Here is a 64,815-nt window from a genome sequence, read left to right on the forward strand (position 1 = left end):
TGTGCACTGTGGGGCTACATACCAAATGGAACCCGATTCTCTATATCAGGGCTCTCCAACCCTGTTCCAGGAGAGCTTACCCTCCTGTAGGTTTTCAAATCCAACCCCACTTGTAACTAACCCAATTCCGTTTATCAACCAGCTAATTATTAGAGTCAGGTGCACTAGATTAGGGTTGGAGTGAAAACCAACAGGACGGTTTCTCTCCAGGAACAGGGTTGGATAGTCCTGCTCTATATAGTGCACTACCATTGACCAGGGTCCATAGGAGTCTAGTCAAAAGTAGTGCACAATGTAGGGAATAGGGTGCCATTTGTGACGCACATTAGAGAATGCCTCTAACCTCTGTTTTACCACTTCTGTTTAGCTTAGCATGAAACCAGGGTTCTACAACCACTAGCAACACCCATATGCAGTGGGATTCTTACTAGGCTCCTATTAGCGTGGTCTCAGATCTGTTTGTGCTCTTGCGTGCTCCATTGCTGTCATTGTCAAGCCAAACTTGACAATGACTGCCAGTCAGTTGGCATGATTGTATAAAGACACTTGGACTCAGGCTCCTATCAATAAAAAAATAAAGATCTTACAGCCAATGAGCAAGACTGTCCTTTGAGATGTCCTTTGAAATGACATGTTTTATGCCGCCGTGCCTCAGCAACAAAAACAACTAAAAATAAAAGTGTGTACTGTATGACAGAGTGATAGACTGTTTCGTCAACATGAAAGAGACGGCATTGGTGTTTCTCTACAAGTCGGGTGTGTCAACATGTTTTTGTACTTGCATGAACGCGTAGACACGCGGCGCGTATCCCCAAGCCACAAGACAGCAAAATAGCTAACAGAATGGCTACATGGACAATCTCAGCTGACCTTTGTATTTTATGCACACGCGACACTGACACTCCAACACACACACAACACGCACACACATTTATACTGACTCTACACACATGCACATATAATCAGCATATAAACTGCTGCTACTCTGTTTATCATATATCCTGATGCCTAGTCACCTTACCACTATAGATATCTACCTCTATCACTCCAGTGTCCCCTGCACATTACCTTTATTACCTTTACTTTCTCGTGTTCTTCTTATTTTTGTTCTATCTTATGTTATTTTTAGTGCTACACTGGATTGTTGGGTTTGGAGCTTAAAGTTTCCACACCAATCATAGCGACCAACAAAGCCAGCAGAAAAACACTGTTATTGCAGTAGGGTGTCTTGCTGTGGTCTTCAGCAATCTCTTCATCAACATTTCCCAGAAAGTGTCTGTTTGTGTGTGTGTGAGAGAGAGAGAGCAAAAGAGAGAAGAAACGGAGTCTGAATGCATCAAAAGATTCATAGAGCGTATCAAAACGACAAGGTTACAGTGAGGAGTGTGGAAATTAAGATTTTTGTCTTCAATCTGTCAAAAGCTTATCATCCCCTGGTTCAACTGACTAGTAGGTGTGAATGTAGGTGCGTCAGTGCGTTTGAATGCACACCCATCATAACTACACTCATCACAACCAGCGCAACAAGTCTCCCAACGTGGACTCGGCACAAGAAACACTGTTGCATCTCGCAGTGGAGACAAAACTCTCAGGTAACATGTGCTTTTATTTGTAATCCATTCATTTTAAATGTTTAATTCAAATGTACTGAACAAAAATATTAAACGCAACATGTAAAGTGTTTTATGAGCTGAAATCAAAGATCCCAGAAATGTTAGATACGCACAAAAATATTTCCCTCAAATGTGCACAAATTTGTTTTACATCCCTGATGGTGAGCATTTCTCTGTTGCCAAGTTAATTCATCCACCTGACAGGTGTGGTATATCAAGAAGCTTATGCTGGGGACAATAAAAGGCCACTCTAAAATGTGCAGTTTTGTCACACAACACAATGCCACAGATGTCTCAAGCTTTGAGGGAACGTGCAATTGGCATGCACATCGTCCTTAGCAGCGTCTAGACCTGACTGCAGTTCGACGTCGTAACCGAATTCAGTGGGCAAATGCTCGCCTTCGATGGCCACTGGCATGATGGAGTGTAATCTTCATGGATGAATCCAGGTTTCAAATGTCCCGGGAAAATGGCAGAAAGTATTTATGGCATCGTGTGGGCGAGCGGTTTGTTGATGTCAACGTTGTGAACAGAGTGCCCCATGGTGGCAGTGGGGTTATGGTATGGCCAGGCATAAGCTACAGACAATAAACATAATTTCATTTTATCCATGGCAATTTGAATGCACAGAGATACTGTGAGATGGCCATTCATCCACCACTACCACCTCATGTTTTAGCGTGATAATGCACGACCCCGTGTCGCAAGTTCTTCCATGGCCTGCATACTCACCCATTGAGCATGTTTGGGATGCTCTGGATCAACGTGTAGGACAACGTGTTCCAGTTCCCGCCAATATCCGTCAACTTCGCACAGCCATTGAAGAGGTGTGGGACAACATACCACGGGCCACAATCAACAGCCTGATCAGCTCTATGCGAAGCAGATGTGCCACGCTGCATGAGGCAAATGGAGGTCACACTAGATACTGACTGGTTTCCTAACCTCGCCCTTAGCTTTTTTTTTTAAGGTATCTGTGACCAACGGATGCATATCTGTATGCCCAGTCATGTGAAATCTATAGATTAGGGCCTAATTTATTTATTTCAATTGACTGATTTCCTTATATGAACTGTAACTCAGTAAAATCTTATAGAATGTTGCATTTATATTTATGTTCAGTATAGCTGAATTCCAGAATAAAGACTCATTTTTGGATCTGGATCTTAAGTGTATTTAACTTGAAATGTAGGCTTACACAAAAGCTCTCAATTTGATATTAAAGACACATGAAAGGTAGAATGTGATTATGTGCGATGGCTTTTACCTTTACAGGCAAAGTCAGCCTACAAAGTGTTTACAATGAGAACAGAGGATGTGGAGAGGGTGAGATGGAGAGATAAACCACATCTCTCTCTCTTATTAGTTTGAGATGGCAGGGAGATGTTTTCAAGCCAACCTTTTGTACAGAAACCACAATGACTAATAATGTGTTCAACAGTTGCACAACATTATCACCTGCCAAGTTCGTGATCGTCATGACTACTAACAACATTACAATCCTGAATGACTCTTTGTGTTTTCTTTGCAATGGGCACAGGAATTCAGAGCCAAAGTGGACAAAGCGTCAGAACCAGAATCTGAAAGATGACCACTTCCAGCAGCCCTGTCTACTGCCCTCTCATCCAGGCCATGGTGAACGTAAGCGTGCCATCCAACTCCTCGGCCAGGGTGGGGGCTTTGAGCCTGGTTACGGTGTGTCTCCACGGCCTGGTCTCCTCCTTCGGTATCCTGGAGAACCTCCTCATCCTGGGGGTGGTGGGCTTCCGCGTCCGCCGCACAGTCATCAGTGTTTGGATCCTCAACCTGGCTGCCTCGGACCTCCTTTCCACAGCCTCCCTCCCCTTCTTCACCATCTTCCTGGCCCGTGGAGAAACTTGGACCCTAGGTACCACCTTCTGCAAGCTCCACTCCTCCGTCTTCTTCCTCAACATGTTCGTCAGCGCCTTCCTGCTGGCAGCCATCTCCCTGGACCGCTGTCTGGTGGTGCTGAAGCCCGTCTGGGCCCAGAACCGGAGGAATGTACGCCTGGTCGGAAGAGTGTGTGGTGTCATCTGGGCCCTGGCAATACTCTGTACCCTACCGTACTATCTGTTCCGGGATACTATTCGCCGGCATGACGGGCGGGTCATGTGTTACTATAACTATGCCCAGTACCTCCTTGTTAGGGAGTTTGACCTAAGAGAGCTGTGTGAGGCTCGCCAGGATGCCCTGGCCTTCTCTAAGCTCCTGCTGGCCTTCATACTCCCCCTGGTGGTCATTGTGGGGAGCTACGTGTTGGTGAACATTGGTATCATGCGGCGTGGCCGCGGAAGGCGCTCTTACCGCTTTGTGCGGCTAGTGGTAGCGGTGGTAGTGAGTTTTGTGGTCTGCTGGGCTCCGTACCATATCTTCAGCGTACTGGAGGCTGTAGCCCAGTACCAACCCTCCCTCCGGGGCCTCGTGGCCCACGGCCTGCCCCTCGCCGCCAGTCTAGCCTTCCTCAACAGTGTGCTAAACCCCATCCTCTATGTGTTCAGCTGCCCGGATTTGTGTGGTAAGATCAGACAGTCTCTGGGAGCGGTGCTTGAGAGCGTGCTGGCGGAAGACCTAGGGGAGTTCGCACAGCGACGCAGCACCCAGCACTCCTCTATCAGTGCTTCATAGCTGCTGCTGAGGGGGATGAGGTCCCACAACAACGCCCCCAGCCTGAGAGGAGAAGACTCCAGGGCGGAGGAGGAGCTGGAGCCGGAGTAGAAGAAGCCACACCCTGCTGACTGAGAAGTCTGTCAAATTTGGTTCCGGTCCAGGTTCTGCAACTGTGGGATACATAATGATCGATTGATATATCATGGAATTTTGAATCAGTATCATGTACAACATACACCCAGAAGTACTGAGGGACATATTTTGTGTGTTTTTGCAATGCTTCTCATAGCGTGTTTAATCTACTGATATGTAGAGCAATGTGAACTGTAAAGTATAGGCTCAGCTGTACGCTAGTATGCTTTTATATTTGCTTGCTGATTTTTTTTACGGTACTCATTCCGAATAGGCTAAATACATTTGGTATATTTCCGATGGTCTTGTAGTACAGCCTTGACAGACAATCATGAACATTAAAATTATCCACAAAACTGTATGACGGTCACTCGGTTTCAGCTCTACCAGTGAACTGAGAATGCACTGGCATCCCGTTATTCAAACCTCTGCTCTGAAGCTGGACCACCTTTTACTGTACTGACTAAGAGAGAACAGCTGCGAGGAATGGTTTGATTCTGTACATGTGTTTTGGTATATATTTCAGCAGCTGAGGATGGTATACTCTTTTTTTTGTCGAAAGATATATCTGTAATGAATAAATCATGTATTTCAGTTGACGTTATTTACTGCGATAAGCAAATTAAAGTATACAAATCATGACAAGCAAACAGTCAAGACATTATGACATTATTATTATTATAGTGCATTCATATGACAGTAGTAACTGAGGCAGCTATGGCAGTGCATCAACAGGTAGAGAGGACGGGCACAGCAGAAAAGTGAAGTAGATGGACCGCTATTTCCAATTTCAGCTAGCAACATACATGCTCTCCCCACTAGGTGGCACAATTGCTTGTTTTTTCCATCAATAATGCTCAGCAGTCAAACCAGTGGAGTCAGTTCCTTGAGCAAGTCCAAGAAAACACTGTAATATACTGTCTGTATGTCCAGTCTCGCTACACAATGTGTCCTGCTGCTGAATTCAAACTCATCAAAGAACAGGAAACAGGAAACAAAATACGGATTATCCAGGTTTTCTTCATTCAAAAACAGTTTGTCCAATCCAGTGTTTTTACACATTGTCACTCGGATCAGGGTTTCCTCTGAGACTGAGTCTGACCTGTTTGGGGGCTGTGTGCCCCCGTCCCAGACAGGGCGTTAGGGACCTGCGGAGCTCCAGACGGGCGTTGTGACACAGGAAGATGTAGAACAGAGGGTCCAGCAGAGTGTTGAGGCTGGTCAGACCGTAGCACAGCCGGTAGCACAGGAAAATGGACCGTTCCAACTCGCAGGGGTCGTCTATGAGGAGGAGGGAGACAAAACGGTACCCCCCAACCAGATGGTAGGGTCCGAAGACGACAATGAAGATGACGGTGATGACGACAAGGATGCCAGTGATTTTGTGACGGTCCTGGTTGGAGACGGAGGGCGACTGTTGGAGGGTCACCCCAATGCGGGCGGAGGTGTAACTGAAGAAAGTGAGAAAAGTACAAAGGTCAAGGGTCATGTCCGTATCAGATAAATATGTTAGATGTGACCATTTGACAAGACTCTTCTGATAGCCATACATACTTTTCCATGCAAGAAAATGTTATTATGGTGGTGTTTCTAGTTTCTATAGTTACTACATGTATATAAAACCAACTTAATGTTGGGTGTCTAATATCAACAAATATAGACAAATTGTTATTGAAAAACATTAAAGGGACATACATTTTGCGGAGTACAGGCAACATTCCTCCTTTTCCTCATGAAATCATACATTCAGACAGCCAATCATTCCTCATACTCAGTTTCCCACTCACCCCAGTATACCACAGGGCAGCAGGAACCCCATGATAACTGTAGCAATCTTAAAGTGGGCATATCTGAGGCTGACGGGGTACTGCTCCAGACACAGCAGCCTCTCTGCGTCGAACACCGACGGAAGCAACCCGCCTAAACAGAACAGGAAGGTCAGCATCCAGACCACCACTCCAGACACTGCCGCCACCCGCACCGTCCGCACGCCACGACTACTCAACGGGTGTACTATTGCCAGGCAACGGTCCAACGCTATCAAACAGAGAAACACCACGCTAGCGTAGACGTTGACGTAGAAGACGTAGCCCACAAACTCGCAGGCGGGGCGGCCGTAGGGCCAGCGGTGAGCCCCCTGGAGGTAGAGGATCCATAGGGGGAGGGTGAGCAGCTGGAGGAGGTCAGAAAGCAGCAGGTTGAGGATGTAGACCAGCTGGCAGCCACACCCACCGGAGCGGCCCAGTTGGTACAGTCCCCAGAGGGACAGCAGGTTGCAAGGGAGACCCAGTGAAAAGGCCAGGCTGTAGATGTAGGTGAGACCAAGTGTGTCAGTGTTCAGGGGGAGGTTGCAGCTGTCACTGTTGTTGGACATGGTCTCTGACAGTCTCTGGGTGAGGGCCGGAACCCTCAAAGTCCTTTTACAAGAAACCAGGTGCTACAGTACACAGGTGCTTATATCACCCTCTGATACAGATCTATATTCCCAGAGAGAGACGGCGGTGTGAGAGCCTCTGCATTTTATATCCATTAAATTAATTCACAAATGCAATAGTAGAAAAGGTGAAAATAGATGTGTTTGACCGAGGAAGTTGTCTCTAATCGAAGTCATCCATAAATTCATATGCTTGTGATCTGTCCATATTGTTTCTATTAGCTCCCAGAGTCATGTGTCCAGCACCAATATCTTGCTCTGCTTAGGATCTATTGATTGGGTGTCTCTAGTCCTTGTGGAAAACCTGAGGAGAATGATGATGAAGATGATAAAAGGATAATTTTACAACATTATTACAACATTTCTACAACATTCAATCAGAACATTACGCATGCATGTACAATACAACCATGTCAACTGGTGCAATGGTGCATGATATTCAAAGTAAAACGCACTCAACTAAAGCATGAAAAAGAGATTAAGCACAAGAAAACATTTTGAGAGTCTTTTCACTCACCTCTCCCATATCGTTCCACAGAACCCCTTCTTCCCTCAATCTGCTTGGTGATCTGTGCAGCACAAAGTGTCTGCGTCCTCTGAGGGAACACAGCGTCTTAACCCCAGGGCCTTGTCTGTTCTCTGGTCGTTTTCCTAGACAGGAAGCCCACTTCTCCAGGCTTTAACAGCAACATCCTGAGAACACAGGAGAACGCCTTTCTCCTCCTGAACAAAAACACTCACTCCTCTCCTCCCTCTTCCATCGTTCTCTGACCATTAGAGGAGGAGAAAGTGAGTGAGAAGGAGAGTGGTGTTATGAGTGTAGGAAAGGAAAGGAAATTTAGAAAATAGGTCTATGAGGGACAAGGGTGGTCATTTGGGTGATGTGTCATTGAGTAGTTCTCAGGCCCCCTTTGTCCTTACATAATAAAGGTGTAACTGAAATCAGTAATTCGATGAACTGTTATGGATTCTCTTCTTCTAACAATCTGTGAGTTTGTTGTTGGTTGGAGAAACAACTGAGATTTTTGGTTTAGATTCTATAACATATTTCCCTTTTGTCTTCTCGAAAACAATGCATTCCTCAGAGGTGTACTTCCGTGTCAGAAAGCAGGTCAGAGATAACATGCCATAGAGGCTCTGTGATGAGAGGATCAGCCTCTGCATCGGAAGAGGTGGAAGTGATTGACAGGCTGAGATAAGAGCTTAACAAAGAGACCAATATAAACTCAACACTCAACATTCAACACCAGTCTATGGACCAAAGAGGCAGTGTAATCTCAACATTCAACACAAGTTAATGGACTCCTTTCAGATGACAGTCATCTTTACTAAAACATTCTCTTATGGCCTTTAGGTGGAAAAGAAAATTTAGTTTAAAAAAAAAATATTATATATATATGTATATATGTATATATATATGTATATATACACTGCTCAAAAAAATAAAGGGAACACTTAAACAACACAATGTAACTCCAAATCACACTTCTGTGAAATCAAACTGTCCACTTAGAAGGCAACAATGATTGACAATAAATTTCACATGCTGTTGTGCAAATGGAATAGACAACAGGTGGAAATTATAGGCAATTAGCAAGACACCCCCAATAAAGGAGTGGTTCTGCAGGTGGGGACCACAGAACACTTCTCAGTTCCTATGCTTCCTGGCTGATGTTTTGGTCACTTTTGAATGCTGGCGGTGCTTTCACTCTAGTGGTAGCATGAGACGGAGTCTACAACCCACACAAGTGGCTCAGGTAGTGCAGCTCATCCAGGATGGCACATCAATGCGAGCTGTGGCAAGAAGGTTTGCTGTGTCTGTCAGCGTAGTGTCCAGAGCATGGAGGCGCTACCAGGAGACAGGCCAGAACATCAGGAGACGTGGAGGAGGCCGTAGGAGGGCAACAACCCAGCAGCAGGACCGCTACCTCCGCCTTTGTGCAAGGAAGAGCAGGAGAAGCACTACCAGAGCCCTGCAAAATGACCTCCAGCAGGCCACAAATGTGCATGTGCTCAAACGGTCAGAAACAGACTCCATGAGTGTGGTATGAGGGCCCGACGTCCACAGGTGGGGGTTGTGCTTACAGCCCAACACCGTGCAGGACGTTTGGCATTTGCCAGAGAACACCAAGATTGGCAAATTCGCCACTGGCGCCCTGTGCTCTTCACAGATGAAAGCAGGTTCACACTGAGCACGTGACAGACGTGACAGAGTCTGGAGACGCCGTGGAGAACGTTCTGCTGCTTGCAACATCCTCCAGCATGACCGGTTTGGCGGTGGGTCAGTCATAGTGTGGGGTGGCATTTCTTTGGGGGGCCGCACAGCCCTCCATGTGCTCGCCAGAGGTAGCCTGACTGCCATTAGGTACCGAGATGAGATCCTCAGACCCCTTGTGAGACCATATGCTGGTGTGGTTGGCCCTGGGTTCCTCCTAATGCAAGACAATGCTAGACCTCATGTGGCTGGAGTGTGTCAGCAGTTCCTGCAAGAGGAAGGCATTGATGCTATGGACTGGCCCGCCCGTTCCCCAGACCTGAATCCAATTGAGCACATCTGGGACATCATGTCTCGCTCCATCCACCAACGCCACGTTGCACCACAGACTGTCCAGGAGTTGGCGGATGCTTTAGTCCAGATCTGGGAGGAGATCCCTCAGGAGACCATCCGCCACCTCATCAGGAGCATGCCCAGGTGTTGTAGGGAGGTCATACAGGCACGTGGAGGCCACACACACTACTGAGCCTCATTTTGACTTGTTTTAAGGACATTACATCAAAGTTGGATCAGCCTGTAGTGTGATTTTCCACTTTAATTTTGAGTGTGACTCCAAATCCAGACCTCCATGGGTTGATCAATTGGATTTCCATTGATTATTTTTGTGTGATTTTGTTGTCAGCACATTAAACTATGTAAAGAAAAAAGTATTTAATAAAATTATTTATTTCATTCAGATCTAGGATGTGTTGTTTAAGTGTTCCCTTTATTTTTTTGAGCAGTATATATATATATATATATATATATATATATATATATATATATATATATATATATATATATATAGTACCAGTCAAAGGTTTGGACACACCTACTCATTCCAGGCTTTTTCTTTACTTCCACTAATTTCTACATTGTAGAATAATAGTGAAGACATCAAAACCATAAAACAACACATATGGAATCATGTAGTAACCAAACAAATCAAAATATATTTCAGATTCTTCAAAGTAGCCACCCTTTGCTCTGATGGGTAGAGCGTACGGCCCAATACATCACTGGGGCCAAGCTTCCTGCCATCCAATACCTATATACTAGGCTGTGTCAGAGGAAGGCCCATAAAATTGTCAAAGACTCCAGTCACCCAAGTTATAGACTATTCTCTCTGCAACCACATGGCAAGCAGTACCGGAGCACCAAGTCTAGGACCAAAAGGCTCCTTAACAGCTTCTACCCCCAAGCTATTAGACTGCTGAACAATTCATAAAAATCGCCACCAGACAATTTACATGGACACCCCCCCCACCCTAAATTAACTTTGTAGCTCAGGAACAGGAAAAAAGCCACCGACTGCACAATTGAACTTGTTTGTGGAGAATGGGAGTGTGAGACAATGGTGGCTAGGCTGTATTTTTAACACATGATATCAATGTAATCTTTCTCATCTTGCATTTTCCTTCAAATACTGTATGTCACCAGACTGAAATCCAATAGGTGCTGACAGTTCCAAGATACCATCTTCCCTAAGGGCAGTTTGAATAGAAAGAGCTTTTCATCAGTTTTTATTGAATCATGTACAGTGGATATCATTAATATTCAACCCCCTTGGATTTCTTAAAATGTTAATGTGTTACAAAGTGGGATTACAATTGGCTTAATTTCATTTTTTTTGTCAACGATCTATACTAAATACTCTATAATGTAACTTTTTAAAGATGAATGAAAAATAAAACACTAATACAATATATTTGGAAAGTATTCAGACTCCTTGATTTTTTACCACATATTGTTACGTTACCGCCTTATTCTAAAATGGATTGAAAACAAATTATCTTCAATCTACACACAATACCCCATAATGACAAAGCGAAAACAGGTTTTTAGAAACATAAATACCTTATTTACATAAGTATTCAGACCCTTTGCTATGAGACTCAAAATTGAGCTCAGGTGCATTCTGTTTCCGTTGATCATCCTTGAGATGTTTCTACAACTTGATTGGAGTCCACCTGTGGTAAATTCAATTGATTGGACATGATTTGGAAAGGCACACACCTGACTATATAAGGTCCCACAGTTGACAGTGCATGTCAGAGCAAAAATCAAGCCATGAGGTCGAAGGAATTGGGGAAGGGTTCCAAAACATTTCTGTAGCATTGAAGATCCCAAGAACACAGTGGCCTCCATCATTCTTGAATGGAAGAAGTTAGGAACCACCAAGACTCTTCTTAGAGCTGGCCACCCGGCCAAACTGACCAATCTGGGGAGAAGGGCCTTGGTCAGGGAGGTGACCAAGAACCCGATGGGCACTCTGACAGAGCTCCAGAGTTCCTCAGTGGAGATGGGAGAACCTTCCAGAAGAACACCTATCTCTGCAGCACTCCACCAATCAGGCCTTTATGATAGAGTTGCCAGACCGAAGCCACTCCTCAGTAAAAGGCACGACAGCCCGCTTGGAGTTTTCCAAAAGGCACCTAAAGGACTCTCAGACCATGAGAAATAAGATTCCCTGGTCTGATGAAACCAAGACTGAACTCTTTGGCTTGAATGCCAAGCATTACGTCTGGAGGAAACCTGGCATCAGTGGCAAGGACTGGGAGACTAGTCAGTAACGAGGGAAGGATGAACAGAGTAAAGTACAGAGAGATCCTTTATGAAAACCTGTGCAGCGGGTCTGAGGGGGTCTGAATACTTTCCGAATGCACTGTGTATCTTGATTAGATATTGACCCCCCTTTGGCAGCTATTACAGCTGTGAGTCTTCTTGGGTAATTCTCTAAACGCTTTACACACCTGGATTGTGCAATATTTGCCCATTATTCTTTTCAAAATTATTCAAACTCTGTCAAGGTGTTGGAGATCATGGCTAGACAGCAATGTTCAAGTCTTGCCATAGCTTTTCAAGCAGATTTAAGTCAAAACTGTAACTTGGCTACTCAGAAACATGCACTGTCTTCTTGGTAAGCAACTCCAGTGTAGATTTGGCTTTGTGTTGTACATTGTCTTGCTGAAAGGTCAATTTCTCTCCCAGTGTCCGGTGTAAAGCAGACTGAAGCAGGTTTTCCTCTAGGATTTGCATGTGCTTAGCACCATCCACCAAAAAGTGTATTCCTTTGCCATATTTCTTTGCAGTATTACTTTAGTGCCTTGTTGTAAACAAGACGCATGTTTTGGAATATTTTGTATATTTGTATTCTTCTTGTCACTCTGTCATTTAGGTAATTATTGTGGAGTCACTACCAATGTTCAATCTAAACTGCGTGCCGGCGGGCAGTAGCCCACGGAGAGAAGAACTAAGTTGAACTTCACTCAACTTTCTAGAGTTTTCCCTGTTAGTTAACACTATCAACGTTTCCCTTTACTGTGGCAATTGTGATCGAATCAAAGCAATATTAGCCACTTTCAATGCAACATGTCGAAACAAAACAAACTATGAAAGAGATTTTGTTGTAGACAGGATGAATCAGAGTAGGATTCTATTGCACATGACTCAGCCCATACTCTACACAGACCGGTGTGGCATAATCAATCAAAGCTGCAGTAGGCCTATATGCAAATAGACCATTGCCGTATATGGATCTGTGCCATTTACTTTGAACTGGACAGTGTTTACAGCAGTGGTCATGTGTAGATGAAATTTGCTCAGTGCGGAAAACAAAGAGGGAACATTGGTTACTACCCACTGGGGACAAACTAGTTGTTTCAACGTAATTTGTCAACGTATTGTGATGTGGAATCTACGTGGTAAATACATTGGATTTGAAAAAAGTCATACTGTTGTTTTGAGAGTGAAATTTCAACCACAGGATTATGTCATCATGGTAACCAATTTTCAACATTGAAAAACCTTGTATAAAATATGTTGAATTTGTACCTTAGAAACAACGTCAGATCTTCAATGTTATATCCACTATCAGAAAAAAAGAACTATAGGCTGGGCAGCACCTCCTACTGGAGAGTTGATCTATCTACAGCAACCATTTGGTCTCCCATACAGGTTTTTAACTAAGCCCAGGTTTGATATTTGTATCTACTATTGCCAATGTGCAATTGTGAGAGTGATTGTTGAGAGATCTCCACTTAAAAACGAGATAGATTCACTGTTGCTATTGAAGTCATTCCAAAGGGTAGGTTTAACAGAGCAAATTAAATGCGACCATACTTTATCACTCATATCAATGATACTATTTAGGCCAATATAACATTTGCAGTCAACAGCTATTGTTTATATTAAAACATTTTGGGGGGGGGGACAATACAATAGGCCTAGGGTTACAAGCTCTGGTTGATTTCAAATGTAATTATTTTGAATTGTGTTTGGTTGTCAACGCAATAAAACGTTATTGAAAGTGCATTTAAAGTTTGATTTGATTTAGTCCTAATCTTTAACTTAGATTTTTGGTTGAGGTGGAGACGTTCATTATTAGACAGACTTAGTCAGAGGCACAGATGGGACTATCCAAGCAGAAGATAAATCTCCTTCAAATGTTGATATTTGGTTGCATTGACAATGAAACATAATTCAATATCACTTTTGTTGACAGGTTAACAAATAATATGTTGGATTCACATCTCAACCAAAAATAAAAGTTAAAGAATGGGATTAAGCCAGTGACTCAGATGGGACTATCCAAGCAGTCGACACTGTACATCTCCTTTAAATGTTGATATTTGGTTGCGTTGCCAACCAAACAAAATTCAGTATTACTTTTGAAAGACAGTAAATAACCTAAAGTTAAGGCTGTCTTACAAACAAATGTAACATTCAACCTCAAAATGAGTAACACAACCAAGGACACATTTTGAGGTTACTGTAACTATACATTTCTTCTTAAGTAATTATATCAAGTTTGCATGTTCAAGATCGCATGCATAGGTTGTTGCACGTCTGAGATCTTCACAATTGCTATAATAATCTGTCAGAATCTTGAACAGCATTGATCACTTTCACCATATACTTTTAATATAATTTCAACTGAAATCCAGGTCATATGGTTCTGCTGTTAGATGAAGCACAGTGATAATACATTATTTTGTTGTATAAATAAACAAAATATCTAACATTGTATTCCCATTTGAACTTTGCTGTGCTGTTAAATAGTTGCAAGCTCAATGATAGACATTTGAGTGACAACTAAACCTAAAATCTGACTTTGTTTTTCCATTGGAATTTGGATGCGCTTTTAGATGGTTGAAAGCATAGTGATAACACATTGGAAACCTTTTGCTATCTTTTTGAGTGGGTGAAAATAGGTTGAAATCTCATTGATCAATGTCTCAACCAAATATTACCCAATTATCCATGTTGAAATGACGTGGTCTGTGCCCAGTTGTTACAATTTTGTTGATCACAGCCATTGAACTCTGTAGCTGTTTTAAAATCACCTTTGGATTCATGGTGACATCCCTAAGCAGTTTCCTTCCTGTCCCGTAGCTCAGTTTAGAAGGACAACCGTATCTTTGCTGTGTCTGGGTGGTTTAATTCATCCTCCACAGCATCATTATTTTCTTGACCATACTTAAAGAGATATTCAATGTCTGATTTGTTATTGTTACCCATCTACCAATCACTGCCCTTTTAGGTCCAAAAGGCTTCTTAACAGCTTCTACCCCCAAGCCATAAGAGTCCTGAAAAGCTAATCAAAGGGCTACCCAGACCCCTCTTTTACGCTGCTGCTACTCTCTTTTTATTATTTATGAATGGTCACTTTAACTCTACCTACATGTACATATTACCTCAATTACCTCGACTAACCGGTGCCCTCTCACATTGACTCTGTACCGGTACCCAATGTATATAGCCTCGCTATTGTTATTTTACTGCTGCTGTTTAATTATTTGTTACCTTTATTTTACATTTTTTACTTAAACCCTCTTAAGGATTCGCCCCTTTTGTTAAATTTTCGACTAAAATGACATACCCTTGATACCATAACCTTGATACCATTTGAAAGGAAACACTTTGAAGTTTCTGTAAATGTGAAACGAATGTAGGAGAATATAACACATTAGATCTGGTAAAAGATAATACAAAGAAAAAAAACATGCATTTATTTTGTACCATCATCTTTGAAATGCAAGAGAAAGGCCATAATGTATTATTCCACAAGATGGCAGCAGTGTATGTGTACAGTTTTGGACTGATCCAATGATCCATTGCATATCTGTTCAAAATATTGTATCAAGACCGCCCAAATGTGCCTAATTGTTTTATTAATACATTTTCAAGTTCATAATTGTGCACTCTCCTCAAACAATACCATGGTATTATTTCACTGTAATAGCTACTGTAAATGGGACAGTGCAGTTAGATTAACAAGAATTTAAGCTTTCTGCCCATATCAGATATGTCTATGTCCTGGGAAATGTTCATGTTACTTGGGGGGAGGGGGCACTGATCCTGTAGAGGGTTTTAACAGTTTTTTACTTAACAGCTTTTTTTCTTAAAACTTCTTAAAGCCTTGTTGGTTAAGGGATTGTAAGTAAGCATTTCACTGTGAGGTCTACACCTGTTGTATTCGGCGCATGTGACAAATACAAATACAATTTGATTTGATTTATGAAGCTTTCAAAAATCTTCCTGGTCTTTGTCATTGAATCTGTGCTTAAAATTCAATGCTTGAATGAGGGACCTTACAGATGTTGTACGTATGGGGGAGAGGAAGGAGAAATAATTTAAAAAATCATATCAACCCCTATTATTTCACACAGAGTCAGTTCATGTTACATATTATGTGATTCTTTTAGACAAATTTTACTCCTGAATTAATTTAGGCTTTGCTAAACAAAGCGGCTGAATACTTATGCAATGACTATATTTTAATTAGCTTATAAAAGAGTTATTAATTCAAACATTTTAGTAAAATTCACTTGTCACTTTGACATTGTGGAGTATTTTCTGTAGACCAGTGACAAAAAAATCACAATTCAATCTATTTCCATCCCACTTTGTAGAAACAAAATCTGAAAAAAATCCAAGGGATGTGAATACTGGATCCACTTTACTTCCTTTTACTTCTATTGAAGCGGACCGTCAACAGGTTATTTATTTACACTGTTAAAATATCTTAATCAAGTCCTTTCTCATTATGGTTTGTTTCAGCCATTTGTGTCATTGTTGACAGCAAATTGGCAATTGATAGTCATATGTACAAAATCTTAAATACACTCCATGACCAAAAGTATGTGGACACCTGCTTGTCGAACATCTCATTCCAAAATCATGGGCATTAATATGGAGTCGGTCCCCCCTTTGATGCTATAACAGCCTCCACTCTTCTGGGAAGGCTTTTCACTAGATGTTGGAACATTGCTGCAGGGACTTGCTTCCATTCAGCCACAAGAGCATTAGTCAGGTCTGGCACTGATGTTGGGCGATTAGGCCTGGCTCGCAGTCGGCGTTCCAATTCATCCCAAAGGTGTTCGATTGGGTTGAGGTCAGGGCTCTATGCAGGCCAGTCAAGTTCTTCCACACTGATCTCGACAAACCATTTCTGTATGGACCTCGCTTTGTGCACAGGGGAATTATCATGCTGAAACAGGAAAGGTCCTTCCCCAAACTGTTGCCACAAAGTTGGAAGCACAGAATCGTCTCGAATGTCATTTTATGCTGCACCGTTAAGATTTCCCTTCACTGGAACTAAGGGCCTAGGCCGAACCATGAAAAACAGCCCTAGACCATTATTCCTCCTCCACCAAACTTTACAGTTGGCACTATGTAGTTGGGCAGGTAGCATTCTCCTGGAAAACTCAGATTCGTCCATCGGACTGCCAGATGGTGAATCGTGATTCATCACTCCAGAGAACGCGTTTCCACTGCTCCTGAGTCCAAAGGCAGTGAGCTTTACACCACTCCAGCCAACACTTGGCATTGCGCATGGTGATCTTAGGCTTGTGTGCGGCTGCTTGGCCATGGAAACCCATTTCATGAAGCTCCTGACAAACAGTTCTTGTGCTGACGTTGCTTACAGAGGCAGTTTGGAACTTGGTAGTGAGTGTTGCAACCGAGAACAGGCGATATTTACGCGCTTCAGCACTCTGCGATCCTGTTCTGTGACCTTGTATGGCCTACCACTTCGCACTAGTGTCACCCCGCGCACCTGCAGCCGCAGGGCGTTGTCAAACTGGTCGAAGAGGAGCGGCAGGCCCAGCACAGGGATCCAGTGGTAGATGGCCTCATACAGGCCGCTGGTGCCGCAGTGAGCCACGAAGAAGCAGGTGTTAGGGTGGCCCAGGACATTGTTCTGGGGGAGCCAGTCCAGCAGCAGGGTGTTGTTCCACAGGAAAGAGTGTCTTTCTCCCAGGCACTCCTGGAAGAGTATGACCAGGTACCACAGGAAGTTCTCTGTCCTCTGCAGGAAGTCCATTGTGTCATTGAACAGTTAATTGTACATGGGGACATAGGACGGCGGTGTGGGGGCAACGGTCATGTGGGCCTCCCCAGCGTTGAGCCAGTGGATGTTTTAAACTATGGGCAGGCCCAGGTATTGGGCCAGGAGCACCCCAGCAGGGAAGGCAGGATCGGCAAGCATCAGGTCGAATCTAGACTCCCTCAGTTTGGCGACAAGGACCGAGTCATCCAAGATGGCAGAGATCATGTGGAGTGCCCCATCATGAAACATCATCAACATGGCCGCCGTGTCCTTCTGCTACTCCAGGCGGCGGGCGAAAAGGTAACACCCTGCAGAGCTACAGAGAGCACTGGATCAGGACGGTGTAGAAGTCGGGACCGAGGTCCTCCCCCATCCGGAGGAGTAGCAGGGTTCAGGGTTACTGAGGTGTAGAAAGGGGACTTCTGGGGAATGTACCAGCTCATGGCGTAGCGCAGCACGGTGAGTGGGGTGGAGCTCTTGGAGGATGACCTCCATGTTGAGCCATTGGCTGCCATCCTCAGGGAAGACAAGGATGTCTAAGGAACAACACTCATGTCTAAGAATAGCAAGATGTCTAAGGTATTGCATACACAAATACCATTTTCATACTGCTGAGCCAAGCTGTACTGGCCTGGTTATATATTTACATTTTAGTCATTTTGCAGACACTCTTATCCAGAGCGACTTACAGGAGCAAGTAGGGTTAAGTGCCTTGCTCAAGGACACATCGACAGGTTTTAGCACCTAGTTGGATCGGGCATAGCCGCTGCAGAACCCCCTGAAAAATATTAAAAATATACTTTTTTATTATTTTTTTAACATAATTTTTTTTCACTAGTTATGCACGGGGCCTTTACTAGTCCTGTCATAGCGGACTACGTTGCGCACAGCAACAGACCTCGTAGCAGGCCTTTTGCACAAAGACACTTCAGCCAGGGACAGAAGAGTGATACGTTACCTACAGCATCCGAAATCTATGTGCAATCACTCTAATTACTTTGTTTGACCCAACATGACATAGGTGAAACTTTCCGGTCTTTACCAAATGTCTGCTACTCTATATTCAAATCAACTGAACCTCAGTCAATGCAAATATAACAATGTGACACTAGCTTGCACTCTGCAAAGAACAGAGTTTATGTATGTTTGGTGATATGTATGTGTGATGATTGATGAATTTATCGTTCCTCCTGTTAGTCTAACTTTACAAATCTATATATGCTATAGCCTTCCATGTCAGTTTTAGCATCCAATGGTCCTTAGATCCCTTATTATTCCAGTCCCCTACCTCTCTACCAAACCAATAGGTTACAATATCCCCTCTGTAGGGATTTCCACCTTAATCGCCTTAACTGTGTTGTTGCCATGACAATGTTATTAAGGTTAATTCAACTAAAGTTCACAATGGTACGCAATGAAGTTGGGCTGAGACAGTACCTCAGTTGCTTTTATACACATTGTAGAGTTTAATCCAGAAGTACTATAGCAATCTACAGGTAATTGCCAAAATAAAAGGAAACCCTTGAGTAAATGAGGGATACAAAGTATATTGAAAGCAGGTGCTTCTACACAGGTGTGGTTCCTGTGTAGAAGCTCTCCAACCACATGGACTTGCATTATGTCTATGTGTAGTGGAGCAATATTTATTTATTAACCCTGCATATACAAGCCTCATCTAACATCACTTCCCCCCCTGGTGCTGACCTAGACTCCATGCAGCGCTCGGCGGACGTGTTGCTGATGAGGGTGGACTTTTTTCTTTGAGTTCCTGCGGCCCACCATGCCCAACGTGGTCTATGTGGGGGGCTTCCAATGCTGTCCGGCTTGGCCGCTCCCTGATGACATGGAGGCCTTCATGCAGAGCTCTGGGAAGCACGGGGTGGTGGTCATGTCTCTGGGAATAATAGTGTCTGCCCTGCCTAAGGAGGTAGTGGCCCAAGTCTTCGCCCTTTTTCCTGGGGAACAACACCCTGCTGCTGCACTGGCTCCCCCAAAACGACCTCCGGGGCAACCCGAAGACCCGCGCCTTCGTGGCTCAAGGAGGCACCAAAGGCCATGAGGCCATCTACCACGGGGTCCCTGTGCTGGGCCTGCTGCTCCTCTTCGACCAGTTTGACAACGTCCTGCGGCTGCAGGTGCACGAGGCAGTGCGGGTGCTGGAAGCTGCCACTCTTACCACAGAGGACTTCCTGGAATCCCTAAGGGACGTGCTGGAGAATCTCTTTTACCGCCACAGTATGCAGAAGCTCTCCCGTATACACCGCGACATACCCGTCCCCGCTCACCAGTGGCACCTAATGGATTGAGTACATGATGAGGAATGGTGGACCGAGGTCTACAGCCTGCCCTGGTACTCCTACCACAGGCTGGACGTGGAGGCGCTGCTCCTGGCCTTCAGCGGGGTCTCTTTCTAGGCCTCAGTCTCTGTCTGCAGCAGGCTGTGCTGCAGGTGCTTCTGGGGGAAGATCAGGCTGGGGTGAGAGACGTGGACATGTGCTACTTCTTTCCCAGATGATGAAATACTCCGTAGATTTAGATTGTCTAACAACGTAATGTCTTGTAAGACTTCTATAATGCCTTAAAGGGGAACTGCACCCGTTGAGTTGGACTCATTCATTGGCTTGCTCCTCAAAAAATGCTGGCAGCCATGACAGAAGCCAAACATGAGTTGGCTTGGGGGGTGTGGTTTGATGTGGGTGTTTCTTGAGCGCCACCACCAGGACACACCCATCTGTCAGAACTGTTATGGCTCTCTCTCCTTGTTGAGGATCAAAGGTGCTGGCTAGGCAAAGATTTGAAGATAACCAGATCCCCGTCTCCTGAGGGAGTTGGCCCAGTGTTATGACTTAACAACCAGTCATAAATGGTTTCTAACTTTCTGCCTCTCAGTATCCAACAAAGGAATGTGCTGTGTGTAGAGAACTCTAACATCAAAAGATTGGACATTGGAACATTAGTTTTGAAATCCAAACGTTTGGAATGGTTGTTGGGGATCCAAACAATAGTGATGTCATTAAGGATGGTATAACAAGATAACGGTAACTCTGTACCTGTACACATCCTAGTTAACAGGTTTGCATCTAAATGTTGTATAAAATAAATGATTAAGTATAAGAATACTTTTGTGAAGATAATGTGATTCCAGCCTTCTAAAATGAGATAATTGTTTTCTATGTAAACCTATGCTCAGTCAGTGGCCACACCCAAGTGAGCACAGACATTGTGTTGGCGCGATGGACCGCTCCCTTTCTACCCGAGTATAAAACCTTTTGGAACTAAATTTACATTATACCAGAGAACATGTGGACGTGGTCCACATGTTGAAATGGTTGAAACTACAAGACCAGAAAATGGTAAGACCCGCTGAAACTCTTGACGAGTGAAGAAGGTGAAGACTAGACCAAACATTCACAGTCTGCAGCTGGGTATGTAAAGTAGTCTAGGACAATTGACCAAAGAAGGTAGGAAGAACAGATCCCTCTCACCACAGTGTGGTACACCTGGAGGTATCTATTCTAAGAACACTCCAAGACAAAGAAGCCTACAACTAAGAAGGACATTGTGACCTCTGGTGGACAACCAGAGACTTACATCGAACTACTGCCCATAGACTCGAGCGGTTTCAACAGAGAGACGACAGAGAAAGACATCTACACGTAAATATATGTTGCATTTCTTATTCGAATGAGCGGTTGTTAGGGTGCTAAATATTCATATTTATGGTGATTGTAGTTTCCAAATGTATGTACGATAAGTCCACACTAACTCTCTCCCGCTCTTTATCTTTCCACACCCCCTTTCCATTGTGTAACAAGCCGTCATATCGTGTTAGTTCACTAGGGACCTGTTTTCATTGTATTATGTTAGAAAATCAATAACCTAAACCGGAGTAGTCCAATTTGTGTATTTGCTGATTCATCACTTAGGTTAGGGTTCGTGCAGATTTACAAAGTCAAGGATGTTCAGAATGAGACTGATAATTAATAATTGACTGTTATGGATGTAAGAGATAGTTAGATCATCTTTAGAGTTTAAGTTGGGAGATAGTAACTCAGTAAACAACTTTTCCCATGGTGCCCCAAATTCCTAATGAGTTAATTGTTACATGATTCATTTAATCAAGTAATCATTAAATGTAGTAGGTAATTATTTGATAAATAGCAGTCATCACATTAATGATAGTCACATCACAACAGAATCTTGCCCACAACAAACAAACCTCCTGCAGGTTGAGTTCAATAACTACAGGCAGATGTATGGTGAGATGGCAGAGGAAGCTTTTTATTTTATTTATTAAACTAAGCAAGTCAGTTAAGATTAAATTCTTATTTTCAATGACGGCCTAGGATCAGTGGGTTAACTGCCTTGTTCAGGGGAAGAATGACAGATTTGTACCTTGTCAGCTCAGGGATTCGATCTTGCAACCTTCCGGTTATTAGTCCAATGCTCTAAGCACTAGGCTACCTGCCACCTTTGAATAGGTCAGTAGCCTACAGAGTAATATGAGAAGAATGCAATGTGACAAATTTGATTTGATTAATTTGTAATTTATCAAACCACTTTTTTAGAATATCTACATAAATTCAGAAGCTGAATTTATGTAGATATTCTAAAATAATGTTTTGATAAATTTCAAATTAATCAAATCAGTCACATACACATGGTTATACACATGGACTTTTCACTGTATTTTGCACCAGGAGGCTTTGTGTTGCAAGTCATTAAAGATGGATAACGTCATGAAGGTGGTTTTTGGTGAACTGGAGAAAGACTTCAACGTTTTTTGCTCGCCATTCACCGTGAATCCCTCTGATCTGCCCGTCAGCATCCATCTTGAAATAATAGACTTGCAGTGTGACTCGGATATGAAGGGCAAATTTGCCGCAGCTGGCTTGGACACATTTTATCAGAATCTCTTGCCAGGTTACCCCAACTTGACAGCCCTCGCTGCAAAACTGTTGTGCATGTTTGGAACCACATATCTTTGTGAGCAAGTTTTCTCTGTAATGAGCATAAATAAAACAAAGCTGCGCTCAAGGCTCACGCACAAGCACTTGAATCACATCCTGAAGTTGGCTGCAACTCAGGATGTGACGCCTGATATTGGTGCGCTGGTGAAAGCTAAAAGATGCCAGGTATCAGGAGTCAAATAAACTATGCAACCCCACTTAAAGTGCTGCATGAGACACCCTGATATAGTTCTGTGATCTGTGATATACTTCTGTGAATCACTGAGGCATTGTGTGTTTGTGTGTTCTTTTTCTTTAGAATTTTCAAATAAACTTGAGGTGTTTTATGATTAATAGTGATGTTGTGCTTGTACTATTGTGGACACACTGTCCTCAGGCTCCAGCTTTATGTTTTATGTTGATCGTATTAAAACAAAGAAAACAATCTGAAGTTGTTGTTTTTAAGTTATATATACCATGATTTTACCGGTCCGGCCCACTTGGGAATAGATTTTCCTCCATGTGGCCCCTGAGCTAAAATGAGTTTGACACCCCTGATCTAGACAATACACAAACATGTATGAGCAACGACCTAAGTTGTCAAAAGGTAGCTAGTTAGTTAACTAACTACGTTAATGGTAGCCAAAACATTAGCTAGCCTGCCTCACTTTATCAAAAGATAGCTACCTACATAACCAGCAAGAATGTTATATAGCGTCGTTGGCTAAATTATACCAGATAGCTAGGACATTATGTACCAGTATCTCTGGTTATACGCACCACCACCATTCGATGCACACCAAGCTAGCGTTACTGGTGCAAACTTGGGGAGCGACAAACTCCAACCACCTATTCCGCATACTAGGCTACTAGTACTAGCACAGATAGAACAATGAGACTAGTTATACAAATCTTTGGCACTGAGGTCCTCTGGCAGGGCATGCAAACTATAGAACTTTGGTTTCCACTAGTTACCACAGCCACAAAGTCAAAACGTTGTCTGTGGAGGCATGATCAATGTGTATAAGTATTTTCAGTCTCAAACCGGCAGGAGGCGATGAAACAACAGAGCCCCATTCAATGAAGGGAAGCGGAAGGATGATTTGCACGTGGAGATTTGCAAAATTAAGCTTGATTTGTTGATATTGTAATCCAAACCCAACCTTCATTTACTCGTTGTGACACAGGTTCCAAACTCAGTTTTAGACTAAACTGACTTTATTACCAAAATTATCCTATTTACACTTTGTAGTAAATTTTAACACTAGAATACATGTTTCTGACTCATAATGATGCCACGTAGGCCATTTTAAGGGCAGTCTCTCAGATTTTTTGTATTGTCAAATTTTCAGCAACAGTCAGGAGAATAATAGTTTAGAGTTGTGTAGTGAACAATTGTTTATTTTGTTTAACAACAAATGTACAAGTTGTAGGCAAAGTAACATTTTCTTTTTCACATTAACATGATGGTCTTTGGTATAGATAATGTTTTGATAAAAATGTATTTGACAATAAATCCATTTGATATTAGATGGACTCCTCCTTTCACTAATGTACAGCAATGTCCTTCAATGTTTTGGAAAGTCAGAGGGAGGAGGGAGAGAGGGTGGAAGAGAAGGTGGGAGGGAGGGAGGGTGAGAGAGAGAGACAGAGAGAGAGAATTGAAAGCGAGCAAGACAGAGCGCGCATGAGAGAGAGGGAGGGACTGTGCTCAAACCCTACACCCCAACCCGTGCACTCCATTCTGCCACTTCTGGTCTCTTGGCCATCCTACCCCTACAGGGGGTCAGCTCCTGCTCAGCCCAGTCAAAACTCTTCTCAGTCCTGGCACACCAATGGTAGAACAAGCTTCCCCCTATCGTCAGGACGGCGGAGTCCTTACCCATCTTCTGAAAATGTCTAAAACCCAATCTCTTCAATGAGTATCTGAAATACATCCCACAGGGCCACACACCCTCCTTTTCCTACTAGCACTGACTGCTGATAAAAACAGTACTTTATTGACAGAAAATGTACTTGCTACGACTGTGATATGTGGTTGTCTCACCTATGTTAAGATGAATGCGCTAATTGTAAATCTGACTAAAATGTAAAATGAGGGAGGGGAGGGAGGACACAGCAGAAGGAAAATAAACGTGAGCTTCAACGATGATTACAATCACAGCACATGAGTCACTGTGACTGTTACCACAGCCATATCAGAGGCTGTGGCTCTGCTGGCCTTATCCACAGACATTAACAATTGCCTGGCTCTTAAGGTAACAGAGATGCTAGACTGTAGTAAGAATAAGGCTTGCTTAGACTGGAGCTAGGCCATCATTGTAAATAAGAATTTGTTCTTAACTGACTTGCCTAGTTAAATAAAGGTTCATTTAAACAAAGGTTAATTTAATTACATAGCGTGAGTGCTACAGGCTATGGTATTTCAATTTATTCTATGGTTAAAGCTATTTACAGTGAGGGGGAAAAGTATTTGATCCCCTGCTGATTTTGTACGTTTGCCCACTGACAAAGAAATTAGCAATCTATAATTTTAATGGTATGTTTATTTTAATAGTGAGAGACAGAATAAAACAAAGAATCCAGAAAAACGCATGTCAGAAATGTTATAAATTGATTTGCATTTTAATGAGGGAAATAAGTATTTGACCCCCTCTCAATCAGAAAGATTTCTGGCTCCCAGGTGTCTTTTATACAGGTAACGAGCTGAGATTAGGAGCACACTCTTAAAGGGAGTGCTCCTAATCTCAGCTTGTTACCTGTATAAAAGACATCTGTCCACAGAAACAATCAATCAATTAGATTCCAAACTCTCCACCATGGCCAAGACCAAAGAGCTCTCCAAGGATGTCAGGGACAAGATTGTAGACCTACACAAGGCTGGAATAGGCTACAAGACCATCGCCAAGCAGCTTGGTGAGAAGGTGACAACAGTTGGTGCGATTATTCGCAAATGGAAAAAACACAAAAGAACTGTCAATCTCCCTCGGCCTGGGGCTCCATGCAAGATCTCACCTCGTGGAGTTGCAATGATCATGAGAATGGTGAGGAATCAGCCAAGAACTACACGGGAGGATCTTGTCAATGATCTCAAGGCAGCTGGGACCATAGTCACCAAGAAAACAATTGGTAACTGAAATCTAAAATCCTGCAGCGCCCGCAAGGTCCCCCTGCTCAAGAAAGCACATATACATGCCCGTCTGAAGTTTGCCAATGAACATCTGAATGATTCAGAGGACAACTGGGTGAAAGTGTTGTGGTCAGATGAGACCAAAATGGAGCTCTTTGGCATCAACTCAACTCGCCGTGTTTGGAGGAGGAGGAATGCTGCCTATGACCCCAAGAACACCATCCCCACCGTCAAACATGGAGGTGGAAACATTATGCTTTGGGGGTGTTTTTCTGCTAAGGGGACAGGACAACTTCATCGCATCAAAGGGACGATGGACGGGGCCATGTACCATCAAATCTTGGGTGAGAACCTCCTTCCCTCAGCCAGGGCATTGAAAATGGGTCGTGGATGGCTATTCCAGCATGACAATGACCTAAAACACACGGCCAAGGCAACAAAGGAGTGGCTCAAGAAGAAGCACATTAAGGTCCTGGAGTGGCCTAGCCAGTCTCCAGACCTTAATCCCATAGAAAATCTGTGGAGGGAGCTAAAGGTTCGAGTTGCCAAACGTCAGCCTCGAAACCTTAATGACTTTGAGAAGATCCTCAAAGAGAAGTGGGACAAAATCCCTCCTGAGATGTGTGCAAACCTGGTGGCCAACTACAAGAAACGTCTTACCTCTGTGATTGCCAACAAGGGTTTTGCCACCAAATACTAAGTCATGTTTTGCAGAGGGGTCAAATACTTATTTCCCTCATTAAAATGGAAATCATTTTATAAAATTTTTGACATACGTTTTTCTGGATTTTTTTGTTGTTATTCTGTTTCTCACTGTTCAAATAAACCTAACATTAAAATGATTGACTGATAATTTCTTTGTCAGTCGGCAAACGTACAAAATCAGCAGGGGATCAAATACTTTTGATGTTTTCATGTTTTCATAATTAACACTGTCATGACGTGGCCCTCTTTGGGTATAGCGAGTACCCTCCCTCTCTCTCTCTTACCACCTCTCTCTCCCACCTACCAAGGCTCTGTTATCGCAGGTCGTAAATTCCATGAGGAGACTCTCTTTCCCCCCCGGCCATGCGGTATAGAGAGAGGGTTCACAGTAGAACAAAGGAACTTCTTCTACCTCACAGAACTTGAGAACTGAACAATATCCAGGTTTTTGGAGAATGTGTAAACGGTCGGTGGAGAATTCAGCTACGACCGGTCCATTTTGTTTTATGATTGTGACCTCAGGAAAGACAATACAGCCACATTACCATAACTCCGTTCTGAGGCTTGTATCTAATTATTGTATAAAATGAATGAGTAAAGATGAAACTATTTGTGAAATAGTGTAATGTGATTTTAAATTGTTAATGTGAGAGAATTGTATTTCTGTTTAAAGTTTCACTGAGTCATTGGCCCGCCCCCATGAGCACAGACATCGATCTGGCCTCATGGGACAGCTTTTCCACAGTTCCGAATAAAACCCCCACCTGGAGAAGCCCACTTCAGACCATGCGTATCTCGATTACCGAGAGGGCTAAGGTTTGAGTAGAGACCATGCGTACCTTCAGTATAAGCTAAGGTTGTAATGGTTGTTAACCTGTTATGGCTAGGGGGCAGTATTTTCACGTCCGGATAAAAAACGTACCCGATTTAATCTGATTATTACTCCTGCCCAGAAACTAGAATATGCATATAATTATTAGCTTTGGATAGAAAACACTCCAAAGTTTCTAAGACTGTTTGAATGGTGTCTGTGAGTATAACAGAACTCATTTGGCAGGCCAAAACCTGAGAAGATTCCATGCAGGAAGTGGCCTGTCTGACAATTTCTTGGCCTTCTTGATTATCTCTATCCATTACAGGGGATCTCTGCTGTTACGTGACACTTCCTACAGCTCCCATGGGCTCTCAGAAGGCAGCAAAAAGCTGAATTGTGGCTTTGCAGGCTCTGGCTGAAAAAAAGTAGCGCGTTTGGATAGTGGCTGGTTACAGTACTGTGAGACTCAGGCTCGTGCCCGAGTCGACCCCATGCTTTATTTTCTTTCCTCTGTTTACCTAAACGCAGATTCCCGGTCGGAATATTATCGCTTTTTTATGAGAAAAATGGCATAAAAATTGATTTTAAACAGCGGTTGACATGCTTCCAAGTACGGTAATGGAATATTTAGAAATCTTTTGTCACGAAATGCGCCATGCTCGTGACCCTTATTTACACTTCGGATAGTGTCTTGAACGCACGAACAAAACGCCGCTATTTGGATATAACAATGGATTATTTTGAACCAAACCAACATTTGTTATTGAAGTAGCAGTCCTGGGAGTGCATTCTGACGAAGAACACCAAAGGTAATCAAACTTTTCTAATAGTAAATCTGACTTTAGTCAGGGCTAAACTTGGTGGGTGTCTAAATAGCTAGCCGTGATGGCTGGGCTATCTACTCAGAATATTGCAAAATGTGCTTTCACCGAAAAGCTATTTTAAAATCGGACACCTCGATTGCACAAAGGAGTTCTGTATCTATAATTCTTAAAATAATTGTTATGTTTTTTGTGAACGTTTATCGTGAGTAATTTAGTAAATTCACCGGAGGTTTGCGGGGGGTATGCTAGTTCTGAACGTCACATGCTAATGTAAAAAGCTGGTTTTTGATATAAATATGAACTTGATTGAACAAAACATGCATGTATTGTATAACATAATGTCCTAGGTGTGTCATCTGATGAAGATCATCAAAGGTTAGTGCTGCATTTAGCTGTGGTTTTGTTTTTTGTGACATTATATGTTAGCTTGAAAAATGGGTGTCTGATTATTTCTGGCTGGGTACTCTGCTGACATAATCTAATGTTTTGCTTTCGCTGTAAAGCCTTTTTGAAATCGGACAGTGTGGTTAGATAAAGGAGAGTCTTGTCTTTAAAATGCTGTGAAATAGTCATATGTTTGAAAAATGGACGTTTTTGTATTTTTGAGGAATTTGTAATTCGCGCCACGCCTATCATTGGATATTGGAGCAGGTGTTCCGCTAGCGGAACGTCTAGATGTAAGAGGTTAAACTCTGAGTCTATTGATACTGACAGAATAAGAGCAAATCTTCGATACTAATTACTAGTCTGCAGCTAGTATTTATGTCGACTGAATGCGAAGACCGACAACCGCCGAAACATCTATTCTATAAGAACATTTCTGAATGGGACTCTGAAGTATTCATTCTAACAACGAAAGACTTCATGGGAGAGAGAGAAGTTCAGATGAAATTTCCAACAGAAAGACGGACGATTCCAACAGAGATCATGACGACACACTGAGCGTAAATATAAATAATGATTGCAATTATTCCCGAATGAGTGAGCGTTCATGTGCAAAGGAATAGCATTTCAATTATTATATTTATCAACTGTGTAGTGTCTTTTGTCTTTCGCGCCCTTCTCAGTCCCTTTGTCTACCAAACCGCCATACCAGTTTAGCCCACTAGGGCACATCCCCTATCATTTCCTTGTAACCATATCTACTTTGTTTGTTGGTTTGTGCATTTCTGTGATTATTTAGTTAGTTAATCATTTATTTACTAGACAATTGATGTATGGATGATTTATAGTAAAGACTGGGTTCGTGCAGATAACCAACAATTTTCGAAGTTTGGAATGAGACTAACGTGAGGTAAAGAATTATTCATTCATTAGAAGACTAATTGATCAGATATTAAAATATCTGAAAAGTTATATTAGCAAAATTATAACTTTGTAATCTGAAGATTTTCCTTGGTGCCGCGACTTCCTAGTTAATTACATTTACATGATTAGTTTAATCACCTAATAATAATTACAGAGAATTGATTTGATAAAATACGTCTTCACTTTAATGATGCCAAAGATACGACAACACTTATGTAATCTACATTTAACTAATTTCCATCTGCATTGGGTGATTGACATATATTGGGAGCATCATTTTTAAAGGACTTGAAAGAGTAGATACCTTGGCATCACCACCAGAGGGCGTGGCTAACCCAGTGAGGTGTGTTTGCAGGGTCAAAGGTCAAAGGTTACATGAACCTAGTGTCCAAGACTGCCTGAGGGGTGGAGTTGATCATAGGCTGAGAGGATATGACCTGTGGGCTGAGATGTGTTGACCCCAGGCTGGGAGGCCATCACCGTGTTCTGACCGAGCAGCATTGTGGACTGGGCGTTGTTGACTGTGAAGGTCTGTCTGCGTCTCTTGATCTCCCAGGCCAACTGGCACCAGGAGCAGATGTTGCAGAAGGTGGAATACACACAGTCCCTTTAGAGAGACGTGACATATGACTTAAATACTATAATCTCAAACAGTCATTATCGTTTGATCTTGTAGGCGTCATGTTTAGAAGTACTCTATAGTGTTTCTAGTCACAAACAGTTGCAGTAAGGTATCAGCAAGGGTACCAAACCTGGAATACTGTATGATTACATTGACTGCTAAAACTAAGCTCAAACTTCATGTGACTGAGTTCTACTACGGAAAAGCCAGAGACATCGAGACACCTTGATGAGACCGTGCTTTCTGCCTGCCCCCGGACTTTCTCTCCCGCTTGACCACCTACCTCAGATGACCACTCAAGCCATGAACTTTCTAATGACTGTCCATCTTATGATGTTTTTTTTTAAATTACTTGTCTTTTTTGTGCTTTGGAGCACTTTGAGATTCTTTGAAAAGTGCTATATAAGTTGAATAAATGATTATTATTTGTATTATTAGGCACAAGCCCACATAAGCCCTCATGTGCTGTGGTGTATGCACTGCCTCACACTTACACAAAGTACCATAAGCTTAGTCTGATAGTCTCCCTTCAGTATCTTCATTCAGGCGTTCAGACTGATAGTACAGCTCTCAATTTGTTAACCTACATGAATGGCATAGCGGTTGCGCACCGCCACCCTCATGGACATGTACACAGGAGGGGTACGGGAAGACACCCCAACCAGCTGGGTGAATCCCATTAAGACGCCCAGCAGGGGGAGACAGAAACACTCTCCAAACTCTGAGGTGGTGGTGCAGTCAAAACAGGGGAATTACCAGTAGGCAAAACAGCCTGAGGATGGGGTGAGAGAGTGAAGGGCAGAGAAAAGATCTGTTAGCACTGATAGGAGACGTATCTAACTCACTGTGATTAGTAGCGTGAAGCACTGTGTTTTTATGAAGTTATTTTGTACGCATGGAATATAAAGAGTATGGTTGTATCAAAAGGTTGATGTCTCAAAATATGCCATATTTTAACAAGACATTCTGAAATACAGATGTAAACTGAACTCTGAATTCTACTTTTTGCTGAATAAATAGACCGACAGCCACAGATGCCAGTGCTCCACTGGTTAGAGTGGGTGGCTATTAGAGCTGGTGTCTAGGGCTGAGGAGGCCGAGACTGTTTGTTGTTGATTATCACGTTTGTTGCCATGGTGACTGGCCAGCCGCTCGACTGAGGAGGAAGAACATGAACAACAAGCAACAACAATGGACTGTTACTTTTTCCTAACTTTTGGCTCTATCTGCAACCCAGTGCCAACTTGTGTCAAATATGAAATACGTTTTACCTGGCTGCAACTTGCTTTTTAATGGCTCTGCAATTCCTTCTATTGTTGTAGGGTCCTGATTCCGACCCGAGTTTTAAGCACGCATAAATGGAACGTAATTTCCTTTTAATGCACCTTTCTCTCTATGCATATTCTGACATTAAACTTAAGTATGAGAATAGCATGCTATTCATCTGCTATTCGTTTTGGGGGAGATCAAATAAATGAAGATGTGGCGGAGGTGTGTCTGACCTTGACTTAATTCCCTAATAATTCCGCCACCTTTATGCACGAGGAAACCATGAATAGGGTCTACCGAACCAACGGCTTCAAAGTAGGAAAAGCATCTACTTTAATGTTTCAGATGGAAATAACACCATTCTCCATGCACTGTAATTGATAAGAGCTAGGTAAATGAGCAATTTGTTTGGATAAGGGAATTGTAATATAAATGACACTTGTTTTGGATATATTTGACCTTATAGTCGCTGGAGACAAATGTAATATGGACACAAACTTAGGCATATCAACTTTCCCACATGTAAAGTTAATGAAATGCTGTACCATTATGAAGAATTTAAATTGTACGGCCTTTTATCTTGCAGGGGTGGGCACTCTCGAATGTTTGATAGGCTATACCAACTTTCTCTGTATCCTACTTCTGTCACGTTAAATATTAGCCATTATCAATATCAACCGTCAATAGGCTTAATAGCAACACATATTGAACTGCCAATTTACTGTTAGTTCCCTTCAATTGGTACAGTGCCTTCGGAAAGTATTCAGACCCCTTGACTTTTTACACATTTTGTTAAGTTGCGGCCTTATTCTAAAATTGATGAAATGGTATTTTTTCCCTCAGCAATGTACACACAATACCCCATAATGACAAAGCAAAAACAGGTTTTTAGAAGGAAAAAATAGAAATATCACATTCACGTAAGTATTCAGACCTTTTACTCAGTAATTTGTTGAAGCACCTTTGGCAGCGATTACAGCCTCGAGTCTTGGCACACCTTGTATTTGGGGAGTTTCTCCCATTCTTCTCTGTAACTCCTCTCAAGCTCTGTCAGGTTGGATGGGGAGCGTTGCTGCACAGATATTTTCAGGTCTTTCCAGAGATGATGCTGCCACCACCATGCTTCACCATAGGGATGGTGGCAGGTTTCATCCAGATGTGATGCTTGGCATTCAGGCTAGAGTTCAATCTTGGTTTCATCAGAACAGAGAATCTTGTTTCTCATTGTCTGAGAGTCTTTAGGTGGCTTTTTGCAAACTCCAAGTGGGCTGTCATGTGCTTTTTACTGAGGAGTGGCTTCCGTCTGGCTACTCTACCATAAAGGCCTGATTGGTGGAGTGCTGCAGAGATGGTTGTCCTTCTAGAAGGTTCTCCCATCACCACAGAGGAGCTCTAGAGATCTGTTAGAGTGACCATCGGGTTCTTGGTCACCTCCCTGACCAAGGCCCTTCTCCCCCGATTGCTCAGTTTGGCCAGGACAGCTCTAGGAAGAGTCTTGGTGGTTCCAAACTTCTTCCATTTAAGAATGATGGAGGCCACTGTGTTCTTGGGGACCTTTATGCTGCAGACAATTTTTGGTACCCTTCCCCAGATCTGTGCCTCGACACAATCCTGTCTTGGAGCTCTACAGACAATTTCTTCGACCTCATTGCTTGGTTTTTGCTCTGACATGCATTGTCAACTGTGGGACCTTATATAGACAGGTGTGTGCCTTTCCAAATCATGTCCAATCAATTGAATTTACCACAGGTGGACTCCAATCAAGTTGTTGAAACATCACAAGGATGATCAATGGAAACAGGATGCACTTGACCTACATTTTGTCTCATATAACAAAGGGTTTGAACACATATAAATAAGGTATCTGTTTTTTATTTTGAATAAATTTGCAACAATTTCGAAAAACCTGTTTTCGCTTTGTCATTGTGGAGTATTGTGTGTAGATCGCTGAGGATGTTTTTTTAATTGATCAATTTTAGAATAAGGCTGTAATGTAACAAAATGTGGAAAAAGTCAAGGGGTCTGAATACTTTCCGAAGGCATTGTATATCGTACATTATCATTCCATTTAATGACATTTTTAGTTTACCATAATTTCCTTCCTCTGCAAATGCCTTCACAGCCATGCACTTGTTGCTGAGGGTCATTAGTTAATAATATTTGTAAAACATTTTTTTTAAAGACAACTAGTCTAAATAAATCATCATGGAGCGAAGCACAGACCAAGCTATAACAGTTTGAAGCCAACACATGGCCCAATACTTGGCTGTGTCATCACACAGTTCCATGGTTAGTGCAGGCAATAGATGAGGGTATAGCCTGCTATTGTACACTATTCCCCCTATTAAAATTCTATGTACACTAATCTTCCAACATTACCATGGGTTAAAGAACTGAACCTGGCAATTTTCTGTACAGAAAACCCTATTGGATAAAAAACTCCACAAGAAAATATTTTGGCCAGCAAGTGGGAGGGTTTTTAGCCATTGAATTACCTTTATTCAGCATGCGCAAGGGAAGCCCCGCCTGCAAAGCCAGTTACGCACCTTCATAAGGTAAGTCTGAATAAGAACTACCCACAATTGTGTCGGAAAGGCGTGTGTAAGAAAGGCATAATTTCCTAAATCAGAATTGGGCCCCTATTGAATAATATTTCTCATTCACATCTTAAGAATGATGGAGGTCACTGTGTTCTTGGGGACCTTTATGCTGCAGACATTTTTTGGTACCCTTCCCCAGATCTGTGCCTCGACACAATCCTGTCTCTCAGCTCTACGGATAATTCCTTCGACCTCATTGCTTGGTTTTGGCTCTGACATGCACTGTCAACTGTGGGACCTTATATAGACAAGTGTGTGCCTTTCCAAATCATGTCCAATCAATTGAATTTACCACAGGTGGACTCCAATCAACTAGAAATATCTCAATGATGATCAATGGAAACAGGATGCACCTGAGCTGAATTTTGAATCTCATAGTAAAGGGTGTGAATACTTATGTAAATAAGATATGTTTTAAATTTTAGAAATTAGCAAACATAAAACCCTGTTTTCAGTTTGTCATTATGGGGTATTGTGAGTAGATTGCTGAGATTCTGATTTATTTTGAATACATTTTAGAATAAGGCTGTAATGCCATGTGTAACGTGGACAAAGTCAAGGAGTCTGAATACTTTCCAAAGGCACAATGTATGTGGGTGTATACATAAATATGTCTGTTTTGTTCTTTGGAAATCTTTCATAACTATTTCTCTCATGTAATACAAGTAATGTATGTAATGCATTTAGCTGTTAACAGGGAGGACGTTGTGAATGTGAACTACCTGTGACAGCATGGTGAAAGTTTGAAGAATGGACATTCCACTACATCCAGACGAGCTCGAAACAGTACAGGTGCCTGAGTGACGTTCCATGGTGACGGGTTTGGTGCCAGTGAGTGATTTATTAGTCAACTGAGGATATAATGTGTAGTCTACGATCAGGCTTGGCATTGTTGGTATTCCATTCACATATGTCTTATGATATTTCATTATTAGTCTAATGACCATGATGAAGGTGGAAGATATGATGGTGGTGTGTGATTGTGACGGAAAAGTCCGCCACTGGCCGCGGACAGCATTTGGAACACACACACTCATCGCCCCCTCCCTGCTTCGTTATCAGCAACGTTAGCAATGTGGGTCGACACACAAGTTATCTTAGTACCTACATTACACACTTTATTCTTACCTTCAGTCAGTAACAGCTTGTTATGGTATAAAGAATATACAGACACGAGTTTAAGTTAAGCAACGTTTATTGTACTTATCAATGTTATGAATGTGCGCGCTGTTTGTTTGGTTCTATCCCTCTCTCTCCGTCTCTGTAGCTTCCGGGTATGCAGTAGGACTGGCTTTGTAGTGCCTGTCCCGAATGGCTCGTGCATGTGAATGGGCATATCGGAAGACACCGTGTCAGTAGTAATGGCATTTTGTAAATGTGGTATATTGTATCATGAGAAACGGATTGCAAAGGTGCAATGTATATAATTCAGTATGTTTAGCTGAGTGGAAAATGTAGGCTTTGATAATGGTAATTGCTTAATTAATTCGTGTTTGGTAGGTTCTGATGGGAGGGGCTTCCCCTACAAAAACTGCCTCTCTTCCAGTTTAAAGGGGGGGGCCATGTTGGATTGAGGGGGGGGAGGTGGACCATGTTGGATTGAGCTGTTGATGGGGCAGCAATATATTTTTTATGAATTAATTAAAAAAGCTGTCTTATACTTTTGATGGCAGTATTGTTGTTTTTCTTCCAGATTCACGAGATAAATAAACACCCTTGCACGGAAGTACTTTTGCTGCTCCACCATCCTATTATTCGATAGAGGTTAGGTTTTTCAGTTTGCCTTCTAGCCTACTCTACGCGACAGTGATGATGAAGAGGAGTATGAGAAAGAGCAAGGTCTTTCCTTATCTTGTTTGTGCATTGATGAGAGTGATGGGTTGGAGGCGGGCCTTCATCTCTCGTGACATTTGACACCAGGTGCAGGGCGGGCAGAAGAAGGAATAGACACAGTCATTACACATGGTGCCCTGTTAGGGAGGAGACAGAGAAACATCGTTACACATAACTGATCTAAGATTAGTGGAGAGACAGAGACACTCCACATTACACCTGATCTAGGATCTGTTAATACTGGCTACATTTGTCAATCAATTACAAAGAGGGGGTGGAATATCTGATTGGAGTTCAGCACTGTGACATCATCAGAACATTATGTATTACTCCCCGAGTAGCCTGGTCCCCGATCTGTTTATGCTATCATTCCAACTCCTTGTTTGACATGACTAGGTGTGGCAAGGAGTGGAACGTTAGTGCGGACAGACTGGTACCCAGGCTACTCCCTGAGCATGAATGTATGGAAAACTGGTTAGGACAGTTCTGAGATCAGATTAGAAGGTGGCTAAGGTGAGGGGAACGTCATGAATTACTGGAGCGATGGAGGGACTGATAGTTGTAGTTGTACAAGACATTACACACGTTCACATGAACAGTATCAAAAGAACTGGGAAATATACCAAATTTCTATGGACACAACATTTTTCAATAATACAACATCTTCACCAATAGTCATACCTGTACATATTGCCTATAACTATAAGGCAGAGTGTTTCCTGGTCAGATCATGTGATCAGGAACAACTCAGGGCCCTAGTCATAAGACATGCCAAGCTAGTGTAACCGATGTGAAATGGCTAGTTAGTTGGTGGTGCACGCTAATAGCGTTTCAATCGGTGACGTCACTCGCTCTGAGACTTGAAGTAGGGTTTCCCCTTGCGTTGCAAGGGCCGCGGCTTTTGTGGCGCGATGGGTAACGATGCTTTGTGGGTGTCAGTTGTTGATGTGTGCAAGGGTCCCTGGTTCGAGCCCAGGTTGGGGCGAAGAGAGGGACGGAACCTACACTGTTACACTAAGTCAGTAAAAAAAATCTAAAGCAAACATCAAGGCTTCAGAGCATAGACTAGTGCATGAGGTTCTGTGTCCCTACCTCGATGCCGTAGCGCTGGCGCATGCCCACCCTCATGGACATGGTGGCTGGGGGGATGGCGCCGAAACCGTCTAGCAGAGGCAGGCACAGACACTCTCCAGCCTCTCTCGCTGTTATACAGGCAAAACAGGGGAAGCACCAGAACGCAAAGCAACCTATAGAAGGATATAGAGGACAAGAAATCGCAGTGAACAGGATGTTCTCTTTGTTGATTGATACAAGCATAGTTTATCGATTGAATGGAATTGAGTGGTAACAGACGCACACGAACACATGCAAGCACACACGCATGCGTGCGCGCACACACACTTACACGAAGACATATCCTGGGTGCAGTCACAGATGTCGGAGCTCCATTGGTTTGATGTGACGGCCTGAACAAAGTGATTGGGCTGCTGAATGACCATCTTCTTTGACATGGTGGCGGTGTCTGTGGGGATTTAAAAAAAAATGTTATGACAGAAGTCCCACCACCACCACATCAATATAAGGAGATGTTTCACACTCCACAATAATGGTGCTATATAGTTTTCAAGATAGTTTGTGAAGTCAAACTAAGTTGAAATTCTTCATAATGCTGTATGTTGCACACAAAAGTCCAGTGCTAAGTGCTTACTGTATAGTTGTCCCCAGACTACGCTTTGTTTCATAACTGTTTCTTTGAATATGGCAGCAATCATAGTCTGAGGTAAACTGTAAATTCCGATTACATACCATAATATCCCACTGGGCACAAACTGGTTTAGTCAACATTTCAATGTAATGTGTCAACATATTGTGATGTGGAAAATACATTGGATTGGAAAAAAGTAATCTACGTAAAATGTTGTTTTGATGGTGGAATTTCAACTACAGGATTATGTCACCATTGTAATTAATTTTCAGTGTATAAAATATGTTGAATTTGTACCTTTGAAACAACATCAGTTCTTTAACGTTATATCCAGTATCAGAAAAAGACAATTGGCTAGGCAGCACCTCCTACTGGAGAGGTGATCTATCTTCAGCTATTTATTGGGTCTCCCATCCTGGGTTTGAACTAAACCAAGCTCTGCTTAGATTTCATATTTGTCACTGACTACTACCTATGTGCTATCTCAAGAATGATTGTTGAGAGATCACTTAATAACTATATTCACTATTGCTATCAAAAGCATTCCAAAAGGTAGGTTTAACAGAGCAAATGAATTGTAACCATACTTTATAAGATATATCATCAATGAGACTATTTAGGCCTATATAGCATATGCAAAGTCATCAACAATCATTGTTTTTATTCCATCCAGGGTTCAACAAAACATGTACAATATACACTGCTCAAAAAAATAAAGGGAACACTAAAATAACACATCCTAGATCTGAATGAAATAATCTTATTAAACACTTTTATCTTTACATAGTTAAATGTGCTGACAACAAAATCACACAAAAAGAATCAATGGAAATCCAATTTATCAACCCATGGAGGTCTGGATTTGGAGTCACACTCAAAATTAAAGTGGAAAACCACACTACAGGCTGATCCAACTTTGATGTAATGTCCTTAAAACAAGTCAAAATGAGGCTCAGTAGTGTGTGTGGCCTCCACGTGCCTGTATGACCTCCCTACAACGCCTGGGCATGCTCCTGATGAGGTGGCGGATGGTCTCCTGAGGGATCTCCTACCAGACCTGGACTAAAGCATCCGCCAACTCCTGGACAGTCTGTGGTGCAATGTGGCGTTGGTGGATGGAGCGAGACATGATGTCCCAGATGTGCTCAATTGGATTCAGGTCTGGGGAACGGGCGGGCCAGTCCATAGCATCAATGCCTTCCTCTTGCAGGAACTGCTGACACTCCAGCCACATGAGGTCTAACATTGTCTTGCATTAGGAGGAACACAGGGCCAACCGCACCAGCATATGGTCTCACAAGGGGTCTGAGGATCTCATCTCGGTACCTAATGGCAGTCAGGCTACCTCTGGCGAGCACATGGAGGGCTGTGCGGCCCCCCAAAGAAATGCCACCCCACACCATGACTGACCCACCGCCAAACCGGTCATGCTGGAGGATGTTGCAGGCAGCAGAACGTTCTCCACGGCGTCTCCAGACTGTCACATCTGTCACATGTGCTCAGTGTGAACCTGCTTTCATCAGTGAAGAGCACAGGGCGCCAGTGGCAAATTTGCCAATCTTGGTGTTCTCTGGCAAATGCCAAACGTCCTGCACGGTGTTGGGCTGTAAGCACAACCCCCACCTGTGGACGTCGGGCCCTCATACCACCCTCATGGAGTCTGTTTCTGACCGTTTGAGCAGACACATGCACATTTGTGGCCTGCTGGAGGTCATTTTGCAGGGCTCTGGCAATGCTCCTTCTTGCACAAAGGCGGAGGTAGCTGTCCTGCTGCTGGGTTGTTGCCCTCCTACGGCCTCCTCCACGTCTCCTGATGTACTGGCCTGTCTCCAGGTAGTGCCTCCATGCTCTGGACTCTATGCTGACAGACACAGCAAACCTTCTTGCCACAGCTCGCATTGATGTGCCATCCTGGATGAGCTGCACTACCTGAGCCACTTGTGTGGGTTGTAGACTCCGTCTCATGCCACCACTAGAGTGAAAGCACCGCCAGCATTCAAAAGTGACCAAAACATCAGCCAAGAAGCATAGGAACTGAAAAGTGTTCTGTGGTTACCACCTGCAGAACCACTCCTTTATTAGGGGTGTCTTGCTAATTGCCTATAATTTCCACCTGTTGTCTATTCCATTTGCACAACAGCATGTGAAATTTATTGTCAATCAGTGTTGCTTCCTAAGTGGACAGTTTGATTTCACAGAAATGTGATTGACTTGGAGTTACATTGTGTTGTTTAAGTGTTCCCTTTATTTTTTTGAGCAGTATATATAGGCCTAGGATTTCAAGCTTTGTTTGATTTTAAATGTAATCCTCAAGTTAATCATTAATATGTTGGATTCACTTTTAAATTGTGTTTGGTTGTCTTTGCAACCAAATGTCAACATTTTAAGGAGATCTTCTGCTTGTATAGTTCCATCTGAGTAACACATCCATGGCCACATTTTGAGGTTAGCTGTTACGTTCCCCAGTTTCTGTGTTGTTGTGGGTTTGTATGTGTGTGTGCATTTCAGGAAACGGAATCCTGGATTCCTCAAGGAGCTGATTGGTCAGCCCCATCGATGATTGGAGCTCTGAACCCTCCCTCTCGTCAGGGGAAACAGCTGTTTTCAATTACCAACTCCTTCTCCAGCTGGATAAAAGCCAGTGTTCCTTTGTTAGGAGGAGAGAGCTTATTTGATGTTCTGTGTTGGTTATTAGGCTGTGAAAGTTTTGTTAAAAGTATTTTGTAGCTGCTTTCTGAGATATGTGTATGCCAATAGGACTTAGTTTTTGATTATTGAAATTGTTCACTTTAAGTTACCGTAGTATTTTTTTTTATTTGTTCCTGGGGGTGAAGGGGGATGCACATTGGGAGTGTTTAGGCTAGAGGCCTGCGGGCATACATAACCTGTATTATTTACTGTCTATGCACACTAGGTAAGATCTGGGCGGACCACCCCCTGTATTTTGGTTAGCATGCCAGGAGGTGCTGAAATATTAGGTAAGTAGTGGGTAGGCAGGTTAGGTAGGAGAGGGTACTCTTTAACTTCCTTTGCTTTGGGTCCGTCCAGCCCTATCCCCCACAATACCGTGTTAGGAATAATAAATTCCCTGTAAACGGTATTCTCTGCCTCTGTCGTCCTTCCTCCGCACCTACGGCCACATACTTTTTTCACTCCACGGGGAGTTGAGTTGTAGCAGGGTGTTGTGTTCCCCCCTCCAAGAGGCGTATGTATCATTAACCTACCTTAACAATAAATGTGTTACGTAATCATAAAAAGCATGCATGTTCAAGATGGCATGCAAAGGTTGCATGTTTGTTATGATCTTCACAATTTCTATACATTGCCTTCAGAAAGTATTCATATCCCTTGACTTTTTTCAATGTTTTTTTACAGGCTGAATTAAATATTAAATTTAAATTTGTCATTGGCTTATACATAATACCCCATAATGTCAAAGTGGAATTATGTTTTTCTAAATGTTTACAAATGAAAACCTGAAATGTGTTCAACCCCTTAAGTCTATGAGTAAAGATTTGATCACCGGCAACGATGAGACAGTCTATAGGGAGGAGGTCAGAGAACTGGCAGTGTGGTGCCAGGACAACCTTTCCCTCAACGTGAGCAAGACAAAGGAGTTGATCATGGACTACAGGAAACGGTGGGCCGAACAGGCCCCCATTAACATCGACGGGGCTGTAGTGGAGCGGGTTGAGAGTTTCAAGTTCCTTGGTGTCCACATCACCAACGAACTATCGTGGTCCAAACACACCAAGACAGTCGTGAAGAGGACACGACAAAACCTATTCCCCCTCAGGAGACAAAAGACTTGACATGGGTCCCTAGATCCTCAAGTTCTACAGCTGCACCATCGAGAGCATCCTGCCCGGTTGCGTCACCGCGTAGTATGGCAACTGCTCGGCATCTGACCGTAAGGCGTTACAGAGGGTAGTGCGTACGACCCAGTACATCACTGGGGCCAAGCTTCCTGCCATCCAGTACCTATATAACAGGCGGTGTCAGAGGAAAGCCCATTAAATTGTCGGACTCCAGTCCCCCAAGTCATAGACTGTTTCCTCTGCGACCGCACGGCAAGCGGTACAGGAGCGCCAGGTCTAGGTCAAAAAGGCTCCTTAAAAGCTTCTACCCCCAAGCCATGACTCCTTAACAATTAATAAAACGGTCACCGGACTATTTACATTGACACCCCCCCTTCCCCTCTATTTGTTTTGTACCCTGCTGCTACTCGCTGTTTATTATCTATGCATAGTCACTTCACCCCTACCTACATGTGCAAATTACCTCAACTAACCTGTACCCCCTGCACACTGACTAAATGGTACCGGTACCCTCTGTATATAGCCTCGTTATTGTTATTTTATGGTAATTTTTATAATTTTTTACTTTAGTTTATTTGCAAATATTTTCTTAACTCTTGAACTGCACTGTTGGTTAAGGGCTTGTAAGTAAGCATTTCATGGTAAGGTATACACCTGTATTTGGCGCATGTGACAAAGTTTGATTTCATTTCCTTAAGAAGTCACAGAATATCCCTTTGAGCATGGTGAAGTTATTACTTACACTTTGGATGATGTATCAATGCACCCAGTCACTACAAAGATACAGGCGTCCTTCCTGACCCAGTTGGCGGAAAGGAAGGAAAGTGCTCAGGGATTTCACCATGAGGCCAATGATGACTTTAAAGCAGTTTCTGAGTTTAATGGCTATGATAGGAGAACACTGAGGATGGATCAACACAATATTAACCTAGTTGACAGAGTGAAAAGAAGGAAGCATGTACAGAATAAAAATATTCCAAAACATGCATCCTGTTTGCAACAAGGCACTAAAGTAATACTGCAAAATGTGGCAAAGTAATTAACTTTTTGTCCTGAATACAAAGTTTTATGTTTGGGGCAAATCCAATACAACACATTACTGAGTAACACTCTCCAAAATGTTCACATATATAGTGGTGGCTGCATCATGTTATGTGCAAGCTAGTAACCGTTAAGGACTGGGGAGTTTTAAAGGATGAAAAAGAAATGGAATGGAGCTTAGCACAGGCAAAAATCATAGAGGAGAACCTGGTTCAGTCTGCTTTCCACCAGACACTGGGAGATGAATTCACCTTTCATCAGGACAATATCCTTAAACATAAGGCCAAATCTACACTGGAGTTGCTTACCAAGAAGAGAGTGAATGGCTGTAACAGTTTTGACTAAAATCTACTTGAAGATCTATGGCAAGACCTGAAAATGGTTGTGTAGCAATGATCAACAACCAATTTGACAGAATAAAAAAAAATTGTAATGGGCAAATGTTGCACAATGCAGATGTGGAAAGCTCTTAGAGACTTACCCAGAAAAACACACAGCTGTAATCGCTGCCAAAGGTGCTTCTACAGAGTATTGACTCAGGGGTGTGAATGCTTATGTACAGTGCCTTGGGAAAGTATTCAGACCCCTTGACTTTTCTACATTTTGTTACGTTTCAGCCCTATTCTAAAATGTATTAAATAAATATAAATCCTCAGCAGTCTACACACAATACCCCATAATGACAAAGTGAAAACAAGTTTTTAGATGTTTTTTTGCTAAATTCTTTCAAATAAAAAACTAAGAGTGTGCAAAGTTGTCATCAAGGCAAAGGGTGGCTATTTTGGTATCTTGTGAAGAGCTCTACTTTGACTACACCCATTGAGCATTGTTCACACCCTCTTAAGCTTTTTCCCCACCCATCTCATTTCGTTCTCGGAGTGTTCAGAGTGCACACTTGACACTCTGGCCGATGATTTGTTAACCTTTGGATAACACCAAAGTTTATTTTGATTTATTTAACACTTTTTTGGTTGCTACATGATTCCATATGTGTTATTTCCTAGTTTTCCTATATTATTCTACAATGTAGAGAATAGTAAAAAGAAAGAAAAACCCTGGACGAGTAGGTGTTCTAAAACTTTTGACCGGTAGTGTATGTAAATCTTATATTTCAGGGTTTTCTTTTTATAAATTTGCAAGAAATTCTAAAAACCTGTTTTTGCTTTGTCATTATGGAGTATTGTGTGTAGATTGGTGATGAAAAATAACTATTTAATACATTTTAGAATAAAGCTGTAACAAAATGTTGAAAAAGTCAAGGAGTCTGAATATTTTCAGAATGCACTGTGAATGTGATATGTCTATTTCAATTTCAATAAATGTGCAACAATTTCTAAAAGCATGTTTTGACTTTGTCATTATGGGGTATTCTGTGTAGATGGGTAAGAAAAACACATGATTTATTCCAATATGAATTCAGGTTCTAACACAGCAAAATATGGAATAAGTCAAGGGGTATAAATACTTTCTGAAGGCACTGTAATAATCTAGCAGAATCTCAAACAGCATTGATCACTTGCACTATGTACTTTTAATATAATCTCAACTGGAATCCAGGTCATTTGGTTCTGCAATTAGATGAAGCAATATGATAACACATTTAGATGAGAACTAAATAAAAAATCAGACACTTTTTCTATTGGAATTTGGTTGTGCTTTTAGATAGTTGAAGGCATAGTGATAACACATTGGGAATTCAATAAACTTCTGGCTGAGTGGGTGAATAAAGGTTGAAATCTCATTGATCAACGTCTTTACCAAATATTACCAACATTTCCACGTTCAAAAGACAAAAAGTAGGCCATACGTTAATGACGTACAGTATATGTGTAAATATAAAATATTTATGTTTGTCTTACCTGAGTTAGCTTCAGAGAAGAGGAGTGTGAAGTGGGAGGCTGAGTGACTGAAATCCAGTTAGGAAGTGTGGCATGCTTTAATGTAGGACAGAGAAAGAAGGAATGTCTCAACAAACACACACACAGAGATGACAAAACCACCCATGAACTGGCCCATCCAGTTTGGCTAAATAGTTTAGACTCTCAGATACAGGCATTCCTGATAAGCTCCGTGGGCTCCAAATCTCAAAAGACTGTGTGACCTGAGCATGACACACATGACATTAAAGGTCATTGTTACCCTAGTGAAACCATGAGAAGTAGTGCACCTAAGCTGAGATCTGGTGTTTGGAATGTTCTTGAATGGAAACCCAAATGTAAGTGTTATGACACACAGAAAGTGTTTTAAAAACAGAATAGAAGTACTCTGAAAGTACTCTCAAAGTGGTTCTTCAATCTAAATGTTGGTGTTTTTAAGGGAGTGTCTTGAAAAAACTTGTTTGTGTATCAATGCTTGTACAAAACAGCATCAAAACCAACAAAGAATGCTTTGGAATCATAGAATCAGATGGTGAAATACAAATATTTTATAGCGTAAATATTGCTTGATAATTTTTTCAATAAATATTTTACATCTTATTGTACACAACAATTCAACAAATATTTAGATACAGAGCTGCTTTATTTTTCCAACATCTACTAAAATATGTTAATACTTTAAAGAAGACACTAGTAACTAAATCATTGTCCTATAGTAGTTTAATTACTCTATAAGCTACAGTTGCCAGGCAAATTGTAAGATTATAAATGATCTTACAATCAAAATTAAATCAAATCAAACTTTATTTGCCACAGTGCGCTGAATACATCAAGTGTAGACTTTACCGTGAAATGCTTACTTACAAGCCCTTAACCAACAGTGCAGCTCAAGAAGAAGGAAATATTTACCATGTAGGCTAAAATAAAAAGCCCGGTCGATGTTAATGGGGGCCTGTTCGGCCACATTTTCCTGTAGTCCACGATCAGCTCCGTTGTCTTGCTCACATTGAGGGAGAGGTTGTTGTCCTGGCACCACACTGCCAGTTTTCTGACCTCCTCCCTATAGGCCAACTCATCGTTGTCGGTGATCAGGCCTACCACTGTTGTGTTGTCAGCAAACTTAATGATGGTGTTGGAGTGTGTTTGGCCATGCAGTCGTGGGTGAACAGGGAATACAGGAGGGGACTAAGTACACACCCCTGAGGGGCCCCAGTGTTAAGGATTAGCGTGGCAGACGTATTGTTGCCTACTCTTACCACCTGGGGGCGGTCTGTCAGGAAGTCCAGGATCCAGTTGCAGAGGGAGGTGTTTACTCCCAGAGTCCTTAGCTTAGTGATGAGCTTTGTGGATACTATGGTGTTGAACGCTGAGCTGTACAGTAGTCAATGAACAGCATTCTCACATAGGTGTTCCTTTTGTCCAGGTGAGAAGGGGCGGTGTGGAGTGCGATTGAGATTGTGTCATCTGTGGATCTGTTGGGGCGGTATGCGAATTGGAGTGGGTCTAGTGTGTCCGGGAGGATGCTGTTGATGTGAGCCATGACCAGCCTTTCAAAGCACTTCATGGCAACCGACTTGCTTGAAGCATGTAGGTATTACAGACTCGGTCAGGGAGAGGTTGAAAATGTCAGTGAAGACACTTGACAGTTGGTCCGGGCATGCTTTGAGTACACATCCTGGTAATCCGTCTGGCCCAGTGGCTTTGTGAACGTTGACCTGTTTAACCTGTTGGGGCTAGGGGGCAGTATTTTCACGGCCGGATGAAAAACGTACCCAATTTAAACAGGTTACTACTCTGGCCCAGAAACTAGAATATGCATATTATTAGTGGATTTGGATAGAAAACACTCTGAAGTTTCTAAAACTGTTTGAATGGTGTCTGTGAGTATAACAGAACTCATATGGCAGGCAAAAACCTGAGAAAACTCCAAGCAGGAAGTGGAAAGTCTGAGAATTGTAGTTCTTTTGATTCTCTATCAAAGCTACAGTGTCTGTGGGGTTATGTTGCACTTCGTACCCAATTTAAACAGGTTACTACTCTGGCCCAGAAACTAGAATATGCATATTATTAGTGGATTTGGATAGAAAACACTCTGAAGTTTCTAAAACTGTTTGAATGGTGTCTGTGAGTATAACAGAACTCATATGGCAGGCAAAAACCTGAGAAAACTCCAAGCAGGAAGTGGAAAGTCTGAGAATTGTAGTTCTTTTGATTCTCTATCAAAGCTACAGTGTCTGTGGGGTTATGTTGCACTTCCTAAGGCTTCCATTGGCTGTCTAAAACCTTCAGAAAGTGGTTTGAGCATTTTCCTGTCACTGGGCAGATAATAGGAGCTCAGTTACTGAGTTGTCTGCCTGGCAACAAAGGGCTTGGATATGCTCGGTCCCGTGAGCTCCCCTACATCTTTTTCTTCTTGAATGAATATGCTATTGTCCGGTTGGCATATTATCACAATTTTACGTTAAAAATACCATAAAGATTGATTTTAAACAGCGTTTGACATGCTTCTAAGAACGGTAATGGAACATTTTGACTTTTCGTCTCTCGTTCTGCACTCGCGCGTTACCCTTTGGATAGTGACCTGAACGCACGAACAAAGCGGAGGTATTTGTACATAAATATGGATTATTTCGAACAAAAACAACATTTCTTGTGGAAGTAGCAGTCCTGGGAGTGCATTCTGATGAAGATCAGCAAAGGTAAGAGAATATTTCTAATACTAATTCTGAGTTTAGGTTGCCCCGAACTTGGCGGGTGTCTGAATAGTGATGGCTGAGCTATGTACTGAGAATATTGAAAAATGTGCTTTCTCCGTAAAGCTGTTTTAAAATCTGACACAGTGGTTGCATCCAGGGGTAGTCTATCTATAATTCTTAAAATAATTGTTATATATTTTGTCAACGTTTATGATGAGTATTTTTGTAAATGGATGTGCTCATTCCCCGGAAGTTTTGGTGGGAATACATTTTCTGAACATCATGCGCCAATGTAAAATGCTGTTTTTGGATATAAATATGAACTTTATCGAACAAAACATACATGTATTGTCTAACATAATGTCCTAGGAGTGTCATCTGATGAAGATCGTCAAAGGTTAGTGCTTCATTTAGCTGTGTTTTGGGTTTTATTGACACATGTCCTTGCTTGGAAAATGGCTGTGTGATTATTTTTGTCTATGTACTGTCCTAACATAATCTAACGTTTTGCTTTCGCTGTAAAGCCTTTTTGAAATCGGACAATGTGGTTAGATTAACGAGAAGTTTATCTTTAAAATGGTGTAAAATAGTTGTACGTTTGAGAAAGTTGAATTATGACATTTTGTTGTTTTTGAATTTTCAGCCCTGATATTTCACTGGCTGTCCCACCTAGCCCATAGAAGTTAAAGATTTTGTTCACATCAGCTACCAAGAGCATTACCACACAGTCATCCAGAACAGCTGGTGCTCTCGTGCATGCTTCAGTGTTGCTTGCCTCAAAGCGAGCATAAAACGCATTGAGCTTGTATGGTACGCTCGTGTCACTGGGCAGCTTGCGTCCGGGTTTCCCTTTGTAGTCCGTAATAGTTTTCAAGCCCTGCCACATCCGACGAGCATCATAGCCGGTGTAGTAGGATTCAATCTTAATCCTGTATTGACGCTTTGCTTTTTTGATGGTTCGTCTGAGGGCATAGTGGGATTTCTTATGTGTCCGGATTAGTCTCCCACTCCTTGAAAGCGGCAGCTCTAGCCTTTAGCTCGATGCGGATGTTGCCTGTAATCCATGGCTTTTGGTTGGGATATGTACGTACAGTCACTGTGGGGATGACGTCGTCAATGCACTTATTGATGAAGCCAATGACTGAGGTGGTGTATTCCTCAATGCCATTGGATGAATCCCGGAACATATTCCAGTCTGTGCTAGCAAAACAGTCCTGTAGTGTAGCATCCGTGTCACCTGACCAGTTCCGTATTGAGCGAGTCACTGGTACTTCCTGCTTTAGTTTTTGCTTGTAAGCTGGAATCAGGAGGATATTGTGGTCAGATTTGCCAAATGGAGGGCGGGGGAGAGCTTTCTATGCTTCTCTGTGTGTGGAGTAAAGGTGGTCTAGGATTTTTTTTCCCCCTGGTTGACATGCTGGTAAAAATTTGGTAAAACTGAATTAAGTTTGCCTGTATTACAGTCCCCGGCCACTAGAAGCACAGCTTCTGGGTGAGCATTTTCTTCTTTGCTTATGGCCTTATAGAGTTGGTTGAGAGCGGTCTTAGTGCCAGCTTCGCTTTGTGGTGGTAAATAGATGGCTACGAATAATACAGATGAGAACTCTCTTGGTAGATATTGTGGTCAACAACTACAAAGGTACTCTAGCTCAGGTGAGCAATACCTCGATACTTCTTTAATTTTGGACATCGTACACCAGCTGTTATTGAAAAAAAGACACACACCCCCACCCCTCGTCTTACCAGAGGTTGCGCCTCTGTTCTGCCAGTGCATGGAGAATCCCACCAACTCTATATTGTTCGTTTCTTCGTTCAGCCACATCTCGGTGAAACATATGATGTTATATTTTTTAATGTTGCGTTGGTAGGATAATCTTGATAATAGGTCATCAATTTTATTTTCTAAGGATTGCACGTTAGCAAGGAGAATGGAAGTCATTGGGAGTTTACTTCACCTCCGGCTTCTCAGAAGGATCCCCGATCTGCGTCCCCTTTTTCCCGGCGTCTTTTCTTCACACAAAAGGCATGGATCTGGGCCTGTTCCAGTGAAAGCAGGATATCCTTCTCGTTGGACTCGTTAAAGGAAAGCGTATCTTCCAGTCCGTGGTGAGTAATCACTTTTCTGATGTCCAGAAGTTATTTTCAGTCATAAGAGACGGTAGCAGCAACATTATGTACACAATAAGTTAAAAAAGAAGTTACACAAAACGCAAAAAAAATAAATTGCACAATTGGTTGGGAGAATGTAAAACGTCAGCCATGTTCTTCGGCGCCATTTTCTGGGATTGGTAGGTGCTGTGAGAATTTGGAAATGTGTTTTCTTCCATATCCCAACTCCTACAGATAGTGGCTTATAGCCAATGTTCCCTCTAAGCTGAGCGTAAGCGCAGGCACGCTGCTCCCCGGGACTGCTGCACACAAGAAATATCAGCCCTTACAGGCAAGCACAAGATTGAGCATCACTCAACTTTCTAGAGTTTTCACCATTAGTTAACACTATCAACATTTCCCTTTGCTGTGAGAATTGTGATCGAATCAACGCAATACCAGCCACTTTCAATGCAGCACACCGAAATAAAACAAAACAGATTTTGTTGTAGGCAGAACACATTGGAGTAGAATTCTATTAGAATTCTATTGCATTGAGGCACAACTCAGGCCCCTACTCTACACAGACCGGTATGCCATAACCAATCAGAGCTGCAGTAGAACTATATCCAAATAGGCCATTACCATATTTGGATCTGTGCAATTCATTTTGAACTATTTTTTACAGCTTGAGCAGATGTGCTTGTTTTGAGATCAAAGTGCATGTTGCCACCTGGGCACATTTGTTCATATTTTTTTTTTTTTTTTTAACTAGGCAAGTCAGTTAAAACCTCTTGGGGCCACCCCTTCCCGTTCTGATCCCTGTGACGGGATTGCTTGACAAGATACATGGCGCGAAATTCAAAACAGCAAAAATCTAATAATTTCAATTTCTCAAACAATCAACTATTTTACACCATTTGAAAGATAAACATCTCCTTAATCCAACCACGTTGTCCGATTTCAAAGAGGCTTTACGACGAAAGCATAAAGTTAGATTATGTTAGGACAGTACATAGACAAAACATTACACACAGCCATTTTCAAAGCAAGCATATATGTCACAAAAACCAAAACCACAGCTAAATGCAGCACTAACCTTTGATGATCTTCATCAGATGACACTCCTAGGACATTATGTTAGACAATACATGCATTTTTTGTTCTATCAAGTTCATATTTATATCCAAAAACAGCATTTTAAATCGGCACGTGACGTTCAGAAAATGTATCTCCCCCAAAACTGCCGGTGAATTTACAAAAATACTCATTATAAAACATGGATAAAATATTAAACTGTTATTCAAAGAATTATAGATCAACATCTCCTGAATGCAACCGCATTGACAGATTTCAAAATAACTTTACTGGGAAAGCACACTTTGCAATAATCTGAGTACTGTGCTCAGAAAAATACACTACACAATACAGATAGCCGCCATGTTGGAATCATCTAAAATCATAAATAACATTAGAAATATTCACTTACCTTTAATAATCTTCACCAGAAGGCACTTCCAGGAATCCCAGGTCCACAACAAATGTTGTTTTGTTCGATAAAGTTCATAATTTATGTCCAAATAACTCCATGTTGTTCCATGTTGTTAGCGCGTTCAGTAGGCTACTCAAAATGTAGGTTCGCGAGGGAAATTTCACGACGAAAAGCCCCCCAAAAAATCCATTTACGTTCGTTCAAACATGTCAAATGTTGTATAGCATCAATCTTTAGTGCCATTTTAATGTGAAACTTCGGTAATATTTCAACCGGACCTTTCCTGTGTCTTGAAAAACGTTTTGGAACACAAGGTCTCATTTCACATGAACGCGCGGCAATGAAGTGATGTCGTCCCAGGGACATCAACTTCCCTTCCTTCTCATTCGGTCTCTGTTCATCATAGATGCTTCAAACAACTTTCTAAAGACTGTTGACATCTAGTGGAAGCCTTAGGAAGTGCAAAATGAGTCCTTTGTCACTGTGTGTTCCATTGGCAATGACTTGAAAATAGTACAGCCACAAGATTTTCATTTCCTGCTTGTATTTTTCTCAGGTTTTTGCCTGCCATATGAGTTCTGTTATACTTACTGGCACCATTCAAACAGTTTTAGAAACTTCAGAGTGTTTTCTATCCAAATCTACTAATAATATGCATATTCTAGTTTCTGGGCCAGAGTAGTAACCTTTTCAAATTGGGTACGTTTTTCATCCGGCCGTGAAAATACTGCCCCCTAGCCCCAACAGGTTTTAAGAACAAATTCTTATTTACAATGACAGCCTACCGGGGAACAGTGGCTGTAACAGTAACTGCCTTGTTCAGGGGCAGAACAACAGATTTGTACCTTGTCAGCTATGGGGATTCCCTCCAGCAACCTTGCAGTTACTGGCCCAACGCTCTAACCACTAGGGTACCTGCCATTTGTTGTGCTCAGGTCACACAGTTTTTGAGGTTTGGAGGTCACGGGGCTTACGAGGAATGCCTGTATCTGAACTATTTAGCCAAACTGGATGGGCCATTTAATCGGTGGTTTTGCTAGTTAGTGATTTATTAGCCCAGTTATAGATAATTTGTAGTCAGCAATGGGGGAGTGATTGCTTCCTACAAGAGCACAAAACGTGCATTTCTAGACATCTTTGAAAAGTGAGTCAAGTAAAGAGCTTTTTTTGCCTTAATGGGGCAGTGTTATATTTTGAGACAGGCTTGAATGAGCTAAATAGCCAATAGGCGGAGGGTAGAATAATTGGTGTGATTGTCTGTAATAATGTTATGGGAATAATAATAATGCATTTTATTTTGTAAAGTGGTTTCTTCCAAGAAACAGCACAACAACATTTTCAGTCACCTCCTTGTCTGAAGGACAAGTGGATAAACAGGTTAATGTCAAGCCGTGCATGTTTTTTTCAAAAGTCTCATGGAATGTAGGCCTACATTGAACACCACACATAGGCTGAACAATAGAATCGCTGTTTGTGCTCAGCAGACCTGACATTTGCGCAGTGACGAAAACATTTCAGGGAACATTGGTCATGGCCATTATTAACTGCATCTCTGGAGCAATTGGGATTAAGTGTCTTGCTCAAGAACACAACAATTTTTCAACTTGGCACCAGGATTCAAACCAGCCACATTCTGGTAACTGTACCAACTCAAACCAACTCTCTAACCTCAAGGCTATTTGCCACCCCAAATGTGTAGAGAAGGGTGCTTTTGCAGCCCACAATTCAGGATGTTCCTGCATGTGGGTGTTTCTGCATCTGCACAAACGCCTCCTTATTTGCATCAACATAGAGACAGAGATGGAAGAGGAAGCGAGACATGCCACTCCTTAGGCGGTCACGAAATTTCGTCAGCCTGTGATTGTCAAGCAAATAACTGTCAGTCTCACGGTAATTGACCGTTAATTAACATAAACACATTTAGGATCTCCTGGCTTCCACACATAGTCTACAAGACATTTTAAAAAGTCTAATAAATCCATGTAATATAGCCTACACCTTAACAATAAATCCATTATTTATCCTCTTACATCTAGACGTTCCGCTAGCGGAACACCTGCTCCAATATCCAATGATGGGCGTGGCGCGAAATACAAACTCCTCTAAAATACAAAAACTTCAATTTTTCAAACATATGACTATTTCACAGCATTTTAAAGATAAGACTCTCCTTTATCTAACCACACTATCCGATTTCAAAAAGGCTTTACAACGAAAGCAAAACATTAGATTATGTCAGCAGAGTACCAAGCCAGATATAATCAGACACCCATTTTTCAAGCTAGCATATAATGTCACAAAAACCCAGAAGACAGCTAAATGCAGCACTAACCTTTTATGATCTTCATCAGATGACAACCCTAGGACATTATGTTATACAATACATGCATGTTTTGTTCAATCAAGTTCATATTTATATCAAAAACCAGCTTTTTACATTAGCATGTGACGTTCAGAACTAGCATACCCCCCGCAAACTTCCGGGGAATTCGCTAACATTTTACTAAATTACTCACGATAAACGTTCACAAAAAGCATAACAATTATTTTAAGAATTATAGATACAGAACTCCTCTATGCACTCGATATGTCCGATTTTAAAATAGCTTTTTGGTGGAAGCACATTTTGCAATATTCTAAGTACATAGCCCAGGCATCACGGGCTAGCTATTTAGACACCCGGCAAGTTTAGCACTCACCAATATCAGCTTTACTATTATAAAAGTTTCATTAACTTTTGTTGTCTTCGTCAGAATGCACTCCCAGGACTGCTACTTCAATAACAAATGTTGGTTTGGTCCAAAATAATCCATCGTTATATCCGAATAGCGGCGTTTTGTTCGTGCGTTCCAGACACTATCCGAAATGGTAAAGAAGGGTCGTGCGCATGGCGCAATTCGTGACAAAAAAATTCTAAATATTCCATTACCGTACTTCGAAGCATGTCAACCGCTGTTTAAAATCAATTTTTACGCCATTTTTCTCGTAGAAAAGCGATAATATTCCGACAGGGAATCTCCTTTTCGGCAAACAGAGGAAAAAATCACAAAGGCGGGGGCGGTCGGGTCACGAGCCTAAGCCCAGAGTCCCTTGATCGGCCACTTGAGAAAGGCGATAATTTGTTTCAGCCTGGGGCTGGGATGACGACATTCAGGTTTTTCCCGGGCTCTGAGCGCCTATGGACGACGTAGGAAGTGTCACGTTAGAGCAGAGATCCTTAGTAAACGATAGAGATGGAAAAGAAGTTCAAGAAATGGTCAGACAGGCCACTTCCTGTAAAGGAATCTCTCAGGTTTTGACCTGCCATTTAAGTTCTGTTATACTCACAGACACCATTCAAACAGTTTTAGAAACTTTAGGGTGTTTTCTATCCATATGTAATAAGTATATGCATATTCTAGTTACTGGGTAGGAGTGGTAACCAGATTAAATCGGGTATGTTTTTTATCCAGCCGTGAAAATACTGCCCCCTAGCCATAACAGGTTATTTTAGACAGGTCTAAAGAAGCATGATATTAAGAAAATGTAGTCTATTTCAGAAGAAAAGAATAGCATACTCTGAGTTGTCCTGATGTTAGGCCCTGATGTGGCTATGACATATGGCTGTGGGCTACACTGGTTCATTTAGCAGACAAGATTTGCTTATAATTCCGTGGCATTATTTTATATTATTTTATAGTTTGAAGAACACAATTGAACAAAACTGAAGAAAGAATTGAAATATTTTCTCCGAACGATTTGAGGGAGTGCGCACATGTGGCTATTCTGTGTTGAGCAGTTAACAAAGAAATAGGTACTCCTATATGCTTAATTTAGAGTTATTAATGTAACTTTAGTTGTTCTACAAACGTTGGGCTATATGTTTAGATTTTTAATACATTGTAAGGCTGCATGATGAGACTAATGATGATTTGAAAAAGTCGCTTGAAAGGCATTTGCTCTGCTTTTTTTGCGTAGGCTGTACACACTCCAATAGTCTCTCATTCACAATTTGACAAGCACTTGATAATGCCTATAATTTCACGGCGGCATCCCCTTTGAGGCTGTAATCCACCCTAAAAAAAATGCTTTTTGCAGCCTGGAGTGCCCTTCTCCCTGAGTGTGCTGCACAATCAGAAACGCCTCTCACTCACATGGCTCTCCGTCATGTGATCTGGTCTTTCTCACAGGCAACAAGTGAAGACAGACATATCGGGGACGCAACTGGGCGTATCCTTATCCAATTCTGAGGTGCATATTGAAGACATTGGAAGAACTGTCCACATTTAATTTTTGTCAGCCAACAAGATAAGTAAGCCTAACGAACAGCAAAAGCACTAGCCTATGTCAATCTACTATCCCCCACAGTACAAAAGTCGACCTTTTCTATTGTGTGTGAGAATTAATATTACAAACATAGTCTGGGACAGTTGTGGGATGCAATAGATCCCAAATTAATACAACCACTCGCATCTAAAACCTTTTAAAAGCAATGAGTCTGACGCAACAGATCAGAACGTTTAGCTTAAAATGTTGATAAACTATTAGTCTATTTCTTCACATTATAAGCGCAGCAGTGCACACATGGTAGTAGGCTATAAGCTTGAATGTTCCATTAGCGGAAAACACCACTATCAAAAGTGACTGCAAATGCAATTTTGCATGTAATGCTTTTATTATAAAGGTGCATTTTTATGGTTATCTTCCCCAAACTTGAAACTCACGCGCTGCTTATGTATGCCAGTTAGGCTCTACACCCCTTGTAAAGCAGATTAATGTGCTTAATTGTAAGAAGTTATTTGGCCACTTTAGTTGTGATACAAACCTTATCAAAACATAGAGGCCTATGGGCTAGGCTACATGAGGTGTGCGACTATGATTCGAAAAAGTCGCCAAAAAAAGGCATTGTTTCTTATGCTGGGCAACATTCACAAGTGATAATATATAATTCACAAGTTATAGGCTAATATTGTCACCCATCAGACTAATCTTGATTTAATATTGTCTTTACATATACTAAATAATATACTGCTCAAAAAAATAAAGGGAACACTTAAACAACACAATGTAACTCCAAGTCAATCACACTTCTGTGAAATCAAACTATCCACTTAGGAAGCAACATTGAATGACAATAAATTTCACATGCTGTTGTGCAAATGGAATAGACAACAGGTGGAAATTATAGGCAATAAGCAAGACACCCCCAATAAAGGAGTGGTTCTGCAGGTGGAGACTACAGAACACTTCTCAGTTCCTATGCTTATTGGCTGATGTTTTGGTCACTTTTGAATGCTGGCGGTGCTTTCACTCTAGTGGTAGCATGAGACGGAGTCTACAACCCACACAAGTGGCTCAGGTAGTGCAGCTCATCCAGGATGGCACATCAATGCGAGCTGTGGCAAGAAGGTTTGCTGTGTCTGTCAGCGTAGTGTCCAGAGCATGGAGGCGCTACCAGGAGACAGGCCAGTACATCAGGAGACGTGGAGGAGGCCGTAGGAGGGCAACAACCCAGCAGCAGGACCGCTACCTCCGCCTTTGTGCAAAGAGGAGCAGCAGAAGCACTGCCAGAGCCCTGCAAAATGACCTCCATCAGGTCACAAATGTGCATGTGTCTGCTCAAACGGTCAGAAACAGACTCCATGAGGGTGGTATGAGGGCCCGACATCCACAGGTGGGGGTTGTGCTTACAGCCCAACACCGTGCAGGACGTTTGGCATTTGCCAGAGAACACCAAGATTGGAAAATTCGCCACTGGCGCCCTTTGCTCTTCACAGATGAAAGCAGGTTCACACTGACCACGTGACAGACGTGACAGAGTCTGGAGATGCCGTGGAGAACGTTCTGCTGCCTGCAACATCCTCCAGCATGACCGGTTTGGCGGTGGGTCAGTCATGGTGTGGGGTGGTATTTCTTTGGGGGACCGCACAGCCCTCCATGTGCTCGCCAGAGGTAGCCTGACTGCCATTAGGTACCGAGATGAGATCCTCAGACCCCTTGGGAGACCATATGCTGGTGCGGTTTGCCCTAGGTTCCTCCTAATGCAAGACAATGCTAGACCTCATGTGGCTGGAGTCTGTCAGCAGTTCCTGCAAGAGGAAGGCATTGATGCTATGGACTGGCCCGCCCGTTCCCCAGACCTGATTCCAATTGAGCACATCTGGGACATCAAGTCTCGCTCCATCCACCAATGCCACGTTGCACCACAGACTGTCCAGGAGTTGGCGGATGCTTTAGTCCAGGTCTGGGAGGAGATCCCTCAGGAGACCATCCGCCACCTCATCAGGAGCATGCCCAGGCGTTGTAGGGAGGTCATACAGGCACGTGGAGGCCACACACACTACTGAGCCTCATTTTGACTTGTTTTAAGGACATTACATCAAAGTTGGATCAGCCTGTAGTGTGGTTTTCCACTTAAATTTTGAGTGTGACTCCAAATCCAGACCTCCATGGGTTGATAAATTGGATTTCCATTGATTATTTTTGTGTGATTTTGTTGTCAGCACATTCAACTATGTAAAGAAAAAAGTATTTAATAAGATTATTTCTTTCATTCAGATCTAGGATGTGTTATTTAAGTGTTCCCTTTATTTTTTTGAGCAGTGTATATGTGACACTTGTTTTGATTTTGAATGGACCATTGTCATGCACCTGTATCGAAACAGGGGCAGTGGGAATAAATATATGTCATCTATGCACTTAAAGACGCTTTTCCACGTGATTTATTTTCATGCCAGACAAGTAGTAGTCCTGTTGTAAATCTAAGCAATGTGCTTAATATTAGGAAAGTTGAGAAATAAATATAGTAGGCCTAGCCTATAGAAAGCTGATGGGAACCTCCTCTTTTTATTAGCAGCCATCACTCTGTTTTCTCCCGCAATGGCATAGCCTATAGAAATGTTGCGCAACATGAGCTCATGTGCTTTCATGAAGTGTTTGATTAGATTTTCGAATACATTTGCATTGATGTCAGAGTGATTAGAGGGACAATAGAGTGCTGAGTACCAGGCAGTTAGCAAGTTTGGTAGGCTACTAATGACCAGCAGCAGCATCAGAGCTTGGAGAAGCTCATGTGGAATTTGACTCATTTTATTTCTGGTTCAATAGAAGTCAATGTGCTAAGTCAAAGAGATGGATAGAGGCCTCTAGTGGCCAAAAGGCCATTTTAGCATGGACATTGCCTTTGCGGGCTTCAACCATTTTACTGTAATCAGCTGCATGGGTTAAGGAAGGATCACATGATTATATCTAGGTCATCAGGAGGGATCAGCCAATGATCAGAGCATTCTCTCAGACCGTACCTGACAATTGTTTTCAATGGTAAACGGTCTTCTTTTAAAATCCATTATGTTTGCTATGGATAATTAACACAAGAGTTTGGACACGTACTATGTTTTTTGCAGTTTTGATAACGACGTTACGACAAGGGAAGTAGCTAGCTAGCTAGCTAGAACACGGTACACAGTGTCCTTTGCCCTCGCCGGGACCGGTGTCATAGCTAACGTTAGCTAGCTACTTCTGCTATGGTATTATGGTGGTCTGCAAATAAATGGGTGAATGCCGCCATCTACTGTGCTGGCACTAGCTAGCTACATACTTCTAAGCTAACCAGGTACTTCCCTCGCCGTAATCAGAACATCCCACTCTTAATTCATGTTTTGTTTAGTCTGATGTTATGTTATGCCCCATGTTTTTTTCTTTCTTTTTTTTCTATAATTCTAAAGCGACTTTGGGTCCTTGAAAAGCGCTTTATAAGTCCCATGTATTATTATTATTTGAACCAATGGAAATTCCAACACTATTTTCAAATGCTTTATTTAGACATTAGAAACAGGAAGACAAGGAGACAATGTGAGACAGTCAGAAGAATAGAACCTCCAACCTCAGGAAATTAATATGACATTTGCTTTGGGAATGTTTCCCACTCAACCACACAACCACGTATCATGTGAGGAACTTGTGAATCCCATTAAGGTAAAGCTTGGGCCCCCAAGTCAGAAGACATAAAGTGCATTCGGAAAGTATTCAGACCCCTTGACTTTTTCCACATTCTGTTACATTACAACCGTATTCTAAAATGGATTAAATGTTTTTTTCCACTCATCATCTACACACAATACCCCATAATGACAAAGCAAAAACTGTTTTTTAGAAATGTTTGCAAATGTATTAAAAATACAAAACTGATATGACATTTACAAAAGTATTCAGACCCTTTACTCAGTACTTCATTGAAGCATCTTATGCAGCGATTACAGCCTTGAGTATTCTTGGGTGTGACACTACAAGCTTGGCACACATGTATTTGGGAAGTTTCTCCCATTTTTCTCTGTGGATCCTCTCAAGCTCTGTCAGGTTGGATGGGGAGCGTCGCTGCACAGAGATGTTCAATAGGGTTCATGTCTGGGCTCTGGCTGGGCCACTCAAGGACATTCAGAGACTTGTCCAAGCCACTCCTGCATTGTCTTGGCTGTGTGCTGTCACGTCCTGACCAGTAAAAGGGGTTATTTGTCATTGTAGTTTGGTCAGGGCGTGGCAGGGGGTGTTTGTTTTGTGTGTTTTGGTGTTTTTGGTTTAGGTTCTATGTTTTCTATTTCTATGTTTAAATCTAGTTTTCTATTTCTATGTTGGGTTTTTGGTAGGACCTCCAATTAGAGGAAGCTGGTTGTCGTTGCCTCTAATTGGAGGCCATAGGTTTGTTTCACTTGTGTTTTGTGGGTGGTTATTTTCTGTATAGCCTGGGAGCCTCATGTAACTGTTTTTCGTCGTTTGTTTGTTTTGTTTTAAGTGTTTTCTTTAAATAAATTAAGAAGATGAGCACTTTAACCGCTGCGCCTTGGTCCTATCCTTAGGACGCCTATGACATGTGCTTAGAGTCATTGTCCTGTTGGAAGGTAAACCTTCGCCCCAGTCTAACGTCCTGAATGCTCTGGAGCAGGTTTTCATCAAGGATCTCTCTGTACTTTGCTCTGATCATCTTTCCCTCGATCCTGATTAGTTTCCCAATCCCTGCCGCTGAAAAACATCCCCACAGAATGATGCTGCCACCACCATGCTTCACCGTAGGGATGGTGCCAGGTTTCCTCCAGATGTGACATTCAGGCCAAATAGTTATTGGATTCATCAGACCAGAGAATCTTTTATCTCAGGATCTGAGAGTCCTTTAGGTACGTTTTGACAAACTACAAGCGGGATGTCATATGCCTTTTACTGATGAGTGGCTCCCATATGGCCACTCTACCATAAAGGCTTGATTGGTGAAGTGCTGCAGAGATGTTTAAACTCCTGGAAGGTTCTCCCATCTACACAAAGGACCTCTGGAGCTCTGTCAGAGTGGCCATCGGGTTCTTGGTCACCTCCCTGACAAAGGCCCTTCTCCCCCAATTGCTCAGTAGGCCGGGCGGCCAGCTCTAGGAAGCGTCTTGGTGGTTCCAAACTTCTTTCATTTAAGAATGATGGAGGCCACTGTGTTCTTGGGACCTTCAATGCTGCAAACATTTTTTTTGGTACCCTTCCCCAGATGTGTGCCTCGACACAATCCTGTCTCGGAGCTCTACGGAGAATTCCTTTGACCACATTGCTTGGTTTTTGTTCTGACATGCACTGTCAACTGTGGGACCTTATATAGACAGGTGTGTGCCTTTCCAAATCATGTCCAATCAATTGAATTTACCACAGGTGGACTCCAATCAAGTTGTAGAAACATCTCAAGGATGATCAATGGAAACAGGGTGCACCTGTGCTCAATTTTGAGTCTCATAGCAAAGGGTCTGAGTACTTATGTAAATAAGGTATTTCTGTTTTTTATTTGTAATACATTTGCAAACATTTCTTAAAACCTTTTTTTCACTTTGTCATTATGGGGTATTGTGTGTAGATTGATAAGGAAAACCATTTATTTAATACATTTTAGAATAAGGCTGTAACATAACAAAATGTAGAAAAAGTCAAGGGGTCTGAGTACTTTCCGAAGGCAATATGTCAACTTCAAACATTGTGCTGTCTTAAATTTTGTCTAACTCTTAAAAGGGTAGTCACAATTGAGAATTCAAGCCTGTCCAACTCTGATCGTGTAGCGCCACTATAAGAGTTGGTCCCATACTTGCCCCAACCAGGGAATGAACCTGCAACCTATTGTTCAAGAAAACACCTTAACTCACTTGACAACACAAAACCATGCATTTTCCTAGATAGACAGACATTAACATAATGAATAACTGGTGGATCGCATTGAGCCTTGGGTTGTGATGTAAAAGTGTTTATAGAAAAGGATCCTAAAATGATTGTCAGTTCTATTTGTCATACTTCTATCTGCCACAATGTGAAAATGTTCCAATCACTGTGGTTTTTCCCCACTGATTACAGCCGTCTCAATGAATGCACAGCATGTCATGTGACAAACAAATGGCATTCTTCCTGGTACCACCATTTCCTGGAACATTTCTCATGGAATTACCTAGACATTGAATAACTAGATTGATTCCTCAATATTCAAAATTGATATAATACACCCAGGTAAGAATACGTCATATACTCTGCATGCTGATCACACATGATAGAAATAGTGCTTGATAACACATGCCCCTTTCTTTTTTGTCTCCCACAACCTTATCCTTAATAAATAAAAATTACAACAAAACAACAATCACAAATGAACAAAAAGAAAAGCCAGCATTCAAAACTACCGGAGAGAATAACTGATCCTAACTGCCAGAGAGGTTAACCTGTTATGGCTAGGGGGCAGTATTTTCACGGCCGGATAAAAAACGTACCCGATTTAATCTGATTATTACTCCTGCCCAGAAACTTGAATATGCATATAATTATTGGCTTTGGATAGAAAACACCCTAAAGTTTCTAAAAATGTTTGAATGGTGTCTGTGAGTATAACAGAACTCATAAGGCAGGCAAAAACCTGAGAAGATTCCATACAGGAAGTGACCTGTCTGACAAGTTCTTGTTCATCTTGGCTCTTTTTATTGAAGACTGAGGATCTTTGCTGTAACGTGACACTTCCTACGGCTCCCATAGGCTCTCAGAACCCGGGAAAAAGCTGAATGATATCGAGGCAGCCTCTGGCTGAAACACATTATCGCTTTTGGTAAGTGGCCGATCAGAGGACAATGGGCTTTGGCTCGTGCACGAGTCGACCCCATGCTTTATTTTCTTTCGTCTTTTTACCTAAACGCAGATTCCAAGTCAGAATATTATCGCTTTTTTACGAGAAAAATGGCATAAAAATTGATTTTAAACAGCGGTTGACATGCTTCGAAGTACGGTAATGGAATATTTAGACATTTTTTGTCACGAAATACGTCGTGCTCGTCACTCTTCTTTACCATTCGGATAGTGTCTTGAACGCACGAACAAAACGCCGCTATTTGGATATAACAATGGATTATTTGGGACCAAACCAACATTTGTTATTGAAGTAGAAGTCCTGGGAGTGCATTCTGACGAAGAACAGCAAAGGTAATAACATTTTTCTTATAGTAAATCTGACTTTGGTGAGTGCTAAACTTGCTGGGTGTCTAAATAGCTAGCCCTGTGATGCCGGGCTATCTACTGAGAATATTGCAAAATGTGCTTTCACCGAAAAGCTATTTTAAAATCGGACATAGCGAGTGCATAGAGGAGTTCTGTATCTATAATTCTTAAAATAATTGTTATGTTTTTTTGTGAACGTTTATCGTGAGTAATTTAGTAAATTCACCGGAAGTTTGCGGGGGGAATGCTAGTTCTGAACGTCACATGCTAATGTAAAAAGCTGGTTTTTGATATAAATATGAACTTGATTGAACAAAACATGCATGTATTGTATAACATAATGTCCTAGGGGTGTCATCTGATGAAGATCATCAAAGGTTAGTGCTGCATTTAGCTGTGGTTTGGATTTATGTGACATTATATGCTAGCTTGAAAAATGGGTGTCTGATTATTTCTGGCTGGGTACTCTGCTGACATAATCTAATGTTTTGCTTTCGTTGTAAAGCCTTTTTGAAATCGGACAGTGTGGTTAGATAAAGGAGAGTCTTGTCTTTAAAATGGTGTAAAATAGTCATATGTTTGAAAAATTGAAGTTTTTGTATTTTTGAGGAATTTGTCATTCGCGCCACGCCCATCATTGGCTATTGGAGCAGGTGTTCCGCTAGCGGAACGTCTAGATGTAAGAGGTTAACTTATCCTAACTGCCCGAGAGGAGAACTGATCCTAACTGCCCTGGAGAGGATAACTGATCCTAACTGCCCGGAGAGGATAACTGATCTTAACTCCCGGAGAGGTTAACTGATCATAACTACCGGAGAGGTTAACTTATCCTAACTGCCGGAGAGGTTAACTTATCCTAACTGCCCGAGAGGAGAACTGATCCTAACTGCCCGGAAAGGATAACTGATCCTAACTATCGGAGAGGATAACTGATCTTAACTACCGGAGAGGATAACTGATCCTAACTGCCCAGAGAGGATAACTGATCCTAACTATCGGAGAGGATAACTGATCTTAACTACCGGAGAGGATAACTGATCCTAACTGCCCAGAGAGGATAACTGATCCTAACTATCGGAGAGGATAACTGATCCTAACTGCCGGAGAGGTTAACTTATCCTAACTGCCCGGAGAGGATAACTGATCTTAACTACCGGAGAGGTTAACTTATCCTAACTATCGGAGAGGATAACTGATCTTAACTACCGGAGAGGATAACTGATCTTAACTACCGGAGAGAATAACTGGTCCTAACTATCGGAGAGGATAACTGATCTTAACTGCCGGAGAGGATAACTGATCTTAACTGCCGGAGAGGATAACTGATCCTAACTACCGGAGAGGATAACTGATCTTAACTACCGGAGAGGATAACTGATCCTAACTGCCAGAGAGGTTAACTTATCCTAACTGCCCGGAGAGGATAACTGATCTTAACTACCGGAGAGGTTAACTTATCCTAACTATCGGAGAGGATAACTGATCTTAACTACCGGAGAGGATAACTGATCTTAACTACCGGAGAGAATAACTGGTCCTAACTATCGGAGAGGATAACTGATCTTAACTGCCGGAGAGGATAACTGATCTTAACTGCCGGAGAGGATAACTGATCCTAACTACCGGAGAGGATAACTGATCTTAACTACCGGAGAGGATAACTGATCCTAACTGCCAGAGAGGTTAACTTATCCTAACTGCCCGGAGAGGATAACTGATCTTAACTACCGGAGAGGTTAACTTATCCTAACTATCGGAGAGGATAACTGATCTTAACTACCGGAGAGGATAACTGATCTTAACTACCGGAGAGGATAACTGGTCCTAACTATCGGAGAGGATAACTGATCTTAACTGCCGGAGAGGATAACTGATCTTAACTGCCGGAGAGGATAACTGATCCTAACTACCGGAGAGGATAACTGATCTTAACTACCGGAGAGGATAACTGATCCTAACTGCCGGAGAGGTTAACTTATCCTAACTGCCCGGAGAGGATAACTGATCTTAACTACCGGAGAGGTTAACTTATCCTAACTATCGGAGAGGATAACTGATCTTAACTGCCGGAGAGGATAACTGATCTTAACTGCCGGAGAGGATAACTGATCCTAACTACCGGAGAGGATAACGGATCTTAACTACCGGAGAGGATAACTGATCCTAACTATCGGAGAGGATAAATAATCTTAACTACCGGAGAGGATAACTGATCCTAACTATTGGAGAGGATAACTGATCTTAACCTGTTGGGGGTAGGGGGCAGTATTTACACGGCCGGATAAAAAACGTACCCGATTTAATCTGGTTATTACTACTGCCCAGAAACTAGAATATGCATATAATGATTGGCTTTGGATAGAAAACACCCTAAAGTTTCTAAAACTGTTTGAATGGTGTCTGTGAGTATAACAGAACTCATATGGCAGGCAAAAACCTGAGAAGATTCTGTACAGGAAGTGCCCTCTCTGACCATTCCTTGAGCTTCTTGACTCTGTTTATTGAAGACTGAGGATCTTTGCTGTAACGTGACACTTCCTACGGCTCCCATAGGCTCTCAGAAGGCGGGAAAAAGCTGAATGATGTAATTCCAGCCACTGGCTGAAACACATTAGCGCCTTTGGTAAGTGCTCTATCAGAGGACAATGGGCTGAGGCGCGTGCACGAGTCGACCCCATGCTTTATTTTCTTTCGTCTTTGAACCTAAACACGCTTTCCCGGTCGGAATATTATCGCTTTTTTACGAGAAAAATGGCATAAAAATTGATTTTAAACAGCGGTTGACATGCTTCGAAGTACGGTAATGGAATATTTAGACATTTTTTGTCACGAAATGCATCGTGCGCGTCACCCTTCTTTACCATTCGGGTAGTGTCTTGAACGCACAAACAAAACAGAGGATATTTAAACATAACTATGGATTATTTTGAACCAAACCAACATTTGTTATTGAAGTAGAAGTCCTGTGAGTGCATTCTGACGAAGCCAGCAAAGGTAATAACATTTTTCTTATAGTAAATCTGATTTTGGTGAGTGCTAAACTTGGTGGGTGTCTAAATAGCTAGCCCTGTGATGCCGGGCTATCTACTGAGAATATTGCAAAATGTGCTTTCACCGAAAAGCTATTTTAAAATCGGACATAGCGAGTGCATAGAGGAGTTCTGTATCTATAATTCTTAAAATAA

At 42.1% G+C, this 64,815-nt stretch overlaps 3 protein-coding genes, 1 long non-coding RNA gene and 1 pseudogene across 4 annotated transcripts; 3 read left to right on the forward strand and 2 right to left on the reverse strand.

Moving 5' to 3' along the window:
• Positions 1-1,129: 1,129 nt before the first annotated feature.
• On the forward strand, positions 1,130-4,869 carry LOC106608726 (prostaglandin D2 receptor 2). Its single transcript, XM_014206826.3, has 2 exons — positions 1,130-1,592; positions 3,154-4,869. Exon 2 carries the CDS (start codon positions 3,201-3,203, stop codon positions 4,257-4,259), a length of 1,059 nt encoding a protein of 352 aa, XP_014062301.1. The 5' UTR covers positions 1,130-1,592; positions 3,154-3,200; the 3' UTR covers positions 4,260-4,869.
• A 93-nt stretch (positions 4,870-4,962) lies between these two features.
• On the reverse strand, positions 4,963-8,040 carry LOC106608727 (G-protein coupled receptor 4). Its single transcript, XM_014206828.3, has 3 exons — positions 7,325-8,040; positions 6,161-7,111; positions 4,963-5,824 (listed from the first exon to the last, which is right to left on the reverse strand). The coding sequence occupies exons 2-3, from the start codon at positions 6,745-6,747 to the stop codon at positions 5,428-5,430; spliced, it is 984 nt and encodes a 327-aa protein (XP_014062303.1). The 5' UTR covers positions 6,748-7,111; positions 7,325-8,040; the 3' UTR covers positions 4,963-5,427.
• Positions 8,041-18,797: 10,757 nt separating this feature from the next.
• LOC106608702 (UDP-glucuronosyltransferase 2B20 pseudogene) lies at positions 18,798-19,873 on the forward strand (annotated as a pseudogene).
• A 443-nt stretch (positions 19,874-20,316) lies between these two features.
• Positions 20,317-23,872, forward strand: LOC123743755 (uncharacterized). The gene is made up of 2 exons (XR_006770584.1): positions 20,317-21,049; positions 22,094-23,872. It is a non-coding gene; the product is annotated as an uncharacterized LOC123743755 (long non-coding RNA).
• A 10,919-nt stretch (positions 23,873-34,791) lies between these two features.
• LOC106608728 (cornifelin homolog B) lies at positions 34,792-44,003 on the reverse strand. Its single transcript, XM_014206829.3, has 4 exons — positions 43,871-44,003; positions 36,853-36,969; positions 36,540-36,694; positions 34,792-35,584 (listed from the first exon to the last, which is right to left on the reverse strand). Exons 2-4 carry the CDS (start codon positions 36,956-36,958, stop codon positions 35,462-35,464), a joined length of 384 nt encoding a protein of 127 aa, XP_014062304.1. The 5' UTR covers positions 36,959-36,969; positions 43,871-44,003; the 3' UTR covers positions 34,792-35,461.
• Between the last annotated feature and the right edge of the window lie 20,812 nt (positions 44,004-64,815).

Source organism: Salmo salar, chromosome 07 (assembly GCF_965601325.2).
Source record: "Salmo salar chromosome 07, fSalSal1, whole genome shotgun sequence".
Classification (NCBI taxonomy): Eukaryota; Metazoa; Chordata; class Actinopteri; order Salmoniformes; family Salmonidae; genus Salmo; species Salmo salar.

What these genes read in the sequence shown, in the direction of transcription:
- LOC106608726 (XM_014206826.3), top strand. Translation starts at nt 3,201, where the DNA reads ATGACCACTTCCAGCAGCCCTGTCTACTGCCCTCTCATCCAGGCCATG.
- LOC106608727 (XM_014206828.3), bottom strand. Translation starts at nt 6,747, where the DNA reads ATGTCCAACAACAGTGACAGCTGCAACCTCCCCCTGAACACTGACACA. An exon ending in CTGCCCTGTGGTATACTGGG is followed by an intron (nt 5,825 to 6,160) that starts GTGAGTGGGAAA and finishes CACTTTCTTCAG; the next exon opens with TTACACCTCCGCCCGCATTG.
- LOC106608728 (XM_014206829.3), bottom strand. Translation starts at nt 36,958, where the DNA reads ATGTCAAAGAAGATGGTCATTCAGCAGCCCAATCACTTTGTTCAGGCC. An exon ending in CACCCAGGATATGTCTTCGT is followed by an intron (nt 36,695 to 36,852) that starts GTAAGTGTGTGT and finishes ATCCTTCTATAG; the next exon opens with GTTGCTTTGCGTTCTGGTGC. An exon ending in GCCAGCGCTACGGCATCGAG is followed by an intron (nt 35,585 to 36,539) that starts GTAGGGACACAG and finishes CCTCCCTAACAG; the next exon opens with GGCACCATGTGTAATGACTG.